The following is a 72,089-nucleotide window of genomic DNA, read 5'->3' on the forward strand; positions in this document are numbered from 1 at the left end:
GCCTCTGTAAGAATAGTGGGTGGGATGGGTTAGCAAGGGAATGAGTGGTAGGATAGAGGAGCTGATCTTCTCTTGGTGCTTGCAGAACCAGGAGAAATTGGTGCCTGTGTGTGTAAGCTTTCTATGTGTGCTTTATGTGCAAATTACCAAAAGAAGTGTTGACCTAATTGATCCAAGGAGTGGTATCCACTGGCACTGCTCTGCAATGGGACCTTGCCTGTGCTGAGTGCAAGACTTCCTGAATAAACTGCTCATCAGCACCAGAGAAGATGTGCTCCAAAGCAGATGGCCAAACATTCTTGAAATCCACTAGTGTATTCTTGAAACATGGAAAGACCTGTGGATATACTGCAGTTGCAGATGTGACACGCAAGCATGTACTTTTCAGCCAAAGGGTGAGGTGGATGGGACATAGGCACCAACAAGTATAATTGTGCCAGGTTCATGGGCAACAAGCAACTGTGACTAGGTCAATCATCATGAGGTTTGGGAAGTTTGTCCTACAGGAAGCCTTGTTCAATATTTGACTTCTGCCCAAGGGACAATGCATAATGTATGGATAGGGATTGGCTTCAAGTAGAAATTCTTGCCCTTGCAACCTCTTCAGCTACAATCTCTTAGCAGGTTAGCAAGTGGACAAGTCATATTGCTAGTAAATAAATATTGTTTTGTTGGGCTTGGAACAAGTGTCACTTTACACAAAGAAAATGGTTGTTTCAGGAAAGTGACAGCTGTGTTGAATTAGTGTCTATGCTTTCCTTGGGTATCCATTTTGTCTTGCAGACAGAGATAAAGTGTTACTATGTGTATTTGCCAGCTGAGGATAAATGGGTGATAACTATGCTCACATAGTTTGAACAAGGGTGGACATGGTTAATTATTAGGAGGTTCGAAAACATTTTAGAACTGCATGTGTGAAGGTTTGCATATTATTGAAAGGAAGTTCACCGTTGAGATTGCCCACCGTGTACTCCCAATGATGTACTGTGCTCTTGTCATCAGTGAAATCCGAGAAAGAAAGACCTTTCCTTTCCACCACTGTGTATGTAATACTGCTCTTTGTTTTCATGGCAGGAACAGTTGCGTGTTTTTTCAGATGGTCTAGTAGAAGGGACCAAATAGTTGTGAATGCTTGGCCTTCGAGGCCCTTAAAAATATTGTTTGAAAGCAATTACTACAAACAAAATACATAGGTGGGTTCCCACCATATGTTTGCATAGTTAAATAACATAGTTTCAGGGATGCATAAGAGAACCTTGAACCAAAGGAAAGTTCTTTTCATTTTGTTGACGTCCTTATTGACGAGTATATATTCTAGAAAACAAATCTCCATTTATTCATTGTACCTGTGGATAGCAATTTCATATATTTGTGAGATTGTATAAACAAACATGTGATTGCTATCATAAAGGAGCGAAAGAAAAGGAATCTCAAATAAAGTGCGAGACAGGATAACAATGCCTAGGGCGAATACATAGTTGTATATACAAATTAAAATGCATACAAACAGGCCCCCAGGGGGCGCGGGCAACGTGGCTGCCTGGTAGCGCAGGTCAGTGAACTCCCCCCCCTTGTTATACGGAAGGTGATTTAGGAGTGGGGACACGGTGGGGCACCTGCTGGCTGATTTTGGGGGTGATTGTGCCCTTGGAACGGAGCAGCTGACAGCCCCGGCTCGTAGGCCCTGCATGGGGACGTGGTGACAGCAGTCAGCAGCTACTGCTGATACTGCTGGATTGCGGCTTGTGGAGTCGCCCCACTGGATCCCCCCTTACCCGCTGCAGCTACAGGAGGCATTCGGCCCAGTGGAGGGCCCTCGCGGCTGCAGTAGAGCAGTGCAGTGAGGCTGGCCGCTGCAGGTGGCATTGTGTTCCTTGGGAGAGCGCCGGAGGAGGACCTGCACTGAGCCCCAACAGGGAGACGGCTCAAGACTGAAGGGCTCTACCGGCATCTGTTGGAGAGGAGGAGGACCCAGGCTGGGAACGGCGGGCCCCAGACATCGTTATATGAAGTAAGGTGGCGGAAGGAAGTGGGAATACAAGCCAGGTCTGGGCCAAAGCAGTGTTTGCTAGAGGAAGCTGCAGGGCCCTACCCCACCAGCACCTTTTTGGACTAAGTGACCCTGACAGGGAAGAGGTGTCTGGGTGGAAGCAGCGGGAAACCTAAGAGGATCGAGGTGGCTGCTTCCTCTACAGTGGTACACGGGGGCAGAGCACATCACTCAGTATGGACTGCCATCCTGGGACAGTGTGTGGGGCTTGAGGGGGTAATGGTACAAGAAGACAGTCACAAATTGGTGTGCTTCTCCGCCAGCCCCCCTGTTGTGTGATGGGGGCTTGAGTGCTCATCTACTATGGAGTGCTGCAGTGGGTGGGGCAGTGTCTCAGGCAGGCATCCTCTGAGGGTTAGTCTGTTTTTGGAGTCCGGACTTGTATGGGGGGCTTCTCTGCGGCCTCCTGGAAATGCAGCAGAGATACTAGCCCGGGTGGCCACCATTTGTGAAGCAAGGGTCAATCGGCTGGGTGTGGTCGTGGAGGTGGATGAGCTGGAGACTTAAATTGCAGACCTTCCGATTCCAGGGGTCTCAAACCATGGCCGCTTGGACAGGGGACCAAGCTGCAAGGGTCCAAGACACTGTAATAGGTGTGATTAAGAAAGACATTCAAGTAATTCTGGAGGAGATCAGGGGAATGCGCACCAACATCGGCATCAAGGAGGCAGAGCTCTTTGGTAGGGTGGAGAGCCTGGAGGCCAATCAGTCCTCTCTAGATGTTCTGGAGACCCAGTTGGACATGCAGAGTGGAGCATAGGGAGGATGAGCTGAGGTTTAAGATTGATGACATCGAGAATAGGGAGAGGCGGTGCAATCTGCATTTTTTTGGCCTCAAGGAGTCTGAGGGAGAATCTCCTATAGAACTCAACAGGAAAATATAGGGGATTTGGTCAAGGGTTCTTGCATGAAAGAAGGACTCATGCATAGTGCTCGATAGGGCTCACAGGGTGGGGAGGCGATAAGACCCAAACTCTGTCTTGGTAAAATGTCATTGTTATACGGAAAAGGCCCGCATTCTGGAGAAGGCGATGGTGATGGGCTCCTTTGAATATGTGCGGTCAAATGTTCCTGTATACCAGGACCTCTCCGCTTACACCCTGATGCATCATAAGAAATATGCTTCACTTACCCAGTGGCTAAGGGATAAAGGGGCACGCTATAGATAGGAAAACCCCTTCGCCCTGATCTTTGGGAAGCAGTGAGTTACCACCTGGTTACTGAGGATGACATTCAGAGGGTGACAGGGGAGCTGCTCGGAGAGCTGGAGGCTGGGGAACAAAGTCAAGAGGCTGGCGGGACAGCGGGCGGGGAGAACAGTGAGCAGAGAATTCGTCATAAGATCCAGGGGGCATGAACATTTTGTAAATTGAATACCTCATCGCCAAGGAAAAGGCGAAATAGGGTTTGAGGAACTTGACTTGATTGGGCTGTGCATTGTTTTGTTTCCTCTGACCCCAAATGAGCCTGGCGGCCTGGCGAGGGGGCCTTCAGGTAGGGGGACCTATGAGGTTTTGTTTGTAGTTGGTCTGGGGTGTTGCTTGTGGGTGGCATTTTTGGGAGAGGTGGATCCTTGGTTGGGGGAGACTCCGAGGGAGGTGAGGGGTTCCTGTGGGGCTCATATACTGATGCATTGTTTGCTTGCTACACTGTTAGTTATGGAGATTGGTTGTTTAAGATGACTCAAGGTGGGGGAATCCTGGTGGTTCAGCTTTCCATGTTGGTTGGCGTGGGAGACTTGGACGCCTTGTGGGATGGAGTGGGAGCACATATGGCTCCTGGAGGGGGTGTTTTTTTTAATGTAATTTGGGAGGAGAGTGTTGGTTGGGTTATATGTTTTTGTCTGATTTCCTTCCCTTTTGTGTCTGTGATGGGTCAGGTTGGGGCTTTTTTTTCGGCCACTCTGAAGTGTTTTGCAACTTGAGGGCGCGGTCTTTGTGGATGGGTGTCTGGATGTTGGGGGACTTATTAATGGGGAGTGACAGTCTTCCGGTAGTTGTGGCGTGATTGAATGGAAGGGGACTTAACTTCCCCTTCATGAAGTCTCTACTGAAAAGGGAGTTCAGGAGGCAGAGGTTGAACATCCTGTGTGTCCAGGAAACTCACTTCCTGAAAGGGGAGGAGAGGCTTGAGAGAGGTGGGAATTGCAGAATCCTTCTTTGCTTCAGGGACTGAGGGGGAAAAGGGTGGGTCACCATCCTCTTGGGGTCGGCGTGCAGATTCCGAAGGTTATATGTTGAATGTGATCAAGAAGGGTGCTTATTTCCCTGAAGGGTTTGATGCAGGGAATAGCATTGACACTAGTTTCTATTTCTTGTCCAAACACGGGATTTTTGGAAAAGGGTGGGGTGCTGACTTTGGTGCTTCACAGAGTGCACCCTCCTGGTAGGGGGGATTTTAATATGGTCCTCAACCCGGAAAGGGACAGGTTGAGAAGGAAAGAGGTATGTGAAAACAAGGCTAGGAGAGGAGATTTCCAGACATTCAGAGAAATTAATGACTGTCTGGGTCTCGTTGATGTCTGCGAGGTGAGGGCTAGGGAGATTTGTGTTAAGACAGGTAAACAGGTGCTGTTTACTTTGTCTTCTGCGGTCCACGTGTTCTTTTCTTGGATCGACTGGTCACTGGTGGACGCACACACCATGCCGGAGGATCGGAGGATATTAACAATTGCGGTCCCTTGGTGACACCATTATATGGTGTTATCTGAGGTGGGTGTGAGGGAAAGCTCTATAAGGCAGGGACGCTGGTTCTGTAATGATTTTCTTCACAAGGAAAAAGATGTGAGACCGGTGCTGCTCCAGGATATCGAGGGGTATTTACAACTGAATGATACAGGGGAGGTTTCCACAGAAGGTTTTAGGGCCATGATATGGGGAGTATTGATAGGTATGTGCGCAAGTGCAAAGAGGGAGCAGGTGGAAAAGGAGAGGAAGCTGAGGTGTCAGATTGACAGTTTGAGAACCGGGGGCTGGGGGTGGATAGAGATGTTAGCGGGACTAGATTGTGGGAGCTCAGCTCTTGTAGGGCAGAATTACAGGCAATATTGGCTCACATAACTTGGCGCTCAAGCGTTGCACACAGAAGTATTATGAAAAATGAGAGAGGGCTGATTAGACTCTTGCCATAGAGATTAATGGCCCAAACCACAGCGAGAATGGTCAATATAATTAAGGACATGGATGGGTCGGTGGCTAGGGGCAGTAAGGATATTGCAGGGAAATGTGCTATGTTTTGTGCAGCCCTGTACACCTCAGAGAGCCAGGAAGACCCAGAAGGGATTCAGACCTACCTGCGGGGGGTAGGGTCTACTGCGACTCACGGGAAGATGCCTAGGGGCTAGATGACCCCATTGGGGTGGAGGAAATTATTGCCACTATAAAGGGGATGAGGAGTGGGAAGGCCCCATGGAGGAAGGGCTCACGGTGCGCTTTCACAAAATGTTCCTTTCCACACTAGCCCCTGTACTGGCCAGGGAGTTTAATGAGGTCCTTAGCGGGAAAACACTCCCAAAAACCATGCTTAATGCCCTTATTTCAGTTATTCCCGAAAGAGTGCATAGGCCCCAGTAACTGTGCTTCGTACAGTCTAATTTCTCTTCTTAACACTGATGTGAAGGTCTTAGCGAAAAGCTTAGGGAAAAGGCTGGATAAGCTCCTCCCCACGTTGGTGCATGGGGACCAGGTAGGATTTGTTAAGAGTTGATAGGGTGCAGATAATGTGTGGAAGACTTGAGCCTTGTCTATTGGACAGAGAAGGGGATTGACAGGGCTTGTCTGGTTTCTCTCGACTCAGAGAAAGCTTTCGACAGGGTGGAGGGGAGCTTTCTCATGGAGGTCCTGGATATAATTGGCTTTAGTATCAACTTTTATAGCTTTGCACTAGCCCTATGCCAAGGGCATCGGTGAACGGTTGGGTATCAGAGGAGTTCACATTATATAGGGGGACTAGGCAGGGAGGCCCTTGTCCCCCCGGCCTCCCTTCTTTTTTTTTTGATTATAGAGCCGCTGGCAGCCGACATTCAAGCAAATCCAGGAATTAAAGAGTTTGAGGTGGATGGGGCGGAATTCAAGATATCTCTATATGCCGATGATGTTCTGTGGTATCTCAAGGATGAAGAGAGCTCTCTCAGTACATTGATGCAGGTCCTCGGGGACTATGGCAGGTTTGCTGGGCTGCAAATCAACTACTCAAAGTCTTGTCTCCTTCCCATGGAGGGGATCAGGGCTCTCTGGAGACCGCTAACACGGGCAGGGGAGTCGGTTACTTTTTTGGCGGTGGTCATATCGCATAAACTTAATTATGACTTGTTGATGGTTGAGGTAAAGAGTGACCTAAAGAGGTGGTTGTATTTGACACTGTCATTGACAGGGAGAATGACGGTGGTAAAAATGAACGTGCTTCCAAGGTTTTTATTTTTGTTTTAGATGTACCTGACCATTCCCCCCTGAGGGTTTTTTTCACAGAAGTTGAGAACATGTGTATTCGTGTTGTGTGGCATAACAAAAGGGCACGGATAGCAAGAGAGACTTTTGGCACCATCATGAGTCTGGCAGTAATACCGCCGGGATACCGCCAGCGCAAATTGTGTTACCACTATCCGGTCTGGTGCTATTAGCACGTGATCACGAGTAGCAGAACAGCGGTAAGCTCCTAGTCGCCATTGGCACCCAATGGGGTTGGGGGTGCTATTACCACCAGTGGTAATTGCACCGGTAATAATAGCGCTGAAAATGGACAGTAAGGGGACATTTTTACCTCCACCAAAAGCTGGAGGCAAAACTCCCACTTACCACCTGACTCATGATTGGGCCAAACCTTAAATGCAGCTGTAATAGCGTTAACAACGCATTTAAGGGCTAAGGCCCAACTCGTGTTTAGCAATATCGCAAGGGGGGTTTGCATTTCCAGATTTCTTCCTGTATTTCAAAACAGCACAGTTAAAAGTAATGTTAGAGCAAATGTCAGAATCGTTGAGAACGTATTGATCGTACTTGGAAGACTGTGCCACCTTCCCAATGAAAGTAAAGGACCTCTTGTGGACTCCACGTAGACATATTCCTATGGAAGTGCAAAACACCCTACGCTAGGTATTTTGTGGATGCTTTGGTGGGACTCGAAGGAGAATAGGGGGCTATCCCCATGGCCCTCTCCTTTGGGGTCATTGTGGGGTCACCTCTTTAGGGTGGGAGACTTGCACTTTCGGGGAGCACAGAGAATTTCTGACCTAGTGCTTGAGAGGGTTGCACACCTTTTACAAGTGGCGACATTCAAGGAGTTTGAGGAGCTGAGACATGTTGGCTAGGGAGAACTTTGGAATTTTTGAATATCTCTACTCAAGAGGTTAGTAATAAACCCAAAGTGGATGGCGAAAGTGGCCAGGGGCCTTATACCATTTGAGTCGGTTTTAGAGACATCAGGGTCGAGAAAGGGCTTGTTTTCAAAATTGTATCAGGCTCTTATTGCACCGTGATAGGTGGTGACAAGGAAATGTAAGAGGCATTGGTATAAGTTACTAGGGACGCCCGTGCCAGAAAGACTTTGGGATACAAAATACAGAGTAACATTTCGCAGGAATCTCTCTACCCGTGCCATTTAGCACAATTTCAAGCTCCTCCAATACTGGCACATGGACCTGGTTAGAGTCTCTAAAATGTTTCCTGGAGTGTCACCGCTGTGCACAAAGGCACGTGGGGAATTGGGTACGATGTCACACATTTAGTGGCACTGTCCACGTATTAAATTCTTTTGGACTGAAGTGCTTAGTTGGATAAAGGAGATTACGGGGGTCCCTATACTGTTGGAGCCCTTGACGGTACTCCTAGGTATTCCCCCGGTGAGCTACCACTCCTATAGATTGCCTAATATGTAGAAAGCCCTGCTCTGAGCAGGGAGAATAACTGTAACAGAATTGAAAATTGTCTTTTCTCCCCGGGAAGGGGGCCTGGCTTAGGAAAGTGTGGGACATTTTCCTGATGGAGAAACTCACCTACATGGCTCATGATGGCCTGACAACCTTTATGGAGGAGTGGGGACAATTTGTGGGCAAATACGGCTTGGGGGAGGGAAATGAACCCAGCCTACGAGTTGTGAGGGAGGGGGATAGTGGCTTGTCAAACGGGGAGGTTTAGGTGTTGGAGTAATAGTTGACCATCAGACTAAGACTGGCAGACTGGTGTTAGAGGAGACAGATGTCAAGGGTTCCTCCCTATTGGAGACACTGCACGCAGGGGCAGACAGTTTGAGTGATCTTGAGGGCCGTAAAGCTATGAGACTACAGGTTACGCTGACCTATCCTAGTGTGTCATGTCCTGTTTTTCTTTTTGCTTGTTGTTTTCGTATTAGGGGGTTTACTAATACGTTTTGGCTGGTGGCAGACATTCTGCCCAGGGCAATACAGCATTGTCACTCTACACTGTAACCGAGTGACAATATTAGATATTTCCACTGAGTATATTATTTTGCTTTGAAATGTGGTTTATTTGTCTGTGAGGTAAAACTTTAATAAAAACAGAGTTACAAAAAAAATATATATATACAGTAAATCATTACATGACATACAGTTCAAAACACAAATTTACTAGGGTTCTTGTGGGCACACTGTATGATGTATCAGTGTGGTGATTATACTACTTGTTTAGACTGGACAAGGAGTGAAACCTGGTGCAGATCACTACTTGTTTAGATTCGACAAGAAGTGAATCTTACTGCAGGTCTACGTCTAAAAATACATTTTGGTTTACCCTTACCAACCATATGGCAATGGCCCTTAGCCTATCTGTTTTGCAATGTGACATTTCGGCAACTGTCTGTGACCTGGCTGTTGCCTTCTTCAGGACCTTTCACAATTTCTTTGGGATGTCCTCGGGGTGCGACTTCATCTGAGGAGAGGACATGGGCGGCAACTTCATCTAGAGACTGGATCAGTTAGATGGTCATAGCTTAACTACGAGGTACCTAATTTGACTTGTTATTCGGCATCAGTACAGGACAAAGAGATGGGGGTCAAATCACTTCACTGGGACTGGCTCATGATTGCAGAGGTAGATGACAAGAAGCACTGGGCAGAAAAAGCCAGCAGGTATGGTGCCCATTCGAATAGGGTGGACTAATTAAAGATATTGTGGAAATGCGGAGGGTTGTGGGTTTAAATCATCCCTGTAAGACTGATAAGAATTACTATACATTCATGATGCTACAGGAGATGTGTGATGAGTCGAAGGAATTACAAATGGAGAGTGACGCCCTGATGCATATTGAAATTTAGATTGTAATATAGTAGAGTATTAAAGGCCAATTTGCCTTGGCTAGGTTCCCATGAAACCTTGATTGCTTCTGTAACAAGGCGAGGGACTAGGATTTGTGTGAAGAATAGATTTTATATGATTTGGATTGCACTAAACTTTAATATAGGAGATTGTGAAGGCAGTGTTTTCAAATAAATAAATAGATACATTAATAAATAAATAACCAGGTGGGATTTCCCTTTCAGGTGGACTCTTGATTACGAACCAAAATTATATTTTCCTTGCCCCAATTACATCATATTGCCCATTTCCCAGAGAGTTGATGTCTAGCAGACTTTGATTTAGCTTTCCCTGGTCTCATTTTGGCTTTGCCACTGTTGCCCAAATCATCGACAATGAACATGAAAAGTGAATTTATGGACATGGGCATTAAGAATCAGACCAAATGTCGCTGTCCAAATGAGGTAACTGGTACAAGGTCGAAGGCCCTCGCTCAGTGGACTGAGACGGTATAATGAACTGTAAGGCTGCTCATAAGAGACTGGAAGTCATCATGGGGTGGAGGTCTAATAACCCTTGACAAGGATTGGAAAACTGGAAAGCATAATACATCAGTACTAGAAACAGAAATTAGGTAAGGGCTACCTGGGGATGAATGCATGGATTGTTTTGGCAGGAGGCGGGAGGAGAGATTCATCTGTTTCGAAGGCCTAATGGTAGATTTTCTCGATCCTTCCCAGGTGAGGGGAGTTGTGCTCTATAAAGGTAAGAGGCCTGAAGGGTGGGTCAAGTCAGTGAGGTGGTGTCCTTTTAGATGCTGGAAGATGTTTTTCCTTGACCAGAAAGCCAGAGAATAAATGCTTCTGTTTGCCATCACACAAACTTGGTGCGTGAACCTGGCCTCTCTGACACACTCAAGCGTCTGATTCTGAACTTGAAAAATACACTAACTCTATGTTCACTCTTCTTTACACCAGTGTGGTTCATAACGAACAGTCAGTGAACAAACAGATTCAGTGCTCTGAGGATTACAATCACAGTTTAAAGAACCAAAACCCTTGATGGAGCTTCCCAAACCTTTGGCCATTAAGGCACTACTACAGAAATGAAGAGCGATGAGTGGTCATTTGATGATGAAATCTTGATTAACAGAGACTTTACCATGTTGATTCCTCTAATTGATATTGACTATCAGAAACAGATAGACTAAGTGTCATCCACTGTGGAAAGGCACTACAAAGCTACAGCTCAGTCAGTGGTTAATGGTGCCAAAGAGTCTACAGCCCTAGAGGTGCCTTTTGTTATGGAGGCACTGAGTCTGTTGACTTCTGAGTCTTCAGTTGGTCTGCCTTTGGCCTTTGACTCTTCTGCAGCCCTATCTCCAGCTCTGGCGTCATCTTTGGCACAAGTGTGCTCAATCGCAGAACCTCTCTCATGTATGCCATTTACTCAAAGGCCTCCACCTTATAAGTGTTCAGCTGCAGAGCATTTTGCATGATTGTCTTCAGCTGCAGAGGTGGCTCTAGAATGCATGTCGTCAGCCTCAAAGTCACGTCTGGCATGCCTGTCTTCAGCTACAGACACCACCAGCACATCTCTTTTCAGTCATAGATTCTCAAGCAGACCACTCCTAGATGCATGTCCTCAGTCCCTCAGTGTGCTGCATGTCTGCCTTTAGCTAACAAGACCCCGTCTGTATGCTTATCATCAGTGCCAATGATTCAAGCATATCTGTCTATAGCATCAGATCCTGCTGCACATCGTTCGGCTCCATGGATTCCTCTCAAATTTCAACCTGTCTACTCCCAAAACACCTCCAACCTGCCTGACCTCTGCTTTAGCAGGACCACCAGAATGCTGACCACATGCACAAGAGGATTCTCCCATGTACTTATTTGACTTTCGCACCAGCACCACCTGATTACCCACGACTAGATATTGAGACGTTTACCAGCCTTACTGCAGCTGCTCCCCTCACACAAGTCCTCTCCTGACCAAAAGGCAGACGTGAAGTCTGCCATTGTCTACTGAATGTTACACTACCCTGCCATCATCCTCTAGGATTTCCAATTGCCCTTTCCCAATGACTGTGTCTTCAGTGCACTCAATCTCAACCTCAGATCCCTGTCTTTAATTCATGAGTATTTTCCACACCAGAGGCCTGCCTCTGAATCTCTGACCCTATTGCCTAATTTAAGCCCCCCCGGTCCATCTCTTTTTTCCCACAGACCTCCATGTTAATCAGTGTCACCTCAGAAGAAAAATAACTCCTATCATGGAAACTAGAGACTTTGTTTGGGTGGCAAATGCCAGAAGACGGCAATGGGATATCATACAATATGATTGGTTATTGATAACACGCTTAATACCCAGAGATTTCTAAGCACGGACTCAGGGATCGAATCTGTGTTGCTCCGTGCTGTCTTGTTTCCAAGGCGAGCACCTTGCCCTGAGCTATCCTCCCGAGGATGAGGTGATGGGGTATACTGTCACAATTCTCTCCCATTCCTGTAATTTAGGGGAATGCACTGGGGTATGTTCCCTATTGGAATTCTATCCCAAAATGTATGACACATGACTGTGGTGATTTGGGAGCACTAAATCCAAATGTTGCATTCCAATTTCCATCCGGATCCACTAAGTCTTTTTGGCAGCAAGTGTGCTTCTTTCTTCAAAGACTATGCTTCCCAAAATGCCCTACATAATGTGTCATGTCAATTTTAACAGAATGAGGTTGGATGAAGGATAAGGAACCCCTGTGGCTGGCAGGTGCTAGCAAACATCACACCTGAGGCATATACAGTGGAGGCTAATGATTTTTTTAATTGGTGGGACGTAAAAGTCTCCCACAAATATGGGAGAGCAACAACGTCTAGCGAAGGAGCCCGAATCAGCCCAGTGGAGCTTGAGTGAGGAGGGTCGCTAGAACATTTTAAAAACAATGTCTTAAAATTGTTCATTTTACCGTACATTTTCGGTGAAAAATTGGGTAAAATGACACACAGCTTGCAATCAGTTTTGTAGGGTAACTCATGAAAAAAAACAAATATAAGGGACAAACAGTTCACAGGAGCATTTTCCAACACAGATTCATGATGCCTGGCCAGGAGGATAGCTGAAGGGCAACATGTTTGTCTTGACAACTTAGAGCAACACAGGTTGAAATCGTGGTCCCGTGCTTAGAGACTGGTCTTCGGTATTAAGCGTGTTATAAAAGATTAATTAATTAATGCCTTCCCTATGATATATTCCATTATGAAGACATTGGGCCTCATTACGTGTCTGCCGGTCCAGACTTAACGTTGCCGGTAAAATCATATTGGCACTGTTTACCAGACCGGTGAATTCCGACCTTCGATCCTGGAAATACTACCACCCCGAAACCGCCACCACAGAGTCAATGCACCCGATAACTGCATCGGCAGACACAGCGTGACGACATCCCCAGTTACCGGCAATACGTAACACTGGGCCCATTACGAGTAGCACTGACACGGAAACCCCACCAAAAAAATTGCGGAAACGCTGTGGACACCGTGGCGGTATCGCCGCCACCGCAGAGATGTCGTTAAACAGTGTCTGGTGGGCTGAATCAGGCCACAGGTGCACCAAATGAGCCGAGCTGGACCCAGCAGACCACTGGGAGCCTACAAAAGGGCCACACCCAGGCCAACTCCAAACACAACTATGCAGGCAGCTGCTGTAGCAACATTGGGACTGGGGCTATTGAATCTACAGGCAGCAGTGCACGTGGTGGCAGCAATGGTACAGAGGAGGAGGAGGCGGAGGGGGCGCAGGCAGCAGTTAGCAAATCCTGCACCCATGCCAAACCCAATTGTGCAGCCGGTACGACCCCGCAGGCAGCCTGCAATACACCTCATCAGGACCTCACCCTGGAACCTGACCCCAGGACAGATCCACACATTATACCGGCTGGACCGTCCAACAATCATGTATATCACCACCATAATTGTGGACAACATCAGCAGCCGCATTGGCATTTCTACGGCAATCCCACCCCCCTTCTGAAGGTGGTCTCTGTACTCCATTTTCATGGCACTGGAATGTATCAACACACTGTTGGTGAGCTGAACGGGCTGTCACAACCCTGTTTCTCTAGAATAGTGCACCTGGTACTGGATGCCCTGTTGCGCCATGTGTCGGAACACATCGCCCTACCCCGTACCCTTGCCTAGGTCATTGCCACCATGTTGGCCTTCCATGCCATTGCCGCCATGCCAAATTGCATTGGTGCAGTTGACTGCACCCACATAGAGCTGACAGTACCACGTGCAATGGAGATGGTGTACCGCAACAGGAAACAATACCACTCACTGAATGTACAGATGGTATGTGACGCTGGACAAGTGATAACACATTGCTACGCACGTTTCCCGGGGTCAACACATGACTCAATGGTCCTGCGGAATTCGACATTGCCACGGTACATTGAACGCTATGCTGGACAAAGCAAATGTCTATTGGGTGAGTACAACTGCCAATGCACGGCCCCTATAAAAGGGTGCAGTGTCCAGGGCAATGACCTGTGTGACTGGACTGCTACAACTGCCAATGCACCACCCGCTGGCCAATGTAATGGACATTCACCGCAACCCACACATCAAAAATCTACACATGACAGGTGGGCACAGTGGCCCGTACACACCCTGCCAAAGGAGATGCACAACCAAGACATGTTCTGGTAGCACAAGCTAATACAACATGAGCCACTGAATACACCCACCCACACTATGCACCACTGCCCCCCCAATGCACATGATGTGTGCCCATCAGACAATCTGCATCAACCACATCATCACAGTGTCTATTGACTGACTCGTTCATGTGTATACATCACTGCATGATGCCATATTCACCAGCCACTACTGGCCACAAGGGCAACTTCATATGCACAGCAAGTTGTTGGGCAATGTCCAAGCACCAATGTGGACAACAATGACCCAGGAATGGTAATCACCCACTGGTCAGACCACTGCTTGCCCCATATGGATGATTGACTAATGACACATGATTGCACTGCATCTGATCAAGACATGTATACCACAAACACTGACATGTCCCCTCCATTTACATCCCATGTAGGTGATGCAGGATATGCACTCACGCCATGGCTGATGACGCCCGCACGGAGGTCAAGGAACAGGCATGAGGAGGCCTACAACAGAGCACATGTCCGCACATGTGGCATGATCGAGAGGACATTTGGCCTACTGAAGGCCAGGTTCCGCTGCTTGAGCAGATCTGGTGGATCACTGCTGTACAACCCAGTCAAGGCGGGTAAAATAGTGCTTGTGTGTGCCATTCTGCACAATCTGTGCATGCGCAGGAACATTCCTCTGCCCCCAGACACAGTGGATGATGATGAAGTGGATGATGAAGATGAGGATGGGGATGGGGATGGGATGGCTGCACTCCCTCACAGGGGGGCAAAAGATGGTCTACATGCACGGGATGCACTCATTCGCATTTACTTTTGAGAGACAGCACATGAACAGCATTGCATGAATATGATGATGCACGTTAATAAATGGATTGATTGTAAATGAAATTATGGATGTCCACTCGTGAAAGAGTTTTCAAAGGTGATTTATTGTCAACAAAGCAAGAAAGAATTTGTATTGGATTGGAAATCTGTACACCCATGCCCACCCACCACCCAAACGTACCCACCCACCACCCAAACATACCCACCACCAACCAGGCCCCAAACCACTAACCCCATAATGGACCTTCCCCACCACCCAAACGTACCCACCCCCATAAACCCATTGTGTCCCAGAATGTCTTGTGGACAGCCATTCCCACATGGCACTATTTCTGGGGGCGCTTATGCGCATGAGCGTCCTTGTCGGAGGGTCCAGCCAGCCGACTGGGGTGGTGCTGGTGGATGGCACTGGTGGTGTGATTGGTGGCACACGTGCAAGAAACGCCTGCTGGGCAACCAACATGGACTCGGCGATGGTGGATATCGCACTGTTGCTCTCCCGGACATGGCGTGCCAAGGTGACAACGGTTGTGGTGGGCGAAATGTCTGATGGCCCTGGAGAGCTGATGCACCGATGTTGCATTGCTCTCTCACTGCAGCCTCGCCTCCTCCCGCTGCTGCATCGCCTCCTCCCGCTGCAGCCTTGCCTCCTTCAGCTGCCTTTCCACAAGCTGGGATAGGGCGGCCTGCTGTTCCGCCATCCGCTGCATGTGGGCACTTAGCTCTGCCATGGAGGGCTTTGGTGACCTCAAGGGGCTGTGCATTGAGGGGGGGCTGAACTGCAGGTTGTGGAGGGAGGAACGGTCATCCATGTTGTCCCCCTCTTCCTGTTCTCCAACTTCGGGCTGCATGGCTGGGGCACTGTTGCGACTGGATGCAGCTTCCTCCGCAGTGCAGACGGCCTGCAGGATGGAATCTGTGGCCATGGGCGGAGTGTGTGCCACTTGTGTGGCGGCAGCCTGCATGGGGATGGCGACGTGGGCTGGTGCATCTGTGCCAGATGCAGCTGGTGCTGTTGCCTGTATCCCGGAGATGCTTGCCTCATCATCCCGGGCAGGAGTGCTGCATTGGCCACGTGCAAGTGGACATTCCTTCGCCTGTTGGGCATTGTCGCTGTCACTTGACATGCCTGTGGGGATACAGAGGGCATGCTGTTAGTTGTGTGGTGGTACTTGATGGGTCCATCACACGCATCACACTGAACGATCTGTGACGACTTGCATGTGCACACATTTGACTGTTGATGCACTCAGGTGTGTCTGTCTCAGCTTGTACTCAGTCACGCACTGTGTGCATGTCCAGGGGCCATGTATTGGGTGCGTGTTGCTTGTCATCTGGGTGATTGGTGGGGCCATTGGGTCACTCCTGCCCTGGCTGTGGGGGGTCATCAGTGGGTCCATTGGGTCACTCCTGCCCTGGCTGGGGGAGGTCATCAGTGGGTCCATTGGGTCACTCCTGCCCTGGCTGTGGGGGGGGGGGGTCATCAGTGTGTCCATTGGGACACTTCTGCCCTGGCTGGGGAGGGAGTCATCAGTGGGTCCATTGGGTCACTCCTGCCCTGGATGGGGGCGTCATCCATTGGTCCATTGGGTCACTCCTGCCCTTGCTGGGTGGGTCCTCAGTGGGTCCATTGGGTCCCTCCTGCCCTGGCTGTGGGGGGGGGGTTCATCAGTGTCACCACTGGGTCACTCCTGCCCTGGCTTGGGGGGGTCATCAGTGGGTCCATTGGGTCACTCATAGGGTCCATTCACACTCATGGCTTTGTACTTTGTGCTCTTACCGGTATCAACAGGTGGGCTCACTCCTGCCTCTGTCTTGCCAATGCCTTGTATGCCTTCAAGGTGCAGGACGCTGCAGCATCACTCCTCCCATCACAGCAGTTTCAGTGGGGATGCTGGGCCTCCACCGGTGCCAGTGCTGTGCTGGTGGTGTGCAGCGATGAGGTTGTGCACTCTGAGCTGGAGGTCATCCCACCTCTTGTGGCAGTCCTTTACAGAGCGTTTGGTCACCCCTACTGCTGTGCACTTGCCTGCTGCTTCAGCTCAGACCTCCTTACTGCGTTGCTGGGTGGCGTGCCGCTGGTCTGCGCTGAAAAGCATTTCGGCATGGTTCACTATATGCTCCACAAACACTGTGAGCTTTGCCTCACTAAAGCTCTGCTTGCGCTGTCTTCTTGCTGGAATACGGGATGCCATAGTAGTTGATGATTTTCACAGCTCAGGGAGGTGAACTGGCCTGTTGCGTGTGAGAATGGCAGTGGATTGTGGTTTAAGTTATGGCCACCTCTCTATTTCCGGGTTTCGCAGTCACAGTATTTGCGCTTCCGGTGATTCCATGTCCGTGACGGCGTGGGCGGTCACTGATTTTCCACTGCTTTTTGGGGAGGCATGTCCGTGTCTGTGTGTGTTTATGTGCCGGCGGTGACACTGTTTCCACGTTGGTGTGGTGCGCGCGACTGACAAGCTGTAATCGGCCGTTCATTCCGCTACCTTGCGGTCACAATAATGGTGTCACCGTCGTAACGGAATCACCGGATTCTGGTCCGGCGGACTCGTAATGAGGCCCATTGTCATTCTGGCTTTGCTCATACATTTCCATGCAGCCTGCACCAATATATGCCAGTACTCACATATAAGAACATACTCATGTTTGCTATGAGCATACTAGTAATGACACTAAAAGAAAACCTGCCCATGCAGGCTCTGCCAATATATGACAGTAACCCCACATAAGAACATACTCCGGCTGGCTTTGTTGGTAAAAATGGCATGCCAAATTAAAAAAATATAGCCAGGCTGGCTGCACCAAAGTAGGATATTTTAGCTTGTAATAACACTTACAGATGATGCCCAGTAAAACATGCCATGCCATATTAAGAAAATACACTGCCTCCAGTGAATGTTAATGCTATTTTCTATATTTAATTAGTGCTCCTCTTCAGTTTGAAGCACTTGACTCTTAGGTTAATTTTAACTTTTTATGTCACATGTTTTCTTATATACATTTTGTTTCTCTTTGTTTTGCTTTCACCCTGGTATATATTCTAATTGTTGTGTACCCTCATAAACTGGCTCACTACTATCATTTTAATGTTATTCTACAGGTACCCTTTGTGGGAATGCTTCTGTATTAATGTAAATCATTTCTGAATGAAATTGGCTTCCTTGTTCTTCAAATAAAGACAAAAATCAATACAAATACAGCCAGGCTGGCTGCACCAAATTAGGCCAGTCTAGGTTGTAAGACTTATCATATTTGCTTCACCTTTGATTCACAGTCAAAAATGTCATGCCATATTAAGAAAATACACTGCCTCCAGTGAATGTTAATGCTGTTTTCTATATTTAATTAGTCCTCCCCTTTAGTTTGAAGCACTTGACTCTTAGGTTAATGTTACCTTTGTAAGTCACATGTTTTCTTATATGCATTTTGTTTCTGTTTGTTTTGTTTTCACCCTGGCATATATCCTAATAGTTTTGTACCCTCTTAAACTGTCTGACTACTCTAATTTTAATGTTATTGTACAGGTAACCTTTGTGGGAATGCTCTTGTATTAATGTAAATCCTTTCTGAATGAAATTGGCTTCCTTGTCCTTCAAATAAAGTCAAAATGAATACAAATACAGCCAGGCTGGATGCACCAAATTAGGCCAGTCTAGGACATAAGATTTACCATGTTTGCTTTACCTTTGATTCTCAGTCAAACATGCCATGCCATTTCAGAAAATATGACCAGGCTGTATTCAGCAAAGTAGGCCAATCTAGCACTCATTAACACTTTTCATGTTTGCTTTAGCATACATAGCAAGTAAAAAATGAAATGCTACATTAAGAACCTATATCCAGACTGGCTGCACCAACATAGGGCAGTTTAGCACATAATAACACTTATCATGTTTGTTTTACCATTGATGCCTAGGAAAAAATGCCATGCCACAGTAAGACAATATGTGCAAATGCCCCCTGCCATAAATCAGTGACCCCACTGGGCTCTGCACAAACTCAAACCCACACATATTCATACAGCATTTACTCGCTCATTCACATGCCCACTCATACAGCATTCACTCACTCATTCACATGGTACCCATACAGCATTCACTGCTCATTCACCCACACACCCAAACATACACTTGCTCAATCACATGCACACCCCCATACACTCTCTCATTCACACACACTCTTACAGACACAAATACGCATATGCACATACTTTTTTTCTTATCTTCAGCCCCGTGCTGCACTCTTCTCATTGGCGCTTGTCACCTCTGGCTCCTGTGCAGCACTAAACAGAAACCAGGAAGCAGAGAGAGCTTTCTAGTTCCTGCACATGTGTGGTGGAGTCTCAGCACTCCCAGATGAACGCCCCAAGACATCTAAATGTGCGAGGAGATGGAAGAACGCCCCTACACACGTACCGATCTGCAGTTCCCCAGCTTGCATCCCCAAAGGGCCATGCAATTCTGAGGAAGTGAAACGCCCCCGGCCTTGCATGGCCCATTGGACATACAGACTGTGGCACAGAAACTGTCACGAGGAACCCACGTTTCCTTTGACAGTTAAAGAAAGGCCTGGCAGTGCTCCCTTAGCTGCTTGCTGCAGCTGTGCCAAGTGCAGTGTTTTCACTGGTCTTGCTTGGCTCATCCAGAATGGGTTGCGGGTGGGCATCTAGTTGCCCGGTATGGAGGTGCTGCCACTTGACATGTGATCATTAGTCATCTTAAAAGCCTCAGTTTGGTTCTGTCCAGTGCTGGTCATTGATTCAGTGTTTATGCTTCTAGTGTGTCCCTTATTCCTGGTTTTTAATTCTTAGTTTCTAGTTCCTTGCTAGTATTTTCTGATTCCTAGATTCCCTTTCTGGCTTCCTCTGTTTTGCAGGCAGCACTTTCCAGTGCCTGGGCGGCCTAGTTGTATACTTTAGACACTACTCATTGAGAGAATTCCAATTCTTTTACCTTTTTCTTTTTCTTCCCTGGGTGGGAAAAGGGGTGGTTTTGGGCTAGTAATTGTATTTTTCCTGCTCATGTTCCTTGACTCCCTTTTGGACTCGGTTCTTGGTTTCTCCCTGCATGTCTCCCTTGGTTACATATTGATAGTTAAGTGTGTTGTGCTGACCAGCCCTTCTCCTGTGTGAATCTTTTCCTTTCTATCCTGTAAGCATTATTTTTACTTGTCCCTTGTCAAGGGTCTTTTTTTAAGTTGCCCTCCTTTTGCTGTTGTAGTTTTCTGGGGTCCCTAGTTGATCAGTAGAGTTCATGAGCTTCACTGGCATCCTAGGGGGTGTTTCTTTAATCTGAGTATTGTCTCTAATTTACTTTATATAATGCCATCAAAGGTGTTGGGGCTTAGCAGTGACATTACATGTAAAAGCAATTGTGGTTGGGAAGCTTTCTGCCTTTTCTTGTAATTTGAAGGAGGTACTAAGTGCTTACCCCACATCCTTTTCATATATTTGTATTGTGTTCTACTTGCATAATCTTGGTGTTAGCATGTACCTTCGTTGCTGAGTGTATGTTTTATTTATTTATTTATTGTTCGCTTGTTAGGTGGTTATACAGGAAGTAAATACTGTTAAAAAGCGCCACACGGCAACAGGGAGGGGACAAGGGAAAACAAACAATTAAAATACATAGAAATATTAAATACAGTGTGGCAAAGGGAGGAAAAATCTACTATGCCTTGTCAGTATTCAGAACGTGCAAGTGCAGAAGGGAATGGGATAGGTGCTCGGGTGCTCATGTGTGAGCAGCAGGTAAAGTGCAATGTAAGGTAAGAGTGATACTTCAGGGGTGTAGGGTGAGTCGAAGCAAATGCTCAGGATAGACAGAAGTGGGAGGTCAGGGCTCAAGGCTGCATAAGGGCCCTGGTCACCAAACAAGCAACTGGGAGATTAGCACAGAAGAGAGGGAGGGAGGGAAGGGAAAGGTAAAGAGGAAGGTCTGAGGATCTTCCGGAATTTAAGAAAGTCTTGCTCAAGATGAAGAGGGAGGGGGAGGTTGTTCCAAAGAAGTGAGCCAGCTGAGGAAAGTGATTGACCACCTGCCCTCTGTTTAGTCTGTTTAGCAAAATGCTTTACACACAAGGAGTTGGTGCCAGAGGAGCATAGAGGTCTAGAGGGGGAATATTTAGTAAGAGGGAGTTACAGATAGTGTGGTCCCCATCCCCAGACAGCCTTGTGGATGATAAAAAGGGATTTGAATTTAATCTGTGAAGCAACCAGGAGCCAGTGAAGACTTTTTAGGGCAGGAGAGATATGGTCCCTGTGCTTGAAGCCAATGATAAGTCTTGTTGCCCTATTCTGGATTAGCTGGAAGGGTCGCAGAGTGGATGAAGGTAGATTCAGGAGGAGGTTATTGCAGTAGTCAAGCCTAGAGAGAACCACGGCTCGGGTAAAATGGAGTTTCTGGGGGAAGGTCAGAAAAGGCCGAATTTTTGAGATGGAAGAGCTGAAAGTATGACTTCTTGGCAATGTCCTGAGTGTGAGGGAGTAAAGATAGAACGGAGTCGAAGATGACTCTAGGTTTCTGGCTTCAGAAGATGGAACAGTGGGGAGCCCATTGAGGAAAGCCAGAGTGAAGGGAAGAAGTCAGGTGCAGGGGTCCCAATCGGAAGGATCTCCGCTTTGCTGGCATTGAGGCAGAGTTTATTGGAAGTGCACCAAGCCTGGATGACCAAAAGGCATTCAGGGATGATGGAAGGAGCAAGAGTGTCAGCTGGAAGTTTGAAGAAGTGTTGTGTGTCATCAGCATAACACTGGAAGTTGGGGGAGAAGGAGGAGATGAAGAGTGCCAGCTGAGTAAGGTAGTTGTTAACGAGTCAAGGCGAGAGAATAGAACCCTGGGGGACACCACAAGTGGAGAAGGACGTAGGAGAGGAGAAGGGGCCCAGAAGGTGCCAGTCCAGTGCCCGCTCCGAGATAACATGGGTGTCATGGAGCATTTGTATTTATTTATTTATAGCGTGCCGTAAGCCCACAGGCATCAGGGTGCGAGGCGCACGTATACACAATGAGACAAGAACATCAAGGAGATGAGATAAGATAACTAAGTGCAAAGGGGGGCTTATTTGAATAATAGGGATTTTAAGGATTTACTAACAGCTTTTAGCTCCGGTTCCCCTGACACAGTGGTGGGGAGTGAGTTCCACAGTTTTGCCGATTTCACCGGAAAAGACCTTCCTAGGCCATTAGCAGCTTGCATTTTTGGCATATGATCTGTTTTCTGTTTGCAGACATCAGCGTTTTTGAAGGTCAGTACTGTGGGAGTAGTGATTTCAGATATTCTAGGGCAGCTCCCTTCACACATTTGTGGAACAGGGTGCTGACCTCAAAGTCAATACGTTTCTGTATAGGCAGCCAATGTAGGTTGTGTCTATGAGTTGAGACATGTTCCGCCTGGTTAGTTCATTGACAATGCGTAAAGCATTCTTCTGTAATACTTGACATTTTCTTATGTTGTTGGTCGAGGGCCCAACCAGTAAGGAATTGCCTTAGTCCAGTCTCGATAAGATGGTGGCACGGGCAATGGTGGTACTGTTATCTTTGGTGATGCATGGGCTGATATTTTTCAAAAGACGGAGGGGGTAATTACAGTTTTTTGTCAGCTCATTAGCGTGGGTGTCCACGTTGAGGGAGTCCTAGAGCATACCCCCAAGGTTTTAACCTTACTTTGAACTTTTACATTGTTAGCTCCTATTTGGAAGTTGCATAATTGAAGCTTAGTTTTGCGGAGCGGTTTTTGACCCAAAGATGAGTATCTCCTTCTTATTGCCCTTAAGGCACAGCCAGTTGGATGACATCTAGGCTTCAATATGTAGATAGATGTTAAATAGGGTAGCAGAGTCAATCGTCTGGTCCCCGGCAGCTGCTATGACTAACTGCGTATCATCTGCATAGTTTGTGAAAAACACTTTGAAGTTGTCTAGAAGAGAGCAGAGGGGCCTAATGTAGAGATTAAACAGTATAGGTGACAAACTGGCCCCCTGTGGTACACCACACCAGATGGGAGCTGTGGGTGAACATACTAGGCCCCATTGAATTCTGGACTTCTATCCTGACAAAAAGGAAAGGAACCTGTCATCTGCTTCCTCCGAACATCGGCCAAGCTGGCAATGGGCTTGTTGGAGAAGGCCGTGATCCACAAGGTCGAAGGCTGCTGACAAGTCCAATAGGACCAGGAGCCCTGTTTTCCCTTCATCAGTGATTTTGAACATGTGAGATTGGAGGTCCACTAGGGCTGTCTCTTTGCTATACGTGGGTCGGAAACCTGATAGCCTTTCATGTAAGATGTTGTTAGATTCTACGAATGATTTAAATTGCAGATATGCAGCTTCATCCAATATCTTCAGAAGAAATCTACAGTTGGTTATTGGTTTGAGATTGTTTGGGTCTTTAAGGTTGAGATTTTCTTTTTTTAGGCAGTGGGGTAACAGGCAGTTTTACTGGACTTAGGCATCTTACTGTCTCTGAAGTAGGCATTCACAAACCTAGTAAGGAACGAAACAAAACGCTTCTTGTGGTCTAGAGTGATTTTGGGAGGGAGTATGTTTTCTGAGCATGCAGTAGGCAGAGGTCGAAGTGGGCGGGAGTGGTCGGGAGCGGTGCTCCTATTTTACTGGACTTAGGCATCTTACTGTCTCTGAAGGAGGCATTCACAAACCTAGTAAGGAACGAAACAAAAAGCTTCTTATGGTCTAGAATGATTTTGGGAGGGAGTATGTTTTCTGAACATGCAGTAGGCAGAGGTGAAAGTGGGCGGGAGTGGTCGGGAGCAGTGCTCCTATACTTTTTTTTTAAAGTTTCACAGTTCCTATACTTTTATTTTGAAAAGAAACCGTTCTGGAATGATTCAGTTTTAAAGTAAAAGTGTAGGAAGAAGTTGAAGCTTGCACTTCAGTGCACTGCACTGCACATTCCCATAAATAGCAGGTCCGTTATTTGGGGGTGTGGATTGTTTGTGGGAGGGGGTGCAGGAATGGGGTTTGTGGGGAGTGGGGCAGACCAGCAGGGAACATAGTTCCATTACTTCTTTTCGGACACTTCGACCACTGGCAGTAGGTCTCATGGCTGTTAACATTGTTTCCAATTCAGTTGTGGTTACTGCGTAAAAAAGAAAAGGGGTGGTTGGAAGAGTTGCGGTCTATTGGCAAAGGGTTTCTTTACAGCTAGGGTGTCAGGGATGGTCAGCATACATGCGGGGATGGAGTAGTTGACCATGTCAAATGCAGAGGACAGATCAAGAAGGATGAGGACTGCAGGGGAGTTGGAATGCAGGATGCAAGCAGTTCTTCACAGGGGTTCAGAAGAGCAGTTTCCATGCCTCTGGATGTTTGAACCCAGATTGATGTTGGTGGAGACCACCAACAAGTTCAGTGTGAGAGTTGAGTTGGGACAGGGCCAACTTCTCCAGCAGTTTCCCCAAGAAGGGGGTGATGGAGATTGGGTGGTAGTTGGATGGACAGGAAGGGTCTGCTGACAAATTTTTAAGGAGGGGGTGCACAAGGGAGTGCTTGAGGGAGGAGGGGAAAGAACCCGTAGCAAAGGAGTGGTTGCAGAGATCAGTGAGTGCAGGGGTGAGAGAGCTAATATTGTCTTTGATGGTTCTCGATGAGCAAAGGGAAACCTGTTCGGATGAGACTTTCTGGAGCAGCAGACAACTGTGATGATTTGTTACGGTGAAACAAGGGTAAAGGAGGAGAAGGAGGAAGGAGGAGGTTGAGTGGCCAAGGAGGGCAGGGATGGGATGGGAGAGTGAGTGACCAGGCTGTTCAGGATGTCCTGAGTTTTGGTGATGAAGTGAGTTGCGAGTGCGTTGCAGAGGGCCTGAGAAGGAATAGGGGAGGAGTATACTGCCGAGGGGGTTGGCAAGTTCCCCGCAGATTTTGAAAAGCTCATCCGTGTTGTTGGCAGTGCCAGATACCCATACCTGAATGTGGGTCCTTTTCCTGGCACATATAGAGAGCCTGTATTGCCTTTGGACCAGGCGGCAGGCCGGCTTGTCAGAGGATGAGCATGAGGCTTCCCACATCTGTTCTACAGCTCTGCACTTTCGTTTTGGGTCTGCAAGTTCGGAGTCGTATCAAGTGTTGCGCTCAGAGGTGGGTTTCAAGCAGATCTGCATGACTGGGGTAAGAATGTCACGTGTGTTGGTGATGGACAGGTGTAAGTTGCTGAGAGCAGTGTCAGAGGTAGAGTCAGAGTTGGGAGGGCAAGGGGGGATAAAGGTGGACGTGAATGCAGCAGCTGACACTTGTTTCATCGGACGGATGTTCGTGAATGAGGTTGACAGGGCTTTTGGAGGAGAGGTCACAGAGCCATAGGGACCCAGGTGGGAGGAGAGAAGAGAGTGGTCAGAACAAGAGAGAGGGGTGACGAGGGGAGATGAGAGAGGGAAGTCTGAATGGATAATGGCGTCTAGAGTGTGTTCAGCGGAGTGGGCTGAACCAGAATGGAGACTGGAGAGTGATAGCGAGGTGCCGAGGGAAATTAATTAAGAGGATGTTGTGCAAGGGGAGTCCAATTGAGTGTTAAAGTCACCCAGGAGCAGCACATTGGGGGAGGTCAAGAGTAAGGAGGAGCAGAAATCAGCCCATTCAGAGAGGAACAGGGGGTATCACCTGGAGGCCGGTAAATGGTAGAAATGATTAGGGTGGAGGAGGTAGAGATGACCAATTTGCATACCAGGCTCTCAAAGGAGGAGTAGAGATGAGTGGGTAAGATCGAAGAAGGAACCCATCCAGGGAGGATTAAGGCAACCCCTCGCCAACACGATGAGGTTGAAGCTTGGAAATAATCTTAAAGCTGTCAGATAGGTGGGAGTCAAAAGCTGTGACTGAGCTGGCATTGAACCAATTCTCAGTAAGAGCGAGAATGTCAAGGTCAATGGGCCTCATTACAACCTGCCAGTCCGGGACGGTGCAAAATCCGTGACGACGGTAAAAACGTTTCCGTGTCTGCAAGGTTGTGGAAAAACCGTCCGATTACACGCTGTCGGTCGCGCGCACCACACGGACTCGGAAACGTTGTTACTGCCGTCACGGAAAACCCCACGGAAATGGAAATAACGCAGGCACAAGTGCCGCAAAACCCGTGTCCGCCTCCGCCGCCACAGACACGGAACCGGAAATACCATGATCGCCAAAACAGGAAACAGAGAGGCGGCCATCATATAAAAGCACAATCCATTGCCATCCAGAGTCAGCACAAGCACAATCCTAACTCTGAGAAGCCAAAAGGGACCACCAGCATGTCTGCCAGGATTCCTGCTCAGAGGCAGCGCAAACAGCGCTTCAGCGAGGCGGAGCTAACCGTCTTGGTGGAGCACATTGTGGACAATGCGGAGATGCTGTTCAGTGCCGACCAACGGCGTGCCACACAGCAGCGGAGGAAGGAGGTGTGGGCCAAAGCTGCACGCAAGTGCACCGCTGTGGGCGTGACAGTGAGGAGCGTGAAGGACTGCCACAAGCGGTGGGACGACCTGAGGCTGAGGGTACGCAACCTCATTTCCATGCACCGCCAACGCAGCAGTGGGACAGGCAGAGGACCCCCTTCCCCACTGAGGCTGCAAGCATGGGAGGAGCGTTGCAGTAGCGTCCTCCACCTTGAGGCAATCCATGGGATCGGGGAGGCTGAGGCAGGAGTGAGCCCACCTGCAGATGCCGGTAAGTGCCCAAACATGAATGCCACATGAAAATATGCAGTTGTGAGTACTGGGCCAAAGGACCCATTAACAACCCCCCCCAGGCAGTGCATGTGTGGGCCAAAGGACCCATTAACAACCCCCCCCCCCAGGCAGTGCATGTGTGGGACAAAGGACCCATTAACAACCCCCCCCCCCAGGCAGTGCATGTGTGGGCCAAAGGACCCATTAACAACCCCCCCCCAGGCAGTCCATGTGTGGGCCAAAGGACCCATTAACAACCCCCCCCCAGGCAGTGCATGTGCGGGCCAAAGGACCCATTAACAACCCCCCCAGACAGTGCATGTGTGGGCCAAAGGACCCATTAACAACCCCCCCCAGGCAGTGCATGTGTGGGCCAAAGGACCCATTAACAACCCCCCCCCCCCAGGCAGTGCATGTGTGGGCCAAAGTACCCATTAACAACCCCCCCCAGGCAGTGCATGTGTGGGCCAAAGGACCCATTAACAACCCCCCCCAGGCAGTGCATGTGTGGGCCAAAGGACCCATTAACAACCCCCCCCGCCCCAGGCAGTGCATGTGTGGGCCAAAGGACCCATTAACCCCCCCCAGCCAGTGCATGTGTGGGACAAAGGTCCCATTAACAACCCCCCCACCCCCAGGCAGTGCATGAGTGGGCCAAAGGACCCATCATGATCCGTATGGCAACCAATATCACAGAATGCATACACCAGCAATCAGATGCATGTGACTAACACTATTCAATGTACAATCTTAATGACGCATGTGATGCACCCATCTGCCACCACAACAACACTAATTGCATGCCCTTTGTGTCCCCACAGCCGTTTCAAGTGACAGTGATACTGCACAACAGGCCAGCCAATCTGCACCGGCAAGTACACAAGCCACCGCCACCACACAGGAGGATGCTGCTGGCAGTTCTGCACCTCTGGCCACATTACCAGCCACTACAGATGTGCCGCCCACCACCACCACCGACATCCCCACCGTCTCCACACTGCCTGAGTCTAGACAGGTGCCACAGGAACCTATCATGGCCACCCAACACAACACTGAAGGCAGCAGCGCTGCAGAGGGGGCAGCCTGCAGTGATTACAGTGCCCCGCAAGAGCACTCAGAAACGGGGCCACAGGGGGAGATGCCCACATTGGAAGACCTGGGCTCCTTCGATGAGCTGGAGTTCAGCCCCACATCACTGAGGAGTCCCATGAGGTCGCCCACCCCATCCATGGCTGAACTGAATGCCCGCATGCAGCGGATGGAGGAGCAGCAGGCTACCCTCACCGAGCTGGTGGAGAGGCAGCTAGAGGAATCCAGGCTGCAGAGGGAGAGCTACAGCGCCTCAGTGCGTCGCCTGTCGAGGTCCATCAGACGCTTTGCAAGCACTATAGTAACCCTTGCACGCCATGTGCGGGAGGGCAACGACCACACCTCCAGGCTTGTAGAGGCCATGTTGGTCGGCCAACAGGCAAATCTGGCACGGATGCCTTCAATCCCAGATTCTGCGCAATCAAACACAACCACCCCATCCAGCTCCACTACTGCCAGTACAAGGAGGTGCTCGAGTAGGCTAACGGGTCCCTCGGGCAAGGTTGCACAGGCACAGAAGCGCACACGGAAGTGATGGCATGTGTGTGGGGCAGTGCAGGACACATGTGGACTACAAGGGTGTGAGAGGGGTGGGCACGTTTGGGTGGTGGGGTAGGTATTTTTGGGGGTTTGAACAATGGGGCCTGGGTAGGGGTGGGCATGTTTGGGTGGTGGGGTAGGTAGTTTGGGGGTTTGAACAATGGGGCCTGGGTGGGGGTGGGCACTTTTGGGTGGTGGGGTAGGTAGTTTTGGGGGTTTGAACAATGGGGCCTGGGTGGGGGTGGGCACGTTTGGGTGGTGGGTGGCCCCGGGTGTACAGCTTCCCTAACAAATGCACCTCCTTCCCTGTTTTTATTACATCAATACATCACCATTTCGAATCAAGACATATATGTGTGGACATTGATCATTTATTTTGCAGTGCAACTATTAATTCATTGTCGTCACCATGTTCGTGCATTCCTGTGAATGTGCTGTGACTCAAAAGTAAATGTGAATCAGGGCATCCCGTGCTCTCTGGCCATCATGTGGACCCCCAGGGGGAGACGGTGCCATCCCATCCCCATCTCCATCCCCATCCCCATCTCCATCCCCATCCACATCCCCATCCCCATTCCCATCCCCATCTTCCTCATCTGCATCTGGTGGCATTGGGATGTTCCTGTGCAGGCATATATTGTGCAGCATGGCACATACAAGCGTGATTTTACCCGTCTTCACTGGGCTGTACAGCAGTGATCCACCAGATCTGCTCAGACAGCGGAAACGGGCCTTCAGCAGTCCAAATGTCCTCTCAATCATTCCACGTGTGCGGATATGTGCCCTATTGTATGCCTCTTCATGCCTGTTCCTTGGTCTCCGTACAGGTGTCATCATCCATGGCGTGAGTGCATATCCCGCATCACCTACATGGGATGTAGATGGGGGAACATGTCAGTGTTTGTGGCATCATGTCCTCATCTGCTGCTGTGCAATCTTGTATCATCATTCATTCATGCATATGTACCATGCAGTGTATGGAGGTATGTTTTGGGCATCACGATGTATGTCGCTAACTGGATATGGGCCTGCACATTAACTTGCATGTTTACTGTGCCCTGCGGGTGACATTTGATTGTGTGCATGTCACGGTGCAGTGCTGTCCACACATGGCAGAGTGACTCCACTGTACGGAAGTAGTAAATACACGTTGTCTCATTTACACGCCTCTCGTGCCTTTTGAGGCAGTGTTTCAATTGAGGGTGGGTGTCTGCAGTGGCACAAGGTTCATGGGACAGTGACGGGATTGGCTGTGCCAGCGTGTGCACGGGCACATTGTGGTGCCCTGTCATGTCTTCCTTCATGATGTTTGGCATCTGCTGTGTATTTGGTAGATGGAAGGGGGGTGATGCATGTGCGGTCATAGCGGCACACTCACAATGCTCATTGGCCTGGACACACACACACCACTTCGACAGGGTTGTAGCATTGTCAGCTGTACTCACCCAATAGCCATGTGCTTTGTCCAGCATAGCGTTCCATGTACCGTGGCAACGTGGAATTCCGCAGTACCATTGAGTCATGTGATGAGCCTGGGAAATGTGCGCAGCAGTGTGTAATCAGTTGCATGGCATCACAAACCATCTGGACATTCAAAGAGTGATACTGTTTCCTATTGCGGAACACCACCTCAATTGCACGTGGTACTGTCAGCTCAATGTGGGTGCAGTCAACTGCGCCTATGCAATTTGGCATGCCTGCTATGGCATGGAAGGCCAACTTGGTGGCAATGACCTCGGGGAGGGTGCGGGGTAGGGCTATGTGTTCCGACACATGGCGCAACAGGGCATCCAGTACCTGTACCAGGATTTTTGAGAAACAGGGTTGTGATATGCCGTGCAGCTCACCAACCGAGTGTTGATAGGTGCCAGTGCCAAGGAAATGCAGTACTGAGACAACCTTCAAGAGGGGGGGATGGCGGTGGGGGTGTCAATTTGGCTGCTGATGTTGTCCTCAATCATGGCGGTGATGTGCAGGATTGTTGCACGGTCCAGCCGGTATAGTGTGTGGATCTGTCCTGGGGTGAGGTTCCACCGTGAGGCCCTGATGCGTGGTATTGCTGGCTGGCGGTGGGGTTGGGCTGGCTGGGCAATTGGGTTTGCCATAGCTGCAGGGTTGGCTGGTTGCCGCCTGCGCCTCCTCCGCCTACGCCTCCTCCTCTGCGCCATTACTGCCACCATGTGCAGTGCTGCCTGTTGGTTGAGTAGGCCCAGTCCCAGTGCTACTAGACCTGCAGCCTGCATGGTTCTGTGTTGTGTTGGGCTGGGTGTGGCCCTTTTGTAGGCTCCCAGTGGCCTGCTAGGTCCAGCTGGGCTGATTTGGTGCACCTGTGCCCTGATTCAGTTCAGCAGGCAGTGTATAATGCCATGTTCGCGGTGGCGGCAGTTCCGCAACCGTGATCACGGTATTTACTCAATTTTTTTGCCGGTATTTCCGTGTCTGCGCTAGTTGTGATGCTCACGGTGTTTCGTGTTGACGGTAACGGAGGGGTTTCGGTGCAGACGGACTTAACGGGACCCCTATTTCCGCTGTGGCGGTTGAGGGTGGTGCTATTACCGGGGCCGCGGGTCATGATTGGGCGGACATGGAAACGGTGCCGGTATGGTTTTACCGGCAGTGTTAATTCCGGACCGGAGTACTTGTAATGAGGCCCAATGTCTTCAAGAGGGAGCAGATGTCAGAAAATTGTTTGTTGGCTTAGTGGGCGTTAAGAGTCACCAGGTGGAGACATTTGCCTTTGAATGTTTTCTGATACATATTTACTCATTGTGTGATCTTTTGCAAATTTCCCTAGCCATATACACTGTCCTTTGTCTCCTCATGACACATAGGCACTCATGGATAGCTTAGAAACTGGACATTTTTAGTGGACCAATGGGCCCAGTGAAACAAGATACCCAGGACACGCACACAAAAAAACATTCAGAGGAGGGTGTTGACGGAAGGCAATCACTTTAAAGTCTTGCAAGGGAAAAGACCATGGCCCTCATTACGACCCTGGCGGAAATCGTGGCGCCAAATGCACCATGGAGCACGGCGGAAAGCTGCCGATAGCGCCATGGGGGTTGGCGGATTTACCGCCCCATTCCGAGGTTGGCGGGGCGGTAAATCCTCATTCCCCATTTTACCCTTCCCCATTCCCATTTTTGCCCCATAGGGTATAAAGGGAGTGGGGAAGGCGTTAATTACGCCACCATAAAATACGGTGGCGTAATTAACAACAAGGTCCCGTAGCGCCATGGATTTCTCCGCCCGGAAAAACCAGGCGGAAAACGCTCCATGGCGCTACGGGAACTCGTAGTGGGGCGGATGGGTCCACCGCGAATACCGCTGGCGTAAACCCACTCCGCCAGGGTCGTAATGAGGCCCCATGTCCCTCAGTCTGAAGTTCGGTAAACACCATGAAAAAGTTTCTTTTGATGTGGGAAGGACTGCACCTTTTCCGGTCATCATGAGTATCCCGTGGCTAAGGTGGCATAATCTGTTTATCATTATGATGATGGAAACACTCTTCAGAGGCTGGAATTCTGTATGTAGCACTTCGTACCCATCTCCATCTTAAAAAAAAACATTTATGTTTAATAATTTTTCTTTTTTTCAAAAAGCCTACCATGTAAAATACACAAGGATAAAACACCAATACAATCATTACTAAAGAATAATCACACAATAATCAAACATCAAAAGTCTGGGGTATAATGACATCTATACATCAGAATAGAACATTGAACGGTACAATTGGATAACCACATTCTCATTGTAAGTTCGAACAAAACACAACGGGAAAATAACTCAAAACCGTGTGGCACTCCATCACCTTCACAAGGCAATGTGCTATATTGTGCACACATGCATCACATTCAATGTTGACATTCAAATTGGTATTCAACAGCATCCACTGTTTTAACCTAACCAGATGTAGACATGTATTCATTTAAAGTTGTTTGTTTATGTTCAGGCTGGGCCTCCTGCCCAGGCTGCTGGATTATGACCTTTGTTGTATTGCATGTTATATGTACAAAGCCATGTGGCTGTTGGTATGGTAAATAAATAAATTATGACCTAATAGAATTCCTATAATGCATATACAGATCTCCTTGGTGAAGCACAGGCAGTTTACGCAGCCTGGTGTGGAGTGTGGCAATCAGAGGAACCTTTAATAAAGAGGATTGAAAATAAGTAGACTGTGGACTTACTTTGTTCTGGGATGCCACACATTCATTCGGAATTAGTCTTCAATGATGCCAAGTTTGATGTGTACCTCCAACACTAAGAGGTTACATCTGGCACGTGGGGGAAATGTCACAATGTGCCCCATTTATACTTAAGGGCCCCCCACTGTTCAACAAATCATCCCAAATCATCATGCGCCATACGCATCAATTTTTCCATTGAGAATATTTCCCACAATTTCAATAACCAATTCCATCTATTTGGTAGGCCGGTTGTCTCCATTTTTGCGCAACTGCCAACCTACCAGCTCTAAAGAGTGCTTCCCACATCATGGGAAATCTGTAGTTCTCATAATGTCTGGAGGGGAGTACCTAAAAATATTGTCAAGGGTTCTAAATGCAGGGGCACTCCTGTTCTGTCTTTAATCCAACTCAGGAGCTTTGTCAAGAAGACTTTTATGAGAGGACAGGACCACCACATATTAGAAGTTACTGTCTGGCCACACCCTCTGTACCACAAGGGAGAGCAGCCTGCATACATCTAAGATAACGTCCATGGGTCTCTATGCCACCGATGCAGAACTTTAAAAATATGTTGCATGGAATGGGTTGAGAGATTGCTGTGGAACACAATCCTATACATCTTTTCCCAAAGGGAGTCCGAAATGGCATCACCAGCTATCAGTTCCCAATGTTGTCTGTATGTTTGTCTGCCTGTAAGATCATCATTGACCAAAGCTCTATGTGTCTTTGATACCATACCCTTTCTTGACGTAGCCTCATCTAGAAGCCTTTCAAAGAGTGTAGGGTTCCTAGCCAATTTACCAAACCATCTAGTGTCTGCCATTCAACCCTTAAGTCGTAAGTAGTCAAAATGAATTACACCGTCATTTCCCAACATCTTCCAAACCATTTACACAACCCTCTAGAGAACAAGTGCCCTGTTCCTTACAATCCCTGGACAGACCATACTTGTGTATTTCTGAGGCTCTTTAGGCCTAAATCGAGGAGGGGATTGCACAAGGAACTCAAAGGGGATGATCATGTCGAAAGACACCTGTTCAAGGCCTTATGTTTCCATAAAGTTGAGTACACCAAGAAAAGGGTGGGAGCGAAGGGATCGGGGTATCGCCTCTCAGAAATCCACAAAATGTCTCTAATCTTTCAAGGGTGTAATGCCCAGTCTTAAGAGAAACGACTAATACTTACCTAGGTCGTCCATCATATGTTCAAAAAACCTCTTAAATAGGGCCTCTTTCTAATAATGAAAGAAATTGGGGGAACCAGAGCCTCCCTGCTCTTTGGGCAAGGTCCGAGCTGCACGTTTGATTCTAGGTCAAAAATATCAGCTGCTACAATCAATGGCAAGTTAATACCACAGCGGCATCACCTGGCAAATGCCTTTCCTATACCTACACAACAGCCAAAACTGTTGGCATTGTCAGTGCTTGTTTTATTTGCACTGGTTTTTGCGAATCTTCCCTAAAGTGCAGGAAGTGGGCTCCTAAAGAAAAAGTGGAGTTTTACAGGTTGGTTTCATTTTATTTGCACGATAGTGCCTCCATGATTTGTAGCTTCAATGTGTATATCCTCTCACCTGGCACTACCTGTGTCCTGGCCATCGGTGGAGGGTGCACTTACATCTCCCATCATTCATTTAACTTGGACAGCAGCAGGCACAGAAAACACATATTTAAATGTATGGGAACTGGCAGTCTCTGTAATTTGCCTTGTGTACCGAGGCACCAAGTGAAGCCGTTCACAAGGTTTTCAATCAGGCAGCCATGACATTCGGAAGAATCATGCAGCACATGAAGGCTGCACTAGATCACAATGCGCATGCAGTGAGTGAATGGTTTTAAAAAAAATGTTTTATTGATTTAGCTGATGTTACACAACGTTTCAATCATTCATTACAAAATCTTTTAGTCAACCAAGTTAAAATGAATCAATTACAACAATCTGATCATAACACAATAGTTATAAAATCATAATAGAACAAAACAAAAGAAAACATAATTTGTGTACCGTGCCATCAGATCAACCATCAAGGAAAGATGCAATTTTAGTTAAGGATCCCTTGAACATATACATGTATATTTGAATGCTAAAACGCACAATTCATGTCTTATCAAAATCAATTCCACCCTGATGGCCCCTATCTCGTAATAGGATGAGACACAATACATGCTCATTTTTATACTCAATTTCCTTTGGAAATAAGTTAAGTTTCCTATACAGGACACCATGATTCATTGGGCAGACAAAGCAATAGCCATTTTCCTCTTAATGATTCAAATTCAATGCACTAAGAAAATTCGATGCGCAATGCGAATAGTCATTATAGGAGTTGATAGAATCATTATCCACCTATGTTCTGGAATCATATTTCCAATGAACTCTAGATGTTTGGCAAAGTACTTCTTTCTTAGCTCCATAAGAGCTGTACACTCCACAATCAAATGTTCCAATGTTTCTTTCATCAACAAGTTGGAGCAAAAACGGCAATAATTATCTTCATGTTTGATGATTTTCCGATCTGCCAACACATCTCATGTGAGCCACAAGTTTAAACGTAATTGCAATATCGCACTTCTGATCATCGGTGAGGGTGCTTTATACAAATACATTTCTGTCGCTATACTTTTTAACACCAAACCAGCAACTGTTAAAGTGCTTATATGTAAGGCACAATACTCTTGTTTCAATCCAGTCCATCATATAAAGCTTGGCCTTGGCTCTGTCCGGATTCATAATGAGGACTTCAATTGTAACATCAGCTTTAGCCAAGACGCCAAAGATATATTTAGTCCATTCCTGAACAAATTTGTGTTGCGAGGACAACATGTACATTGACATGTTATAAGAATAATGTCATCTTTCGTAGAGACTAGACATTTTTTTGGAAAAAGGGCACAAAGACGCCAATTGTACTGAGCGGTTAATGACGTGATGCCCAGCTCATATCGCAGCCATGGTCCCGGGGTACAATGTGGCCTCTAATTTATCAAAGTAAGACTTCAGGATTATTTTTCTTGTCTCCATCCCATATAAAATTATGGGCATGACTTTTTGATGCCTGTACATTAATGCCGATTTGATAGAAAATTTGCCAAATTTATAACGGATTAACTTGGCCTGCAATATAGCTGTGGTCAATTTATGCTTGATCATTGTCATCTGTGAATTTACACATGGCATTCCATCAAACAACAGACCCAGATACATGTAGTTCGAAACTATCTCTAGATTAGCATTCTCAATCTTCCAAACCATCTTACTTCTGATTGAGTTTCTAGGAGAATACATCACAATCTGTGTTTTTTGTAGATTAATAATGAGTTCATTTTGTGCAGGATAAACACTTAGTGCTGTCAATAACTTTTGTAACCCCATAGGAGTTTTCGAGATGAGCACCAAATCATCTGTATATCATAGGAACTTAATTGCAACATCATTCATTTTCGGAGAATCCGAGCAGACGTTTGCGAAAACGTGTGTCACATCATGGATGAAAAAATTGAAGAGGGCTGAAGCAAGGACACTACCTTGCTTCAGCCCTCTTGCTGTTGCAACTGATGATGATAAAAGACCCATCATAGTAGTCTGATTTGTATTGCTGTGGTTGAATGTAGGGCATATATGATGTCACATAAGGTTGGAGGACACTCTGCCTTCAATAGTTTTGACATTAGCTTAACTCTAGAAACCAAATCGAAGGCAGAGTGTAAATCAACAACGCAAAATAAATCGGTTGTCTCGAATGATGTGCCTGCGCCTTCAGGGCATTAAGAATGAGCACATTTACGGCTGACCCCATACCAGCTACAAAGCCCGTCTGGTTTGGGTCGCATTGTTTGCGCAATTGCGTCCACAAATTAAAGTCTCTCAACACCAGCCTTGAAAAGATCTTTCCTGGGGCGTCAAGTTAAGCGATTGGGCGATAATTTTTGGGTACTGTACGATCGCCCTTTTTGAAAATCGGGACGATCAATAAAGAACGCCATGATGATGGAAGTTTACGTGACTTAAGAATGTGGTGAAAAATGGTGTTTAGAATAGTTGCCCATTTCTTTGGATGTTGCTTAAACATAAAATTGTTCAAGCTGTCAGGCCCTGCTGCTCGAGAGGAGGAAGACCTATGTATTAAGTCTTCTACTATCTACACCGAGCACTCCATCGTCCAACATGTTGATGTCTGCATTTCGTATGCATATTAGTCAAAGTTCTCATCAGCATACAGTTGTGAAAAGTGTGCCAACCACTGGCTTTCTGTAACACCATTCAATTGCGCACTCACTTGTCTGTGAGCTGTACATTCACCAAGCAATGCCCATATTTGTGCGAAGTTCTTATTATACACGGATGACATAAATGACTCACTGGGCCTCATTACGACCCAGGCGGTAAGTTACCGCCTGGGTCGAACCTTTACCACCATGGCGTAAACTACGTTTACGCCATGGTGGTTGGCGGACTTACCACCCCATTCCGAGGTGAGTGGGGCGGTAAGTCCCCATTAACCCATTTACCCTTCACCATTCCCATTTTTGCCCCATAGGGCATAATGGGAGTGGGGAAGGCGTTAATTACGCCACCGTAAATTACTGTGGCGTAATTAACAACAAGGTCCCTTAGCGCCATGGATTTTAACACCTGCTAAAAGCAGGTGTTAAAACCTCCATGGCGCTAAGGGACCTCGGAATCAGGCGGTAAGGGTCGGCGCTGTTTACACCGCCGTAAACCCCTTACCGCCTGGGTCCTAATGAGGCCCACTATCATTTTGGAACAACTTAGCTTTCTGTGCGCGTGTCCAATTTCGATATTTACACTTGGCAGATCTAAGGGCTTGCTTTCGTTTAATAAGCGGAAGTTTAAGAATGAGCTTTTTTTCCTTCCTAAACATTGTTCGTCTTTGTTGGAGGAGCGGATCAAAACTATGTCTATGATTGTTGACTGTAGACTATTGATCATATATACGTTTCTAAAGGAGGACAAAGCTCCTACATGTATACAGGTATGCTCATCCCATGGCCAGTATAGTGCAAGCAGGTGGTGATCACTAAGTGTCTGCTGAATGATTTCAAATTTGCTCAACTTCCCAAACAAATCATCACTCAAATAGACGTAATCAATGGTGCTCTTAGAAATTCCTCTCTGCCATGTGTGGTGGAAGGGAATAACGCCTGGTAGGGAACCATTTGCCATTCTGAGATTTCTATCTCACATAAAGTGGATCCATCTCATCACAGTATGTGATTTTGTATGACCACATCCATTCACATCCATACAATTAGATTCAGATCACCGACCAGGATTGTGACCCCATTGTAGATGTGTATGGCCCCGTGCATTCCAGCTTGCTAGTGATATTTGTGTTATAGTTGTATTCTTTGATAGTTATGCATGCCTGAAGTCAGAATTATGCTCTATTAATTTAGTGCAGGGCTCACGGTATAAGTAGTGACAGGCTGATTTGGCGTGCTTATCAATAGTAGTTGATTCCTTGGTCACTTCTGGATTTTGACTTTCACAAGCCACTCGCTCTGGATCTTGAGCTATAAAAAGCCCATTTTAAATAAATCCATTTTGGCTTTCCAAATCATATTTAAGACCAAACCTGATTTAATCCAGAGACGAACAATGGACAAATTGTGATCACACAAAAATTCAACCTGGCCAGTGTCACCTGTGGAAATATCTTCAAGAGCATGAACATCTCCAAAGATGTTCATGAAGCTTGAATGACACAAATCTTATCTTTCAAACAGGTCATTGCGACATTTCATTATTAACGTATGACTCATCTGGAATGTATTTCTGTGCTTACTTTTCTTTTAGAACAAGCTATTAGACCCCCAAATGGTGTTTTTACCTTTGCTTCATTCTCAGAGTCAATCCGTGGTCTGGAAAAGTCTTTTAGACATAGGCACTCACTTGGAGTCTGTGCGTTTGTAGGTTTATTATCACTAACTCTGGTGGAGGTACATTGACTAGTCACCGACACCCGACTAAGGGTTGTCGTCGGGACTTCTGAAGGTGAGCTTAACGCGGCCTCTGTTATATGTTGTAAAAGATATGCATCAACTGCAGCTTTTATTGCCATTGTGTGTGGTCTTCCAAACTTTTGTCTTGCATCATGTCATTGTTTTTCATCATTTTTAAATTGGCTGCTGGAGGCTGAACCATATTACTCACTAGTGATTGAACTATTGTTGTTCGTTCAGATTGGTGTTTATCTTGAGTATTTTCTTCAATTAGTTCTATCAGATCATTTAATGGTGGATGATTTAATGGTTGATTCAGTGATGTTTGTTCTAAAGCAATCGCAGGAGCAGCTTGGCTCACTACTTTTGATATCTCCTCCCCTGCCGGTTTGGTGTTTGCGACTTCCATCACAGTGTTCATCAATTTAGACGGTTGCAACCGCCGTGTGGGGTGCTCATCATCCTCAATAGATTGTGGGCGCACCTGATGATTGGACATCTTATTTTTCTTTTGTGTCACTTGATTCGATTTGGTCGCCAGATGTCTTGTTCAGCCTCTGTTACAAGATTGTTGTGTAAAGACATCAACATGATCTTGTCGCCGGGGTATTTGCTGATTGTCAGCAGTTGTGTCCACACTGATCCATGAATTGTTTAGGTTCACTGTCGTTGCTTTGCCGCAGTCTATTGGGCGGAGTACTTGCGTGAATGCCGGTAATACCGATAACATCGAGCTCTTAATTGTCATATGTGACTTTTCTTCCTGGTCACCTGTGGTATCAATCAGCTTTTTCGTTTTCAAACATGTATCTGGTATCTTTGTAGCATAAGGTGTTTTTTGAGTCCATTCGACCAATTGTTGGATTTTTGTAGATTGATGTATAATCTTTGCTTCAAGAGGTTCGAAGACTTTGAATTGACTGGAAACTGTTGTATTAACCGCAACAAGAGTTATTTCAATTAATGCATTACTATCAGCCGTGTTAACTTGAGAAGTAGATAGAAAACATTGTTGTGGGGTCGGCTGAATATAGGATACAGATGAAGATTGGATAGATGTATCCATCAAACAGCGTGCCCGGTAGTCGGGCGAGGAAGGGGAATTACAAATACTTTGATCTCCACCACTGGCATGAATTGAGATGTTAGAGTTCACTTCACTCGTTTCCATAAATTCTTCCTCCGGGCACATGTTCAGTTCTTTCTGTTTGCTTTTATGAGGGGTCTGTGCTAAATTCAAGATTGTTGGATCAGATAAGACTTGTGGTGTTGGCATTTGGTCAACTACTATAGCTGATTCTGCCTCTTGCAAGATTTTATTAGAGCAGGACGGAGTTGACAACACCGACTTTAGTCTATGATTACTCAGGGAAAATTCATTGCGTATCGCACAGAATTTCCGAATATCTTTGTTGATCAGCGGTGTTCGTAGGACCGGTGTCAGTGTAATAGCTTTCCGTGAAGTGCGTGATATGCACTTCGTTTTGTCAGCTAATTTAGAAGGGGACGAAATCATGGGCGTCCCTGGAGTGTTAGGCATATTAGTTTTTAGGGAATATAGACGGTGTAACATGTGCGCCTCCTTTGTGACACGGCTACTCTCTCACACTTGAAACAATGAGCAGATTATATGTATACTCTTAGGTGGTCTACAAACCCTAATTTTAAGAAATAAGTAGCGCCTATCGGTAGCACAGCACCGTGGCAAAACGGCCAACCGGTACTTAATTGGTACTTGCTTCGGTGTGAGTGAATGGTTACATTTAGCAGGAATCACAGGATCAAAGTGCTTACTTTACGTGCATTTTTTGCAGAAGTAGGCCAGAGAGGATGGAGCCGCCAAAAGTAAACAGGGATTTCATCAGACCCCTCTTTACTTTTGCAGAGTTTTTAAGTTTCCCATGTCTATTTGTGAGAATGTCATCCAATCCTGTTTTTGCTTTGAATTCTGGGACTTGCAGTTTTTCTGAATTTCAAATGGAAAATAAAACAAACTACACATCCCAAAAATTCAAAGTGAAAAAAACAGGCTATGCAACTTGTAAACTCTACTTCTGGTTTTCCACTGCCTTTGTGAATCCCAAAACCGGATTCCCAGAGGCAGTGGCAGAGGTCTCAGGGGAGTCATCTGTGCTAGCAGTTGCTATTCTTGGTGGCCCCCAAATGAGATGCATGGCAGGATGGATTTAGGATATAGCAGTTCTTCAAAGATCTTTTCATTCACAGCGCTTTGAGAGAAACAAACAAAACAACACCGATGCAGGGACAGTGTGCCTCACCAGTGGCTCTTTTAAGAGCCAGACCACTACAATGAGGGTGTTGAGCATGGTGTTCCTGCTCAGCACCCTAATTGTCTTGGAAGCAGGACATCTTTCCCGTTCGTGTGACAGTTCGAGCTACGGGCAGCAGAGTGGCTCTCCCAGGAAACTGACATGTTCCTCTGTGCCAAAAGACCATTACAATGGGAGTCATTAGGCACTGATGAAAGGGAGGAGGGACTGTTAGCAGGGACTTTTGTACCCTAGGAAATGTGAATGGGGGATCAGAAGTTAGAAGGGTGCATAATGTTGCATGCTTTATGAAATAATGAGTATGGCGTTAAAACCCAAGGGGGATTTGTTAGGCTCACATCAATCTGCATGATTCTATTGTGACTTTGCAACCAGGATGGGGAGAATAAAACTAAAGCCATACTTGTATTGTGCAACATATTTCTCTGATGATGTATATAGTGTAAAGTTAGTTTATTATGAAAAGCTAGTTTATTATGTAATGTGTTTTGCTTCCAAGGAATTGCTATAAATAAAGTATTATTTCCATTTGAAATACAAAGGAAAATCCTAATAGATATCTATATCAACTAAACCTTTGAGGATGTGTTCAGTTGCCTAAATTGTCCACATCCTGATTTCACCATTTAACCGAAGTGTGTGATCCTGAGCAAAACATTTAATCCCAGTGTGTTTTACCTGCAGCTCTGTACTTCATTCACTTCATAGCTTATGTTAATATATCATGCTATTATAAAAAACAAAAAAGAGTGACTATAGATTTGGTCAACCATAAAGTTCTCGGTAATCACTTAACTACAGCAGCCCATTTCTCTTCTAAGGCAGGACTATGGATAGAGACAATGAGGGTTTTCACCCTGACTGCATCTGCTGCACCAGCACCAGTATCTTGTGGTGTTCTGCAGGGATCCTGCTGTTCTAGGAAGAGTAAATCGCTGACGGCCCCATAGGTCAGCGCTCACCCTGTAGTACTTGTAAGACAGGATAGCTGCACCATGTGAGGACAGGGGGTGCAGGATTCACTTATTCCAACACGACTCAATAATGAAGACTCAGTAAGTTGGCAAAGGTAAGTCCGTTTAATGACAACTAAATCAAACAGAGAAACAAATGGAAATCAGCAGCATTGCGATCACCGGTCTCGCTCTGACTTCCTCGAACCTCAGTCGAACAGCAATTCTTATAGGCAAAAATCGTCATCACTGACGTCTAATTTCTATAAAAAATCATCATGCAATATAATTGGTTAGGAAAGGTAACTTAAGTATAGGTGTTATATCTGTACATGATAATAGGGCATGCGGATTGGATACCTCTTATCGGGTGGGCGTCTACGCCCATCCCTCTACATCACGCGTGATAGACGTCACTACAACTACGACGTCCTATTGGTTACAATATCTATAGGACTCCAGATAACTTGGTCCATTGTGATTGGGCAGGTTACACCCCTAGACATAAATTTCCACTTTTAATTAGCAGCATGCATAATGGACACCCCTGTGCCTGGTGTCCCAAGTTTCACCCTGCCTCCCTTCCATCAATCAGTGGTTTAGGGTTATGCGTCAATTAGTTGGCTAAGGATGGCCCCGAAACTGTAGTCTCTTATCGGGAAAAGTTATGGCATCCTCGGGTCCTGGATGACATCAGGCGATGGTACTTCTTCGCGCCTGGCCGGTCATGTGTTAGTTCACCATTAATCTGCTTTAGTTTCCAGCTTTTAGTGCATTTAATTCTGTGTCAGCCTCACCACCTGCATGGGCCCCCCTTTTCTTGACCTTCATGAAGCAGGCTGGTATGCTCTGAAGTTTGAGTCTTGTTAGCGACGCTCTCCTCCATTTCTCTGGGTGACCTCGTTTTCCTAGGCATGAGCCGCTCTTTGTTGAGTTTTGATTCCGCTTCTTCTCTTGCCTTTGGCTGGGTTTCGAAACCCTGGCCTGTCAGGCCTCTGGCCGCCTGGGTACATTTCTGCTTTTACAAAATGGAGTCGCACTTGTATAATGTGCCTTATTGAGGTAGATATATGGTTGGTGCTTGCCGCTTCTACTAAGCATTGCAAGCAGTATCGATTTCTTAGCATCTTGCGTTTCAAGCCTATTTACACACGTTTAACAGGTCTGTTGCTTCCATCTTGTCATGTAGCACTGTTTCCTCATGTTTTAACATTGTCTCTTCTCTGTGTCCATAACATTTATTTCCTAGTTACTCACACTAGCATGCTTGTCTTCGATAGCCGCTTTTGTTCATTCACGAGTCTGTTCAGGCCCTTGTGTTATTTCCACTGGCCTTCCATTAAGGCTTTTGGGGTCTCTTCGTGGACCGTGTGTAAGTACTCCTCATTTCGTATCAGCGGCTGGTATGGCTGTCTGATAGGGTACCGTGCTGCCCAGGGTTGTCTGGTTACGGATGCTTCAACTGGTATGGATCTTTGTAAATTCATTTGCTCTTCTACCTCACATACCTTGGCGAGTATGCTCCTGGTACCTCAAAATGAGGGGAAGGGGTGCAGGCCATGTATGGGACCTCCTCTACACTCCCCCCTCTGGTTGGTTCATCGACCACTTCTGCAACCTCCTTTGCATTCATTTCTTTTGATTCTTCGGTGTCTTGCTCATCGTCTTCAGCGTTTGTATATGATGGTGTGAATGTGTGAGCCTTTGGAGTCCATATTTTTATCACTCCCTTCAAACTCCCTGCTGTTTTCACATGTTCGTCTTTGTTCCATGTCATTAGCTGACATTGGGCCTCATTACGACCCAGGCTTTGGACCATGGTGCTAATAGCACCATGGTCCATGCCGGTAACTTACCGACTCCGCCATGGCGGAATGGGGAATTACCACCCCATTCCGAGGTTGGCGGGCCGGTAATTCCCCATGCCGCCATGGCCCTTCCCCATTCCCATTTTTGCCCCATAGGGCTCAATGGGAAAGGGGAAGGCGCTAAGTACGGTACCGCTAATTGCGGTACCGTACTTAGCACCAAGGTCCCTTTGCGGCACCCTACTTTAACGGCTGGTCTGTACCACCAGTTAAGGTCGGGTCCCGCAAAGGGACCTCGTAATCAGGCGCTAAGTGTTTAACAGCGCCGTGGCCTTTTACAGCGCTGTTAAACACTTAGCGCCAGGGTCATAATGACCCACATTGTCCATTTGGGCTGCAGTAGATCCATTTTCCTTCATACCATCTTTGTTTCTTAGGTTATGTGAACTTTGTTCCCTCTGGCGCAAATTTGCTGGCTTTCACAAAGTCTCTTATTTCTTCATCAGTCAGGTCTCTAGGCTTCCACCCTGGCTCGACATCAACCATTATTTTCATCCCTATGGCTTTCTTCGCAGTCTTCTGGCACTGTGTAATGATTATCTTGACAACACAGAATCCTAGCAATACCATTGCTAGCAGAGCTCGCAGAAACTTGAATATATCTGCCATCCATTGTGGGACCCACGAGAATAGGTCTCCAAACCAGCTGTCATCGTCCACTTCATCACTTTCATCGATCATCTGGTTTTTCAGGCTTGCCAACATGCTTATGGCTTCTGTTAGGGTTCCGTTTTCTTCATTGTGTAATGGTACAAATGTGCAACATGATTCTATTCTCCGAGTTTTGCACAAACACCTCCATCCATTACAGTGATCATGTCAAGCACATATCTGTGTCGGAGGGTCATCAGTCTGATTGCTCTCAGCTCTTCTTTGATCGCGTTGAATCCTTTTATAGTGGTATTGATGGTCTGCAATAACTCCCATCTAGTTATCTGCAACCATTTAGCATTCACTCCAACTTGGATGTGGGGCAAGAGTAGTGTTGTGAATACTGTTGAGGTGAGGCTGAAAAGCCTGTATTTGTACAGGATTGCAAGGAATGCTTCTTCTGATTTGGGCGAAAAGTAATTTTCCCTCTTCATCCTGGATATCTGTTCCACAGATCTCCTTCTTCTTAGATGAGCATCTGCTTTCGGGAAACTGTCCAACTTCAGGTCATTCTTAGAGATCACTAGCGCGTGGACGTTCAGTAGTGTGCATATGCCTCCCGAGTTTTTCGGCAGCCTTATGTATGCCTTGGACCTGCACGCCCAGTAATGGTCCATAATAACTGTGGTTCCTTGTGTCATTCCTGGAGCTTCAAAGATTCGTCCGCAGTTTTGATTCTCTCCCATCTTCCTTGTGCCATTGTTTCTGAAACATAGTTTCGGGTTCTCCAGTGGCACTATCTGCAGGGGTCCCCCTCTATCTTTGACCCATGTTAGTAGCTTTACTGGCTTTGGCCACAGAGGTTTGCATAACCTCTGCGAATTCTCTATTGCTTCCTTGCAGGCTCCAAGGACCATCCATGCTCGGCAGATTACTACTCCGTCCTCCCATCCTTCTGGGGAGACCACTGTCCCCCAGATCTGCATTTGGCCTCTGTTCTTCCAGATTTTAACCTCTTCTGCAGTCTTCCCTTGAACGTTCAGTCTCGGGTTAACTTCCCATCTTATTCCTGATCCTTTGATGCCAGGGTTCTCGTACCTGATCACATGATTTCTGGTGTGCGCTCGGTTTCTTGTTTTAATGTCCTGGACGTAGCCATCTTCATCCGGGTAATCCTTTTCGTTGGCCCATATCAACGAGGCATCTTTTCCCATAAATTGTCCTCTGGTGTTACACATTGCTACATGTGACATACAGTGTGCTGTAGGGTCATCAATTTCTACAGCCACGAAGATCTTGGATTTTCCCATGCTGTATGGTAGGAGAGCACAGGCAAAGCATTCTCCTTCCGACTGCCTTCGTCCTGCTTCCTTCATGTGCTGGTACCATATGTTGTTTCTGAGTTGGGCTGTGCTGTCCAGGTAATCATTAAGTTCATTGTTATCTTCGTGTGGGCTTCTCTTGATTCTCAGCATTCTTCTGTAGTTTGTTATGACTATGTCTCTAAATGCGTCTGTGCTGCTTTTCCTCTCTGGGTGTCTCGGTGGAGCAGGCTGCCTCGACTGCATCCCTGTAGTAGGAGAAGATTTTGTGTTTCTCTTCCTCTCCTCTTGTTGTTTTTCATTATGGTTCTCTGGCCGCCATTGCCTCACCATCTCCTCAGCGTGAGGCTGAGTTGTAGATCTGGTGCTTGTTTGCAGTGCTCAAGCTGGCGTGTTTGTCGTTGTAGTCTCTGCAGTTCTATGTTCCAGTTCCTCATGCAGTTTCTTTGCTCTGACTATGAAAGGGAACAAATAGTCTATCAGCATTTGTGTTTTCTCTGTGAATTCCTTTGTGGCTACATCTGTTCTTTTGAGGGATTTTGCTATGCCCTCTCTCTCTAGTGTTTCACTTGGATCCTCTTGGGTACTTCCACTGTTTTCTGGACCTGATTGTTTGGCAGGCAGTCTCTGCTGCCTTCATTGGAGGCCCTGTAGCCATTGACACTTGCCCTTGTCTGTGTGCATCCTGTGATTGGGTACGTGCAGTGGGCAGTGCAGCGTTTTCATTCATTCCGTGTTGACTCTGTCTCCAGCTTTTCTCTTCATTTGTTACCTCAAATGTGTCTAAATCATTGCTTATTACATTTAAATTCAGTTCGTTATTTTTATCATCAGGTTTTCTTGGGACTGGAATGACTATATAGGGTCTGGGTGCTTTCGTAGGACCCAGATGTTCATTATCTGGTGGGTGCACTGAGATTGGGCCACTTCGCGCACCAATAAAGAAAGCAGTTCTGATTGTTAATGACAGAAAAACCATAATAATAACTATACATATACACATAATCGTTCAGAACGACAATTTGCAGCATTTTCTTCCAGGGAAGTGGGGGCGCCCTTCTCTTGGGGGTAAAACCAAGTTACTGTTCTGGGCCCCCATTTCGAAAGAGTTCATAGTCAATTATTTATTCCTTCTTTTGCTCTGGTCTCGTATTTCGAGAGTTTGTTACTATTAGAGGCACGAGTGCTTCTCCAAATGTTCCCCCTCATGTGAGTGATGATGGTAGTCTCTGGGTACTCAGTACAGTTCCTGTGATAGACCATGGAAAAGGGTCAGACTAGCAACTTTGGTACATCACATTCATTATACATATCTATGATAGGCGAGGTCCCAATGTACGCCTCGAATTTGCCTTGGTCCTGAGGACATGCTGGAACTTGCTCAATGCGAAAGGATGAAAAGATGGAACTGCTAAAAATCACACAAAAATAAAATATTGTAAAAATAAAAACAAAAATAAAAATAAGAGTGAACATATAAAAAAATAGGAAAAAATGAGAAAAATGAAAGAAAAGGAAAATAAGATGCTGAAGTTCTTGTGTCCGCTCCTTTCACTCTATCTCTCGGCGACAAGTTGAAGAACAATGTTTCTCCCCTCAAACTGCTCCACGGCGGAAGGATGATGAAAAGGATGATAAGAAAAAATAGAAGAAGAAAAATAAAAATAACTAGGATCAAGATGTTGTAATCCTCGTTTCTGCTCTTCTCGATCTGTCCTCGGTGGAAAGTTTATTGGGATCTTCCTCTTCACAAGGCTCTCCTCAGCAGTTGATGAACATAATTACTTCTCAGTTGCGCTATGAGGGCTCTCAGGAGCTTGTTTAATTGTGCATTCTTTACTGGGTCTCTGAGGAATGCCAGTACGTCAACATTGCTGGGTCTACCCACTAGTTCTGGAAAGTTCTCAATGAGGTGAAAGAAAACATGGTATGCATATCTGCTGTCTTCTGGTGACAACGCCATTCGTTCTGACTTTCTGGTCTCTAGATCATAGGCCTTTCTTGTGACATGAACAGTCTTTACACTTTCCTGCTGCGTGGATTGCGACCACGCAGTTCAGTTTGTACCATACTCGGTTTAGGAATTCGTTGTTTCTTGGATCACTGATAACGGTTAAGGTATCTGTGGTTCTCCCGACCAGTCCTGGGCATTCCTCTATGATGTGGAAGAAGAGCGTGTATGTCAGTTCATCAATGATCACTTGTGGTGGAAGCATCTGTACCCTTATCACTGTACTCGGGCAGTACAATGAAGGCTTCCGTGATGACAGTCAGTAGTTTCCAGATTATTTTCTTGTTGGCCGGATCTTGAATAAAGTCTGTGATACTGGTAACTCTCCCTACAAGTGATGGATATGTCTCTAATACTAGCCGGAAACAGGAAAGCACATCCTCTGTGATGTTTCTACTGGGGGATACCATAAGTTCTGTGAACAAAGTTTCAAGACTGATTGCTTCAGGATACTGTGTTACACTCTCAGGCAATGTCTTATTTGCAGTCTATCAGAGTGTTGATTCTTTGTACTAATTAAGCATGTCGTGCTTTCGAAAGTTCATTTTTATCAATGTTGTTGTGGCTTTGGATGTGTTTCTCTTTACCCTGCAACTGGGATGTGCAGAGTGTCTGTTATGTCCTTATTTCTCCTTGCTTGGGGAACCTGTCCAGTTTTATGCCACACCTTGCATCCGGGTTCTTTGTCTTGGTTTTCTGCTCATGCGTCCTCGCCATGGATCTTGTCTGCATGTGCTGAGGTTCTTCCCCATTGTCTGTGGTTTCTTTACAGTTGGATGCAGCAGGAGGGCTCTCTCCTATATAGGGTTTAATGTCATTCAGGAAGATCCATGCCCTTCTGCCCTGGAGCTTGACGGCGGAGGGGGTGCAGTCCTCTACGATGAAAGGGCCATTAAATCTTGACTCGTCCCACCTTTTCCTAGTAAAGTTCTTCACAAGCACGCTGTCACCAGGGAAGACGAGGGGTGCATGTACACCTTGCTTGGTGTCTGCTTCAGCACTTCCTGCTGTGTTTTGTGCTGCACCATCCCCTTTTCGCCATCACTGCAGCTGGCCTGCAGCTAGCTGGATGTCATACAGTTAAGGTAATTTTGCATCTCTGTTCCCAGGACATCTCTAGTCAGCTGGGCATCACAACTAGCTCTATCTCGGGGGGTAAGAGGGGTCCTCATCCTTCTGCCTGTAACTATCTCGTGCGGCGTAAGATGCGGCGTAAGATGATGGTCGGAGCCGGGTTGGTTCCGAAGTGCATACAATGCCATCCCTTCTTTAATGTGAGCTTCAACTTGGCTATCCTCTCCTTAAGCAAGCTGTTGATCCGTTCACATATCCCATTCCCCTCAGGATGATACGCCGATGAGAACTTGTGCTTTATACCAAGCAACAAGCTAATCTTTTCGAAAACTGAATTTACAAAGTGAGCCCCGTTATCTGATCTCATTACTTCGCACACCCCCCACCTAGGGAACACCTCCCTCACTAGGAACTTGGCAACACAGGTAGTGTCTGGGTGTGTACAGGGACCTGATTCTATCCATCTAGAGAATGGACACACCACCACAATTAAATACCTGTACCCGTTGCACACTTGGATCATGTCCACGTAGTCGATATGCAACTGCTGGAATGGTCCATTTGGTCTTGGAATGATTCCTCTCACTACTTTTAATGTGTGCCCAGCGGTGAATTTCTGGCAGATAATGCAGTTCACCATGAAAAATGCAACATGCTCTGCTAAATTCGGTGTGAACCAGTCTTCTGCAAGCATTGCAGCAAGATTTTCTTTTGTCTTATGGATGGGGTAGTGTAGTTGTTCTAATGCTACTTTTAGAAGGGCGACAGGCATTACTGGTTTACCAGTGCTGTCTTGCCTCCACAACCCGTCAGAGGGGTTTAAAGAACACCTTTGATGATTCCACAAATTTTTCTCCTCCTGAGGTGCCTCCCCCTGGAGCTCCATTTGCTGAGTCTGCCCCATATTGCTGTAAGCTTCTGGTGTGGCTCGCGCTACCATCATCCTCTCATGTGTACGTGCCACCTCCACGTCCATGATTGTTTCCGTTTTCAATGCCATGCCCTTGGTCCGTGTCCGCTTCATGATTTCCACGTGACATGAAATCCATCCCCTTGGTATGAGCGGCGCAATTCACGACCGCTATGCCCACTGGGAGCTGTAGTGCTTTTATCAGCCTGTCCAATAAGGCTGCATGTTGCACTGGCGTGCCGTCTGCTCGGAGGTAGCCCCTCCTTTTTCACCGTGCTAGACCTGCATGTACTGTGGACGTTACATAGGCTGAGTCACTGTACACAGTTACTTCCTGCTCTGTATGATTCTCAATGGTGAGTATCAGTGCCAGCAGTTCTGCAGCTTGCGCAGAATAGTGAGAGGGTATTCGCGCACTGATGAGTACTCGAAACTCTCCATTCGCTAGGTGTTTTAGCACGGCCACGCCTGTATACCTTTGTCCGTCTTGTTGGTCGATTCTCAAAGAACCGTCAATAAAGACGATCTCTCCACTTGCCAGGGCGTTTTCCTTTACCCTGGGGATCTCATCATAGAATTCCTCATAGTTCACACAGTCGTGTATAGGTTCTCCCTCTGTGACTGGCTCAGCTATGAATGTAGCAGGGTTCACAGTTTCACATCGAACTATTTTGATTGATGGGTTAGAGATAATCACCTCATAGGCGGATGCTCTCTGAGACGTCAGTGTGCCCTTTGCCTTCTCTAGTATGGCGAACAGCGAATGTTCAACATACAACGTCATGGAGCACCCCATCACGATGGATGATGCCTTTTCAATAGCAAATGCGGCAGCAGCTAGATTTTGTTCGCATGGGAAGTGGCCCTTCATAACCGGGTCCAGACTCCCGCTGTAATGTGCTAGGGGCTTGTACCCCAGCTAGGTTTGCTGCGCGAGCACTGCTGTCATAAAATTATCATCGGAGTGTGAGAACAGGTAGAATTTGCATTATTAGGAATCCGGAGAACTGGGGCCTTACAAATTGCCCCCTTGAGTTCTACAAACCCTTTCTCCATTGCCTCATTCCATTCAATTTCTCCTTTTGTTGACTGGGCTTTCTTCAAAGCCTGAAGCAAGGGCTTGGTATACGAACTGTAGTCAAAGACCCATGCTCTGACGTAATTGCACAGGCCTAAGAAGCTCTGCATTTGTTTTATCATGCGCGGCTTGGCCGTGTTCATGATGGCTTCAGCCCTTTCTGGGGTTACCTTTTTCCCCTCATGAGAGATTAGTTGCCCTATGTACAACACCTCCTGTTGACAGTACTGCAACTTTTCCTTATCAACTTTGTATCCCTTTTCAGCCAGTATAGTCAATAGCTGGACTGAGTCACGCCTGCATTGCTCTTCAGTAGTGCTGCAGATTAGAATGTCATCTACATACTGCAAAACAATACTGTCCACTGCAATATTGCTTAGGTCCATTTGCAGGACTCTGTTGAAAATAGACGGGGACTTGTAATACCCCTGTGGCAACCTCGTACTTTTCAGGTGCATTTGTCTCAAGGTGAATGACGTCAGGTCTTGAGAGTCATGGTGCAACGGGATTGAGAAAAACGCTTTTTTCAAATCGATATCCGTGAAATATTTTGCCTCAATGGGTATATTACACAGTATTGTGGATGAATTAGGGACTAGAGGGAACTCGGCTTCAACTATATTATTAAATGCTCGTTAATCTTGGATTAAACGCCAAGACCCTCCCTTTGATTTTTTGACAGGGTAAATCACTGTGTTGCAAGGTGATTCTGACGTCACTAAGATGTTCTGCTCCATCATGGCAGAAATTAAATTCGCAATCCCTTCATCCTCTTCTCTGGACATAGGATATTGTTGCGCTCGTGGTAAAATTGCTCCTGGTTTCAGTTTAATTTTCACTTTACCTGCCCCCTTCAGGAGACCTACGTCATAGGGCCCTGTAGTCCATACTGCGGCAGGCACTTGGGCCATGTCGTCATCAAAGTATTCTGGACGTACCAGCGCCAGCATCATTCTCTGTGGCACCTCGCGTCTGATCATTTTGACCCAAAATGTGAGACTTACTTCCACTCTTGTCTCCTGAAGGTCAGGGTGCTCTTCGAACAGATCGTCATCGGTGACGTCAGTCACTCGCTACCCTTCTTCGATGGTGATAATCGCACACCATTGTCTACTTTCGTCATCATATCCTTCGACCAATACCACTTTCCCTCACACTGCGGCAGATTGTACCATTAAGCGAAATACTTGTCCCTCCTCTTCGTGCATGGGTATTCTTGGTCTGAACAGAAACTCATCAGGGGTTCTCATAGTTTTGTCTGCGAGGCCTGGCAGTCCCGCCATATGCAACCTGCACGCCATATGCAAAGACTTCTGGCTCTAACAGTACAGCTCTCATGGCTATACGTCCTGAGTATGCTCTGATCATTTCGCACACATATGAATAATGCATTCCTGGAGTGGAGCACACTATACCATTCTCGGTAAACGAGATGGTCATGTTTAATTTAGTCATCAGGTCTCGGCCCAGAATATTTACTGGGGTCTGAAATGAACATAATAGGGGTACATTCATTTCGCGCTCTCCCACTGAGACTGGGAGTGCGTCTGTAAAGGGAACTCTAGTATGAGCTCCAGTGAAACTCTGAGTATCTATAGCCTCGCCGGACAAGGAAAATGTGCCCTCTCGTATGCACGAGAGCGTAGCACCCGTGTCAACTAAGAAGGAATATTCTTTACCCCCTATGGTGACATTCACCCTTGGTTCCCTTTTAGGGTCTGGTGTCACTGATAGGATAAAGCACATCAGTGTCCCCGTGAGCTGTCCTATTTCATATATAAGTTCGGTCCACTGAATACTTGTTGATTTCCCCCAGCCCCAGGGTTAACTCCCCCTCTGGAGCTAGTGCCCTGTGACATTTGCAGTGGTGCCTGCTGGGATTGTCCCTGCGGCAAGTTCCCCATGTTCAGTGGTTGAACCACTTTCTGTGCACCTTGCTGCACGCCTGAAGCCTGCGGCTGCACTGTGTAATTTTGTGCACCACCCTGTTGCGGGATGGCAGGCTGATTCACCATGCCTGCCCCCATCTCTTGGCTGTTTTGCCACATGCCTTGGTTTCTGCACATGCGCGCCACGTGTCCTGTCATTCCACACAGCCAACATACTGGTGGTGGTCGGGCCATCTGTCCATCTGGCATAGCTGGACCGCGCATCTGCGCGTTCTGAAAGCCATTTTGATTATTCTGGAAGCCTCCCTGGGTACCTCGAAACCCTCCTTGATTACTCTGCCATCCTCTTCCTCCAAAACCCCTTCCTCTTGGATGAAATCCTGAGTTACCCTGATTATTCTGAGATGGGTTGGTCGCTTGTTGTGCACTTGGTTCGGCTGGGCTGGTGAGCATGGCTCCCTCAAGAGCATACTTCGAGAGCTTTCTTTTCCTCGCCCTTACGAGTTGCCTCCTTTTTCCGGTTCTTTTCTTGCAACAATCTACAGTAGTGTGCAATTGTCAACTGTATTTCTGCCCATGGTTTTGCTTCTACTCCTACCAATTTTTTGAGCTGCTTTTGCACCGGTTCAGGCAACCCCTGGCATAATATGTGGTAGAATACAGGGATAGATTTCGTCCAAGACTCATGCGTTTCGAGCACCCACGCGTCCTGAAAATTCTGGATATAAATGAATGGGTCCTCTGACTCTTTCATTTTCCGAGTCATTATAGCCCCCATATCAGAAGTCTCTGGATATAGCGTTTGCAGCGCTTTCCACACTGCTGCCCTACAGTTTTTAAATGGTGCTCCGTCATGGGAGGTGTTAGTTAGGGTTACCCTAGGATAGCCTGCCCATTTCCATACATCATCTGCTCTTTCACCAAGTATGGAAATTAGGAGGCCCTTAATGTCCCCTATAGCTAAGGTGACACCCCCTGTCATTTTCTCGAACTCGTGTATCCACTTTCCGGCTCCGGTTGTCAGCATTGGAAGCTTATTTTTAAGGTTCTCTCGGTCCATGTGTGGCCATGGAATATACTGTGGTCTTGCTCCCCCCTTTTCTAGCAACTGGAATTGGAATGCACAGCCCTCCTTCTCTTTCCCCGTAGCTCTCCGGTCTATTGCCGGTGTGGCATTCCCACCTTGCCGTCTACCTGGCAATGCCCTCAATCTGTCAGCATAGGCAGGTGCTGGCCCCCCCGCTGACCGCGTGGTGTTCCTTCATGTCGGCCGGACTGCGCGGCAGACTTCGGTGCCCTACTTGTGGACCCGCTAGCGTCTGACCATCATACCCCTTGGTCCCCTGGGAGACGTTTTTCGCACTGTCTCCCTTCTTCATGTGCCACATCCTCCGTTTCCCCACCAGAGTCAGATTCTGAATACTCCCAGCTTACACGACTCCTAGCATCTTCTTTGTTCTGCCCAATCTCCAGCCTGTCTAGGGACAGTCCCCTGCTCCCACTACTTCGGGTGACATCCTCTGTGTCATATAGCTGAGTGCTCTCTAAGGGCTTATCTTCCCTTCCCTCATCGGATATCTGCTTTAGCCCCATCTCATCGTATATCTTATCAATCGTTTCCCCGATGCTTCTGGTGTCGAAGTCATCTTCAATATTTGTCCCGCTTGTACCTGGTACCGCATCGCTTGCAGGAAAGAATTCTTCTATGTCTTCCCATTCTACTGTAGGATTGGGTTTAATCACTTCCTGCTCCAAATATTCAAGATCCCGTGCCCTCTGTCTGTGCTTACGTTCTATTTCCTCGTCTATTTCCTTTTGCTTCTTTGCTTCTTCTCTACCCTTATCTACTTCCCTCAACTGTTCATTTCTACATTCTTTTGCCCTTCTACTTTCCTCATCTTCCCGCTTTTTTACTTTCCTTTCGTGCACTCTCCTTTCTTCCTCTAACCTTAACATGTTCTGCCTGGACTTTTTATAGGCTGCGTACTGTGTGCGACTGAGAGGTATTCCTTGCTCTTCGCGATATAGTTGTTCTCGCCTTAGCCTATCTTTCTTTCTTGTCCTTTCATCCCTTTCTTCCATCCCTTTCTCTCTCTCTCTCCTTTGCGTCTCATCAGACCTCTCCCTTGGCCTCAAATCATCACTTCCTTTTCCATCCAACTTCAATAATATTTGACCTACCATCCATTCGTCTTTCGTGAATGTTGTCTCATCACCTCTACCCTCATTTCCTTTATGTTTATTTCCCTCTTTCTCCTTATCTGGAGGTGCACAACTCTGTGTACAATCTTTCCCTTCATCTTCGCATCTCTCTTTGTCCCTTGAGACCGCGGAGGCGATGTTGTTTTCCTGTTCATTTCCCTTAATATTGTCTCTACTGTACGTAGGCGATTCATATGCGGGTTGCTATACCCCGTGGCTGTCTTAAGTTCTCTTAGTGGGTAAAGACCCTCTGACTTGCTTCCTTCAATGACTGGCTCAGGCGGGGCTGGAGGCACGGCAGGCGTTTCACCCCCCTCCGTACATACATATATTATCCAGTCTGTGGGTGGTTCTTCCACCTTCGTTTCTTCAAACATTTTCCACAATTCTAGAACAGCAAGACGTTTCTCTAGCTTCTTGCCTGTATATGTGGCATGTAGGAAGGTAGTCATATGCTGTAAAACAGCCTTAGAGAGTGACCCATTCTGGGGCCACGGCATAAACATCTTATTGGCGGTACCCTTGACCCACTCCGTGCAGTATTTCTTTAGTTTTGGTGCATGCTTGGGTAGCTGCTTGCACAAATGCGCAAGCAGGGTAACTTCCTCCATTTTTAATTTCGTCACTAACAGTATTTATGCAATTCTTTAACCTTTCAATGGTATGAGCGAGCACCACATACGCAAGCTCCAATCCAACCTTTTCCGCCAAAATGTATACCAACAATTTACTCAAAACCCATCAATTCAATGGCGATTCCCTCTTAGTTACAGAATCGCGTAAAGCCAAAATGCATTTCAACCAATCATTAATACAATTATTTGACATTTGACATACAACAAGACACATATGACAGACACTCGACAGACTAGACGAATACTAGCTGGACACACATATACCTGCCTTCTAATCAATACCCCAACATGGGGTGTAAACAAACCCCTTTGATGCCATCTTTAATCGTCACCGTAGCCTAAATTGTCCCCCCACTGTGGGCTATGAGTTCACGTTTCTTCTGACCACTCTTTGAAGCGCAGGAATAAGGCAAATCCTTACGTTTTTATCTCTGGTGCCCCCCTGGTAATCCTTACGTTTTGTCTCAGGTGCCCCCCTGTTAATCCTTACGTTTTATCTCGGGTGTCCCCCCGGTATCCACTCTTTGTTTCTTATGCTTGAGTCATTACCCCCTATATATATATATATACAGTCTTCTCTACTTCTAACTACTTTATTTTTTCTCTGCCACCCTCTGTTACCTTTCCCTTACTTACTCTAATGCCTACAAGATATTTACCAAAGTAACAAGTTTGTTGTTTCACTCACCGATCGCATCTTTTCCTCTCTGGAACTTCGGGATCACCGTCCCTTCCTCTTCTCGCTTTTAAGGTTTTCGTCCGATCCGCTGCCCATAGGAATGAGAAGGGTTATGCTTGGAAAGGCGGGTTCCTTCAGACCCACTGCAGATTTTCGAAATTTTTACTCTATCATTGTCCACGGGGAGCTTCTCAGTCTACTCAGCCGGATCTCGTGATCTTACCAAAGGCCTAGAGTTACTTTGTGCCGTCGGTCTAAAGGTGTCTTAGTATTAATAATCAATAATTAATGGCCGAAACCATCCTCATGCTACCAAGTGTTCTAGGGAGAGGAAATCGCTGATGGGCCCATAGGTCAGCGCTCACCCTGTAGAACTTGTAAGACAGGATAGCTGCACCATGTGAGGACAGGGGGTGCAGGATTCACTTACTCCAACACGACTCAATAATGAGGACTCAGTAAGTTGGCAAAGGTAAGTCCGTTTAATGACAACTACATCAAACAGAGAAACAAGTGGAAATCAGCAGCATTGCGATCACCGGTCTCGCTCCGACTTCCTCGAACCTCAGTCGAACAGCAATTCTTATAGGCAAAAATCATCATCACTGACGTCTAATTTCTATAAAAAATCATCATGCAATATAATTGGTTAGGAAAGGTAACTTAAGTATAGGTGTTATATCTGTATATGATAATAGGGCATGCGGATTGGATACCTCTTATCGAGTGGGCGTCTACGCCCATCCCTCTACATCACGCGTGATAGACGTCAGTACAACTACGACGTCCTATTGGTTACAATATCTATAGGACTCCAGATAACTTGGTCCATTGTGATTGGGCAGGTTACACCCCTAGACATAAGTTTCCACTTTTAATTAGCAGCATGCAGAATGGACACCCCTGTGCCTGGTGTCCCAGGTTTCACCCTGCCTCCCTTCCATCAATCTGCGGTTTAGGGCGATGTGTCACTTAGTTAGCTAAGGATGGCCCCGAAACTGTAGTCTCTTATCGGGAAAAGTTATGGCATCCTCGGGTCCTGGATGACATTAGGCGATGGTAGTTCTTCACGCCTGGCTGGTCACGTATTAGTTGACCATGAATCTGCTTTAGTTTCAAGCTTTTAGTGCATTTAATTCGGTGTTAGCCTTGCCACCTGCATGGGCCCCCCTTATATTGACCTTCATGAGGCAGGCTGGTATGCTCTGAAGTTTGAGTCTTGTTAGCTGACGCTCTCCTCCCTTTCTCTGGGTGACCTCGATTTCCTAGGCATGAGCCGCTCTTTGTTGAGTTTCGATTCCGCTCCTTCTCTTGCCTTTGGCTGGGTTTCAAAACTTGGCCTGTCAGGCCTCTGGCCGCCTGGGTACATTTTAGCTTTTACAAAATGGAGTCGCACTTGTATAATGTGCCTTATTGAGATAGATACATGGTTGGCGCTTGCCGCTCTATCTTCTACTAAGCATTGCAAGCAGTATCGATTTCTTAGCATTTGCGTTTCAAGCCTATTTACACACGTTTAACAGGTCGGTTGCTTACATCTTGTCACGTAGCACTGTTTCCTCACGTTTTAACATTGTCTCTTCTCTGTGTCCATTACATTTATTTCATAGTTACTCACACTAGCGTGCTTGTCTTCGATAGCCGCTTTTGTTCATTCACGAATCTGTTCAGGCCCTTGTGTTATTTCCATTGGCCTTCCATTAAGGCTTTTGGGGTCTCTTCGTGGACCGTATGTAAGTACTCCTCATTTCGTATCAGCGACTGGTATGGCTGTCTGATAGGGTACTGTGCTGCCCAGGGTTGTCTGGTTACAGGTGCTTCAACCGGTATGGATCTTCTGATGTATACTGGGCAGAGTCCCAGTGCAGCTCTTTGTAAGTTTATTTGCTCTTCATACGTCACATACCTTGGTGAGTATGCTCCTGGTACCTCGAAATGAGAGGAAGGGGTGCAGGCCATGTCTGGGACCTCCTCTATACTGCGTCCCCCCACTTTGTATAACATATTTACTAAGCCGCTTTTCGACCACATGGATAAATTGGGTGTCTCCTACACAAACTACACAAGACTCCTACAAAAACTATGTAGGCGGCACCCAAATCCGTATCCCTATCACAGGCTCCTATGACAGTGACCTGAATCTAGTCAACGAAATATACCATACCATACCATTCAAGCATGGTTTATGTCGCAATGACGACAACACTGAGTTACTCCTCATCGGTTCTCAAAACAGACTAAACAAACTAGACAATCAATACAAATCATTTAATATTGACAACAGCACTATCAAAGTGGCCAAGGAAATGAAAACATTAGGAATCTACCTTGACTCATCCCTGACCTTGACAAGACAAGTTAATGCCACTGCCTCAGCAGTAGCTTACACCTCAAAACGAATTAATGCCTGCAGACCATTTCTATCAGTAGACAGCTATATTAGCTAAGCCAGATCTCTGATACTGTGGAGGCTTGACTATTGCAATGCCTTGTACCTAGGTATGAGCAGTCACAATGTAAAAAAACTACAAGTTCTTCAAAACAATGCCTTAAGAGTGGCTCTCAATATATTAAGCTCTTACCAATCCTATCACGCCTGCCAGGTGATCTGCCCACTGGCTTCCAATACAAGACTGAATTGCCTTCAAAACTCTCTCTATGACATATAAATGCCTCTCTAATGCAGCTCCTAAATACCTGGTGAACAAATTCACGAAAAATCAAACTAATTGAGCGACACGTTCTACACAGGCGCACCTCATGATCCCCAGATTCAAACTACAGAAATCAGGGGGCAATAGTTTCCCAGTACTGGAGGCCAAACTCTTGAACTCTATGCCCCTTGCGCTCGGAGCGGAACCCTCCTGGACCTTCAGAAGAAATGTGAAAACATGGCTCTTCTCTCATGAGCGTTAACTATTGCAATACTACCTGTTATGCTTTACTTTTGCAGAATGAATGTCTCTTTCCATGTTTAATGTTTTTTATGTAATGACGAGAATTGGCTATATGTATTGCAACAAACTGTAACGACTAGAAATGTAATGTCAATGCAATGTCACGTATACCAAGTAAAGCGCCCAGATACTTTTGGCTTAGGTGTGCTCTACAAATGAATACATTAATTAAATAGAGTTGCTCCATGTAAAATAATAGTGTAATTTTGTTTTTGTTGCACCACAAAGTTATTTGCCACTTGGCTTACTTATGGCAACGTATTCTAAGGTCATTTCCATGGCACCTCCAAGTATCAAAGACCGATGATGCTTCTTGCAATGTCCTTTTCTGTGAAGTCACGTTTGTTGGAGCAATCCATATGTAAATTAGGAGGTTTGCATGTATGGTATGTGTTATTACTTGGCTAGACTGGCATTTGGAGGCAGCTAGTCTAGCCCTTCCTTACTGTGGCATGCCTTTTTTCTAGGTGTCCTGTCCAGGGCAGCAGTGTTACCGTGTGCTCCTGCTCGGCCTGGCTGCCTGTAGAACAGTGGTGTGGATCAGGACACGTCAGCAGTGTGGCCGTATGTTCCTGCTCTGCACCCCTATGCACAATGGGGAGCATAGCAGGAGCATGCTCTGTGTCACACTCCAGACTGTTGACTGCACTGTAGGCCCAATAAGGGCAGAGCCAGATGCAGAGCAGGAGCACACAGATCCATGTCCCACTGCAGGCCGCTGATGCACTGCAGGCCCAATAAGAGGCCTTGCCAGATGCAGAGCAGGAGCACACAGCTCCATGTCCCACTGCAGGCCACTGACTGCACTGCAGGCCCAATAAGGGGCATGCCTGACTGCAATGCAGGCCCAATAAGGGGCATAGCCAGATGCAGAGCAGGAGCACATAGTTCCAAGTCCCACTCTTGTCCGAATGTTGCAGGGGAGAGGGTACAGCGTCAAGTCATCATATGGGGGCAGGAACTATTGTGTGTCAGTGTAGCATTCATTTTCCAAGGTGCATTTGGGGGGGGGAGTAGCGGGACTTTTTCGTGGCACAGCCTCACTCTAGCAATGCTGGGTACTCCACTGCCGAGGCCCTTGTCATGCAGTGTATCTATTACTCCCATCCTCTGGATAGATCATATGTTATACCCTCATTATGCATAGACTTCCATATGAAGAATGGAATGTTACTATGACTTAAGCAGGGAATAAGCATCCCAGCGCTCGATTAGGTTGATGTGTAGTAGGCGCTAGACTGTTTTGGATAGTTGAAGGTAAAAAGCAGAATTTTAGCTAGAAAAACACAGAGCTGCGGGAAAAGAGAATACAATTAAGCATTAACGCTGGTTTTGGCTGAATTAGCAGAGAAGGATATTATCTGCACAAGCTTAAAATAACTCTGTCAGGGAACTCATGCTATAAGACTAATTGTACTGGCATTGCAAACATATAAACGAGCAAATTGACACATTTATTTTCTGTCTGACTTCAGTTTCTTTCCTCAGGTAAGACGTTTCCCAAACAAAATGGCTCACATTTCAGCTCATCTCGGAACCACCCCCTTTCTTATTTTACAAAAAATGTGCAATATGCTTTCAAATGAATTATTTTACCCTGTTATGTTATGCCTGACATACCTTACAGGCTTCAGCAGCCTGGTTCCAATTGGTGCAGGAGGAACTCCCAAAGATGTTGGTGCTGGGTGTGATTGACCCATCGCTCCACCCCCTTTGCTCTTGCAGGCAAACCTGCTGGTTCCTGTAGAGTTTGCAATGGCCTTTGGAAGCTAAAGTCAAAGTGATACAGACAAGTCCAACCCTGGTGACAAAGAAACATCTCCAAACTATTCTCAGCCTGGTCAGGCATCATTCGCTCATTCCTTCCGAACCTCTCTACTTTGTCAGTACCACTCACTGACCAACTTAAAGTGGCAGCACTAATAATACACAGTAGACCAGCAATAGTGAGGAGGAATTGAGGTGGATGAAGAACTCCATATGTCAGCCCCTCTCCTCATCATGCCTGACCTCATGACCAGTTTATATTGAAAACGGATCCAGCTCGGGTAGGATTGGGTTCCAGGTTGTCCCAGTTCTGTAACACCATTGAACACACCATTTTATTAATACGTAGGAAGTTTCAATCCCGAGAAAGAAATAACAAGGCCATAGAGTTTGAACGCTCAGCCATTAAAGGAATGGTTCGCCCAAAAATGTTTATTTCAAAAATAGATAGGCAATATAAAAAAAAACGATTGCCAGGTATCCTTCCTTTCCTCTCCTTCCCCCAGAAGCTCACTGTCTCTCGAAGCTGGACTACTGTAACAGCCTTTATCTAAATCTTCCTGCCTCTACTCTCCGCCCATTGCAACTCATCTAGAACAGGACTGCGAGACTTGTCCTTGGCCTCAAGCCCAGGGACCGTATCTCTCCAGGACTGAAATCACTACACTGGCTCCCAGTGGCTGCGAGGATTAAGTTCAAAACCCTCTGCATTGTCCACAAGGCCTTCTGGGGCCTTGGGCCAAAATACCTTCAACTCTCTCTTCCTAAATATCTTCCTTCTCGAGCTCTTCGCTCATCCACCTCCAACTACCTCAGGGTCAGCCACTTCTCCAAGCAACGAGTTGGGGGTAGATCTCTCTCCGCAGCAGGGGCCTCCCTCTGGAACAGCCTTCCTGTCTCCCTGAAACTTGAGGAGAACCATCTCCGGTTCTGGAAGCACCTCAAAACCTTCCTCTTTGCCTCCGCTTTCTCTCCCTCTCTCCCCTGCTAAAATCACTGAACCTGCACTGAATCTGCAACTGGGCCACTCACCGATCTCGGTCCTTGGCCCAGCCACTCTTCCCTGCACTCCCTACCTGCACTACGGGACTGTCTCTGTTTCCTACAGCCCCTTCTCCCGGCACTTACCTTGAACTTGCCACCAGCTGGCCCTATTATTTATCTTGTATTCTACTAACCATGTACTGCACTTTCCCCTCTCCCCTTCCCCTTGCACTTTTCCCATTACCCTCTACCCTTGCACTTGCGCGATCTGAATGACACCTGGCCTAGTAGGATCGTTATCTGTCTCCCCTTGTTCCTCCCCCCGCCTCGTCGCTCCTTGAAACACTTGTGTATAGGCGGGTTACAAATGTCATATCATATCATATCATAAATAGCAGAATGGATAGCATATTAGCTTACTAATTGTCCAGGGCAAATTGCTTTTCATTCACAGTTAAGGGATAAACATATATATGTTATGCATAATTGTATGCAAAAATAGAAACTCACTAGTGTGAACGTGAATTTTCATACTTACCGTCCATCTTTATCTAGTTGTTATAGAAGGGTACCAAGTTTCATGGGTAAAATCCCTGAAATAAAGGAACTTGATATCAGGCAACGTTTCCGTATCAGGTGCTAAACTATGAATACCTTTTTTATGACTTGCACATGCTGCACTGCCTGCTTATTGTAGTAAATGCAGAAATGCTTACAATATTGGGGATTGGCACGAAATAAGTACCACTGATTCTATGTCAAGACGGAGACGAGCATTATGCTTCATCTTCTCTTTATTCTACTCTCCAGCAGCTTCAACAAATAACATACATTTCAAATGTTTTCTTTTTGAAATAAACATTTTCTTTTTTATTTTATTTTCTCAAAAAACGTCATGTCCCATCAGTTCCAGGCCCCTGTAGTCCCAGTGTCCTGGCCATCTGACCTAATCCTTCCTCTTCCTGTGTTCCTCCTTTTCTTTTCCTGCTCTCCATAGATAAGTACTACTTTATCTTAGCTGTGTAATATCTCAAGCTTATGTAGTGAAGACACACCTTATACTGACTAGGTATAACTTGATTGAAGGAAATTTAGAAAGAATAACAGGATCTTATAGCTGCGCAGCGAACCAACGTTAGCTTTAGGCTAATATTGTGAGAGGGGCCGGTGGCCCCGTGCCGCACTACCCGCCACCTCAGGGGCTCGCCGGCTGCCTCGTATGCAGCTCTCACAGAGCGCGAGCAATGCAGTGAGCAGGCAGCCCCAACCCTCTGGGGAAGGAGTAATCAGCGGCAAGCTGGAAGAATTTCCCCTCCGGAGCAGGGAAACAGCTCTCACCTCGCAGGGGCAGGGCCCACTGTGGAGTGGACCGTAAGAGCGTATGGAAGAGCTCGGTGCCCCCACCCTCGGGTAGGAGTGGCCAGGGCGTGAACGCTCCACACAAGCTTTGTGATAAGAAGCTTATTCACTGCGGAATGCTTCGGAATACAATCATAAGCCCCACTATGCTCACAGAGCAAAATATAAACAGCATAAACACACACTGAACAGTAATGAGAGATTAAGAGAGGTCTTGCATGACAGACTTTCACATCCAAATCTACAGTGCAGGCAAGGTGCAGCCTCATAAAAGCAGCAAGTGAGTCAGTGGACATGCCACTAAACCTGGAAAGGTATTGTTAGGGCACCGAACAGCACTGAATTATGGCAAGTTTTGAGTGGAATGAAGAGGAACAGGAGGCAGTAGTCTACACAGAAGACCTAGCCTATAGTTTCAAAGAAGTGCTGGGAGATTCACTCATTGAGGCAGTGGCTCCAGGGTTCAGACCCCTCCAAGACAGACTAGAGACAATCAAGTTCTTTTTGAGCAAGAAGGATAAGAGCACCATACCAAAGGAAAGCACGTCCACAAGGGCCACACCAATGGACCCTCAGGGCTGTAATAAGGTCAGGAAGAACAAGACCTCTTCTGACCCCCTGGGCCAGACAGAAGGGGCGGGTTCAACAGCCCCAGAGGCTACCGACACTTTCAATAGATTGCGGGAAGCTTCCATAAAGGAGTCGCAGGTGCCAAGCCTGGAGACCCCCTACCCAGGGGAGGATAATATGGGCAATTTAGAAGTAGGTTTCCCAGAAGGGGAACCAGTAGAATCTCCAACCTCCCCACAGGAGGAAGCCAATAATGAAGGGGATGAGGGAAGTCTGCCTCCGCCAAAGAAAAGGCTGAGAAAGTGTTTGTGCCTTCCCTGATTTATACGTGTAAACATGAATAAAACAGACACTCACGGGACAGGGAATAAGGCACAAAAGAGCAGTCTGCGAGAGTTCAAGGAAAAGTTTATCTAGATCTCTGAGAGCGCTCTGACCACATTAAGGTTACAACACATTTATATAAGCACATTGGCATATCTAACATATGATGCTACGTTGGAGCCGCAGACCCACCACCGGGCATTCTGCGCTCCTGCCTGACGACCACAGGACTTGCCGGGATGCCTGGATGGAGAAAGCTCAGCAAGGTCGCGGAGCCCCTGGGGTTCAGCCGCTGCCGAGGTGCCGAAATGCTGACAGCAGACACCAGCAACAGACGTGGACGTGATAGGTTAGAGGAAAGGACCTAACCTAAGCGTCAAGCCGCACGGAAAGCCTAGAGCTACCGCCGCTTCTGACGCTTCTCCTTCCTTGTCTCACCCATGTCCACTATTCCCTCCCCATGGAAACACAGTTCATGTGGCACTTCTTTATGTATTTTGATAGGCTTTTCTAATGCTGTGACCCACGTTAGCTTTGTGACATGTTGCGACCAGATGGGGTCACATACCTCCTTTATCCATTGGAAAGTGTCATTGGATAGGCCTCGCAGTGCTTCTGCTTTGCATTCGATAGTTTCTTCGTGCCACTTATTTTCTGCATACCGCGTCCCCTTGATGACAAGAAATGGTTCCTTGAGGCAAATGACTCCTTGGGGTCTGCTTGTGCACGTTCTCTCATTTTCCAGTTTTTTCAATGTGACGCTGTGCGCTTGGAAAGTGCTCTTTATTCTGCATAAAACCAGATGAATTAAACATTGGGCCTCCGACAAGAGCACTTCCTGCGGTACTAACATTTTCGGTGTTCCTGATGCATGCGGAATGAGTGAACAGACGTAGCAGCTTTCATTTGTTGCTTGCTTCGCCGTGGCACTCATGTCGGAATACCATTTATTTGATTGATCAGGGTGGCGGGGATCTTCTATTTCCTCTAACCCCAGGTCATGATAAATGTCGTATTTTTTCCCTCCCGCACCCCTTTTTCTCCTCCTCCTCCCTTCCTTGTTATTGTTTTTCACCTTTTTGTAATGTATTGGAAACATTCCAGCCCAGTTTGTATCATTGTTATTCCATATGGTATGTGTATCTTCATCAGTAGCAGCAATGTTGCGTGAGGTAGGGTGTATGGTTGTCTGTGAACGAGTACTAGTATTAGTTAAATCATTTGGCCAATAATAATCTCCATCATATTCGTTACATCCATAAGCATTACTCATATTTATATTCAGACGTAACAATGATACACTTGTTGATCCTACAGCGGTGTGTTCTGAAGGTTGCATTACATGTGAATCGTTGATGTTAATCTCATGTGATCCTTTCCATATAGTCTTTACCCCAGTCCATATCAAGTGCGACCCTTCGCGTATCAGGTTAGCCCCACTCCCCCCTTGTGCATGTCATTAACCAAAGATAGAAGGGTATAATACCAAGCCATGAAAAACAACATTACTGACATCAATACTGCAGCACATTTCAAAACACATTCAACATTACTGAACCTTTTAGCCCTAATGGCGTCCCTATCATTATCTAGCATTAATTGGTTCTCCACGATTGTGGTTCGTTGGGTCATTTGTCACCTGAAGGGGCGATATAAATTTGTTAAATCACTACAATATATACATGTTTTTACATTTCTTGTTCAACTTCACATTTAAGCATCATTTTTAGTCATGTTTGCTCGTTTACTCTATTACACATTTGCTTTTACTATGGAGAGGAGGAGAGAGAAAGAGTGATGGAGAAATGCGTGGAACAATGATCGAAAGGAAGGAGAGAGCGAGAGTGGAGAGTAGAGAGGTGTGGAGAGACTATCAAACAATCAAAAAAATGAAAAAAGGAAAAATGGAAAAGAAGGAATTAGGAGATACGTTGTGCAAAAGAAGATGCATATCATAACTTTTATCTCTGCAAGTTCTCTTTACCGACAATTTTATTATCCCTTTTCAACCTCATTTGTGGTACCAGTGGCACCATCTTGCTCCCCCTGGGGGATTTTACTATCGTGTGCCCTCCTCACATCTGATAAGTGCACCCAATACTTAAATCCTTTCACCTTCACTGCAGTGGGTGTACTGTAGATGACCTCGTAAGAGCCATGAAACCTAGGTGAGTTCCACCTCCTCACAAAGCTGCGGACGTACCCGTGTGCTGCTGGCATCAGTGGCCCGCTTGAACTGTCTGTGGCCTGTGTGGTAGTATCAGTCGCCACATTTTCAGTAAAAGGCGGTGCTATTTGTCGCGCTAAGCTGCGTACTGCGCGTGTTAACTGGATCAGGTATTCCTTGAACTCTTCCCCCAGCACTGTGGCAGCCCTGTGCGCATCTGATGCTCTTCTAATCGGCGATACTGGCGTGTGTATTCGCCTCCTAGTTACAATTTCGTGGGGGCTCAGATGGTGGTCTTTACATGGTTGCGTCCTGAGTTGGAACAGTGCTAGGGGCAAGCAATACACCCAGTTCTTCTTCAGTGTATTACACAACTTGGATAACTTACTCTTCAGCAATCCGTTGATCTTTTCTACCATTCCATTCGCCATCGGATGATAAATTGAGCATAGTTTGTGTTTTACCCCCAGGAGTGATGTCACTTCCTTAAAGAGGTCATTCACGAAGTGCGTACCGTTGTCTGATCTTATCACATCGCATATTCCCCATCGGGCAAACACTTCCCGAACAAGGAACTTTGCTGCACACTTCGCGTCTGGGTGGGGACATGGTCCCGCTTCCACCCATCTCGAAAAAGGGCATACCACCACAATCAAAAATCTCGCTCCATTACACCGCTCTCCCATATCAGCATAGTCTATATGGAGCTCTCTAAATGGTCCTGTTGGTCGGGGCAGTGTACCGTGCAGTGTTCTCAATGTCATCCTTGAATTATATGTTTGGCATGTTATGCATTCTACAATGAATTTTGACAGGTGCTCTTGCAAATTGGGGACGAACCAGTGTTCCTGGATGTCTGCGGCAATGTGTTGTTTTGCTACATGGCCGGGGAAATGCAGCTGTTGGAATGCTATTTCTAGTAACTCTACGGGCATTACTACGTTTCCTGTTGTCTCCTGTCTCCAAATGAGATCTGTGGCTGATTGTTTACATCCCCGTTTGCTCCACAATTCTTGCTCCTCCTGTGGTGCTCTTCTTTGTAACTCTATTATCTGTGCTATTGGTTTGTTACTGTAGGCTTCTTCGAGTAGGTATGTAATGGTTGCTTTTAAAACGCATTTGAGTGTTGGTGTTACATTGAAATACGAGGCCTCCTTCGCCGCTGCTTCGGCTGCCGCGTTTCCCAATGAGATTGCATCTGTGTTGTTGGTAAGGGCTTGGCATTTCACCACTGCCACTAACGATGGTACTGCTAATGCATCTATTAACTCATTCAACAATGTTGCATGCTGTACTGGAGAACCGTCCGCCCTCCTGAATCCACGTCTATGCCACCGTGACAACCCTGAGTGGACTGTGGTAGTTGCATATGCTGAGTCTGAGTATATTGTCACCGCACATCCCTTAGCTGTATGTAGTGCTTCGATCAGTGCAGTTAGTTCGGCTGCCTGTGCAGAGTAATGGGATGGGAGGCGCTTTGCACAATCGTCTCATACTTATCTTCCTCCATGCGCACTACCGCCATCCTTATGGGTTTTTCCCCTGTTTCGGGGTTTATTGATGCTGACCCATCTATGAAATATATTTCTCCCTCCTTCTGGGCATTTTCACTTGCTTTTGGGATGTCATCACCTTCCACCTCATATGTGGCGCAATCGTGTTCCTGTATGCCCTCTGTCGTACATGGCTCTGTGATGAATGTTGCTGGGTTTACTGTTTTGCACCTTACAACGTGTACGTTGGGGCTCGAAATTATTATTTCATATGCTGTTGCTCTCTGTGTCGTTAGTGTTGATTTTGATCGCTCAAGAATGGCGAATAGGGAAGGCTCCGCATATAGCGTTACTGAACATCCCATGACAATGGTGGCGCTCTTTTCCATCGCGAAGGCCGCAGCTGCGAGAGCCTGTTTTCGCACACGAAATGGCCTTGCATTACTGGATCTGGTGTCCCACTGTAATAAGCCAATGGTTTGTGACCTAAAGATGTTTTTTGTGTCAGTACTGCTGTCATCAGTGTTCCATTACAGTGTGAAAACAAGAAAAATTCCCTCTCATAATCTGGGTTCGCGAAGACTGGGGCATCAGCAATGAGGTCTTTTAATTTAAAATACTGTGTCATAATTTCATGCGTCCATTTTATTGCGGCTCTATTTTTCTGTGCTTCTTTTAACGCTTGTAGTAAGGGGCGTGTGTATGCCGCGTAATCAAGGATCCAGGCTAGGCAATAGTTACAAATGCCAAGAAACATTTGCATGTCTTTCACAGTTTTTGGGATTATTATGTTGCGTATAGCAGCTGCTCTGTCTGGGAGTATTCGCTTCCCATCTTTTGATATTAGCTGTCTAAGGTATACAACCTCGGCGAGGCAGTATTGCAATTTTCCTTTGTTCACCTTGTACCCCTTCGTAGCTAGCACATTCAGTAGTGCTATCGAGTCTTCTCTGCACTTTTCTTCTGTATGGCTGCAGACGAGTAAATTGTCTACGTATTGGATGATGGTGCTCTCTACATCTATGTTTCCAATGTCTTCACGTAACACCCTGTTAAAGATGCTGGGGCTTTCGCAATGCCCTTGTGGGAGTCTGCGATGTTCATACCTGTTGTTCTCTAATGTGAACGCTGTCAGGTATTGGGATCCTGGGTCGAGTGGTATGGAGAAGAAAGCATTCTTCAAATCAATTACAGCAAAACATGTTGATTCTTTCGGTACGCTGCACAATATTGATGCCGGGTTAGGCACTAATGGGAACTCTTTTTGAATGACGTCATTGAGTGGGCGGAGGATTTGGATCATCCTCCACGCCCCTCCTTTTGCTTTTTTGATTGGGAAAATTGCCGTATTACATGGGGAGTTTGATGGCACTATGATGCCTTGTTTTAGGAGGGCATTTATGGTTTCCCTAATTCCCTCCTCTGCTTCTCTCGATATGGGATATTGTTTTACTCTTGGCGGTATTGCACCTGGCTTGAGTTTTATTTTTATTGGTGTCACCTCATGCAGTAACCCTACATCGTGGGGCCCTGTGGTCCAAATTTTAGGTACTACCTTTGCCATGTCTTCCTCAAATATAGCCAGTGGGGCATTAACCCTAGCCATGAGTGGGTTGTGTACCTCTCTGTACTGGATCATAATATCACATGGTATACTTATTTCCATTATTATTTCTCCGTCATCTTCACTATCAGTGAATAATTCCTCATCTGTTATGTCTCGTAGCATTATGTTTGGGTCTATGCATAACACAGTTCCCCACTCGCACCCATGCGCGTCCAGTCCTATGACCACAATACGTTTTCTGTATACCTGAACTGCCTCGATGTCTATGGACATTATCGTGCCTGGCACGACATCTGTGTGTGCAATTGGGCGGAATATGAAATCTGCTGGTGTTCTCCATTCTTTTCTCGTTATCTCTGGCACCGCTCTTGCTAATACCTTGATGCCATAAATAAACATGCTTATATCAATGGGTATCCCTCGCACCACAACTTCATTCATCACGGTGCTGATCATCAACATAGCTCGTACTGGGCACACTCCTAGGGTTGAACATACTATTCCTCGTTCTGTAAACGAGATGGTCATATTTAATTTACTTAACAAATCTCTCCCCAGCAAATTAATTGGCGCGCCTTCGTGGTACAGTAAGGGTGCACGCACGGTTTCCCCCCCCATCGTTATATCAAGATCTTTAGTGTAAGGAACTTTCAAAATAGCCCCACAGAACCCCTGCATCTCTAAATTACTGCCTGAGAGTGGAAACCGCCCTTCCATAAGACATGATTTCTCCGCTCCTGAGTCTACCATAGAGATAAACTGCTTATTTCCTATCTCTGCCCCCACTAGTGGTTCCTCTTCTGCACGTAGGGTGGTGGATAGGACTGGACACGCAAGTGTTCCCTGTGGGCTGTCCTAATCTGAAAGTCTTTCTTGCCCTGGCACTGAAAAGACATTGCCTCCAACCACGGTCACACCACGGTATGGTGAGGGCGCACCGTTTGCGGCTGTTGCAAAACAATTATTGTTTGCGTTTCCTACTGCGTTTTGTCTTGCCATAGGTTGTGGCGGTGGTTGCTGTCCTTGCTGCATCTGAGGTTCGTTATAGCACTGGTCCTGCTGTCTCCCTCCTCCCATCGGTAGTCCATAGGGGCTACCTGGGTGTGGGCACCCCCAGCCTTGTTTGTTCTCCATGGGCTGTTGCCCCTGGAAATACCCTGAAGGCCGCATTCTACAATCTCTGGAATAGTGTCCCCATCTCCCACAATTCCAGCATGACCCTTGTGGTCCGCCTCTCATTCCTTGACCACCAAATCCTCTATTCCCCATACCTCCAAACCCCCCTCTCTGGCCACGGTACCCACCTCTTCCTCTTGCTGGTCTTTCTTGCCACTGTTGTCCGCTGTATTGCTCTTCTCCGTTCCACGGTCCTCGTCCTCCTGTTGCCCGCAGTGCCGCTTTTGTTACTGGTCTGTTTCCCGCTCCTTCATCCCCCTCGTTTTCTCTGTCTGTGGCTACGCTGTCGTTGATGGTGGCGACCTTCACCAATTTGTTCTGTGCCAGCTTCGCCTTGACTGCCAGCCTTTTTTGTGCTATCTCCTTTTCTCTCTCTTTGATCCTCCTGCAGTGGTGCACAAATATACTCTTTATTTCAGGCCAACCCTTGCCTTCTATCCCAGCTATTTTGTCCAAGGCCTTCTGTACCTCCTTCGGGAGCCCCTTGTTGATGATAAAATAGAACAAGGCGGTGGACTGGTTCCACGCCGTGCCAGTTTAATTTCTCCATAAATCCTGCACCCGCAGTATGAATTGCGTAGGATCCTCGTTCTCCTCCATTGTACAATGCATCACTAAATGTAAATCTGGAATATCTGGAAACTTGCACCGCAATGCATCCCATACTTGTGCTCGAACCTTGTTGAACGCCGACTCATCGTGGCGGTCACAACTCATCGTTACCCCGGGGAATCTGGCCTTTTCCCACACTGCGTCTGCTTGGTCACCAATTGCTGACACTAATAAACTTTTCACATCCCCTATTGCTAGTGGCGTGTTTTTCTCAAAGGCGTGTATCCATTTCCCCAACCCTCCCGACAGTGGGGGGAGGACCTTCAGCAAGTTGTTTTTATCCATTTGGGCCCATGTAATGTAGTGTGGCCTACCTGCTCCTTTATGTATCAACGGCATTTGTAACTTGTATTTCTTTCCTATCTTACTTACCGCACCTTTCTTTATTTTACTTACCATCATGTTTCCCCCTCTCTGTCTTAATCTACCCTGCCATAATGGTGGCGATGGTGTATCTGGGTAATGGCGGTTTGGCAGTGGGGACCCGGCCTCGGCAGCTGCCTCTTCATATTCGTCTAAGTCACTCCATACCTCTTCTATTTCTGATTCTTGCTCATTGTTTTCTTCATATCCTTCTCCTTTCTCACTTTCTGGGGTGGGCGGGCGTATAATCCTCACGGGTTTGTCATTTAGATGAAACAGGAACTCCCCTGACTGCCACTCTTTCTCTCGCCCTTGTGGTATGCGTGTGTCATGATGCCTACCCCCGGGGACCCAGACCAAGTCCAGCAAACCCGGAAGCAGGCATCAAGCTACCCCAAGCAACCCCAACAACCCCGGCTAGGGATATTTGGGTGCAGTCCTGGCGCCTATGGCACCAGGCTCATATGGAGAGGCAGTCCTGGTGCCATAGGCGCCAGGCTCATAGATTAAAACTTACCTGATGCAGACCATGCTGCAAACTTACCTGATGCAGACCATGCTGCAAGAGCTCCAAGCCAAGCGAGGCTTGGAAGGGACTATTTTACCTAGGGACTATTTTTTTACTTGGGTGGGGCTGGGGAGGAATACTTACCTGGGACTACTTTGGGGGCTATTTAAACCACGCCCGAAGAGCAGCACACGCTTTGCGTTATTCTGCATCCAGCAGCGCAACGCTCACCGTGCCTGCAAGTCTGCATCCAGTCTTCTGCCACGCCTGCCTCGAGTTTGGAGCTCCTAGAAAAAGGGAGAAATAAGGAGAAAAGGTTAGAACAAGAGCAATACCTTTGATCCTTACCTGAATTCCCGATCCATCGCGCCTTCGAGCTGGAAGAAAGAAGTTATTTTATGCGCATCGCCTCGCCTGCTGCAGCGCCGTGCTGAACTCACCGGCCTTCGCAGCATCTTCACTTTTCACTGCATCCTCCTGCATGTTAC

The sequence above is a fragment of the Ambystoma mexicanum genome, chromosome 4q (assembly GCF_040938575.1).
Source record: "Ambystoma mexicanum isolate Mex_15411 chromosome 4q, UKY_AmexF1_1, whole genome shotgun sequence".
NCBI classification, from domain to species: domain Eukaryota; kingdom Metazoa; phylum Chordata; class Amphibia; order Caudata; family Ambystomatidae; genus Ambystoma; species Ambystoma mexicanum.